The sequence below is a fragment of the Mobula birostris genome, chromosome 25, assembly GCF_030028105.1.
Source record: "Mobula birostris isolate sMobBir1 chromosome 25, sMobBir1.hap1, whole genome shotgun sequence".
NCBI lineage: Eukaryota > Metazoa > Chordata > Chondrichthyes > Myliobatiformes > Myliobatidae > Mobula > Mobula birostris.
In genome coordinates, this window is record NC_092394.1 from 61,318,588 (window position 1) to 61,390,676 (window position 72,089).

At 42.2% G+C, this 72,089-nt stretch overlaps 2 protein-coding genes across 3 annotated transcripts in view; one reads left to right on the top strand and one right to left on the bottom strand.

Annotated features, from left to right (window-relative positions):
* Window positions 1–7,348: 7,348 nt before the first annotated feature.
* Window positions 7,349–25,591, top strand: drg1 (developmentally regulated GTP binding protein 1). Its single transcript, XM_072243183.1, has 9 exons — window positions 7,349–7,533; window positions 10,431–10,554; window positions 13,346–13,521; window positions 14,777–14,846; window positions 14,993–15,162; window positions 16,416–16,546; window positions 24,757–24,924; window positions 25,014–25,136; window positions 25,244–25,591. The coding sequence occupies exons 1-9, from the start codon at window positions 7,495–7,497 to the stop codon at window positions 25,341–25,343; spliced, it is 1,101 nt and encodes a 366-aa protein (XP_072099284.1). The 5' UTR covers window positions 7,349–7,494; the 3' UTR covers window positions 25,344–25,591.
* Window positions 25,592–59,271: 33,680 nt separating this feature from the next.
* eif4enif1 (eukaryotic translation initiation factor 4E nuclear import factor 1) overlaps window positions 59,272–72,089 on the bottom strand; it is a 52,959-nt gene continuing 40,141 nt past the window's right edge. For both annotated transcript variants that reach the window (XM_072243730.1, XM_072243729.1), the window contains 8 exons: window positions 68,309–68,480; window positions 66,760–66,839; window positions 65,594–65,739; window positions 65,049–65,136; window positions 64,474–64,600; window positions 62,549–62,893; window positions 61,087–61,269; window positions 59,272–59,936 (listed from right to left, as the gene is read on the bottom strand). In XM_072243730.1, coding sequence (XP_072099831.1) covers window positions 59,731–59,936; window positions 61,087–61,269; window positions 62,549–62,893; window positions 64,474–64,600; window positions 65,049–65,136; window positions 65,594–65,739; window positions 66,760–66,839; window positions 68,309–68,480 — 1,347 coding nt within the window. In that variant the 3' untranslated portion in view covers window positions 59,272–59,730. The remainder of the gene's footprint in view (window positions 59,937–61,086; window positions 61,270–62,548; window positions 62,894–64,473; window positions 64,601–65,048; window positions 65,137–65,593; window positions 65,740–66,759; window positions 66,840–68,308; window positions 68,481–72,089) is intronic.

A 72,089-nucleotide genomic window follows, 5' to 3' on the forward strand; every position in this document is an offset into this window, starting at 1 on the left:
TCCAGCTGCAGATCTGAGTGCTAAGGCCCAGGTTCCAGAGCTTAGGAATCAGTTTATTTGGCATGATGGTATTAAAGGCAGAGCTGTAGTCAATGAAAAGGAGCCTTACGTATGCATCTTTATTCTCCAGGTGTTCTAAGGAGGAATGTAGGGCCAGAGAGATGACATCTGCCATTGACCTGTTGCTCCAGTAGGCTGTGGTTGATGTGTGCCATAACCAATCACTCGAAGCACTTCGTAGCAATTGATGTCAGAGCCACAGGTCGATAGTCATTCAAGCATGCCACCTTGCTCTTCTTCGGCACTGGGATTATTGTTGCCTTCTTAAAACACTCCAGCTAGCTCACTTGCACAGGCCCGGAGAACCCGTCCTGGGACACCATCTGGACCTGTCACCTTCCTTGGATTTACAGTATCTTCAGGAAGGCCCTTCTAATGTCCTCCTCGGTGACGATGAATCTCGATGCCACCAGGTTTGGTTCATCTGGAGGGAGCAGGACGCTCCTCTTCCGTTCGAATCTTGCATAGAATATGTTAAGTTTGTCAGGAAGAGAAGCACCACGGTTATTGATATTCCCAGCCTTTTCTTTGCACCCAGTGATCTCATTTAGACCCTGCCATAGTCTACCGGCATCCCTCTGGTTAGCCTGGACTTCCAACTTGGCTCGATATTGCCTCTTGGACGGACTGAATCCAAGAGGGACCGATATCCTAGGTTTGCTAGAGCTGTTCGGGAGGGTTTAAACTACTTTGGCAGGTCAATGGGAACCAGGATGATAGGGCTGAAGATGGGGCAGTTGGTTTACACACAGAGGCAGTATGTAGTGAGACTGCTAGAAAGGAGAGGCTGATGACAGGGAAAAATTGCAGTCAACAGAATGAGTTGCAACATAAAAGGGGGTCAAAATCAAAAAAAAAGGTGATGAATGCAGGACTGATGGGGTTATATTTGAATGTATGCAGCAAACGGAGTAAGGTAGACGAACTTGTAGCAAGGTGCAAATTGGCATGTTTGATGTTGTGTGCATCACTAAGTCATGGCTGAAAGAAGATTATGGCTGGGAACTTAACATCCAAGGATCATTGTATTGAAAGGACAGGCAGGTAAGCAGAGGGGATGAGGTTGCTGTGTTGGTAAAAATGAAATCATGTCATTGGAAAGAGGTGGCATAGGATTGGAAGGTGTAGAATCGTTGTGAGAAGAGCTAAGAAACTGTAAGGTAAAAAAGACCCTTTATGGGAGTTATATACAGACCTCCAAACAGTAGCAAAAACGTAGGGAGATAGAAAATGCATATCAAAAGGGCAATGTTACAATAGTCATAAGGGATTTCAATATGCAGGTAGATTGGAAAAAAATCAGACTGGTGATAGATCTCAAGTGGGGATATTTGTAGAATGCCAAAGAGAAAGTGTTTTAGAGCAGCTAGATTGAGAGTTGTGCAATGAACTGGAATTGATTAGAGTGCTTAAGGTAAAGGAACCCTGAGGGGTAGAGTGATCATAATATGATAAAATTCACCCTGCAATTTAAGAAGCAGCAGCTAAAATCTGATGTATCAGTATTACTGGGAGTTACAGAGGGTTGAGAGAAGAGCTGGCCAAAATTATTTGGAGGGGAACATTAGCAGGGATGACAGATAAATTGGGAGTAAATTGGAAGGCACAAGATAGATAAATCCCACAGAAGAACTATACTAAAGGCAGAATGATGTGACTGTGACTGACAAGAGAATTCAAAGCCAACATAAAAGCTAAAAAGAGGGCACATAATAGAGCAAAAATTAGTGGGAAGTTAAAGGATTGGGAAGCTTTTAAAAACCAACAGAAGGCAACTAAAAATGTCATAAAGAAGGAAAGGATGGAATGTGAAAGTAAGCTAGTCAATAATATTAAAGAGAATACCAAGAGTTTCTTCAGATACATAAAGTGTAAAAGGGAGGTGAGAGTAGATATTGGACTTCGGGAAAATAATTCTGCAGTAGTAATGAGAACAAGGAAATTGCAACAGTCCTCAATGTGGAAGACACTAGCATTATGCTGGAAGTCCAAAAGAGTCAGGGCAGAAGTGAATGAAGTTGCCACTACTAGGGAGAAGGTACTTAAGAAACTGAAAGGTCTAAAGGTAGGCAAGTCACCTCGACCAGATGGTCTTTCGCCCAGGGTTCTGAAAGAGGTGGCTGAAGAGATTGTGGAGGCATTAGTAATGATCTTTCAAGAATAAATAGATTTTGGAATGGTTCCAGAGTACTGGTAAACTGCAAATGTCACTCCACTCTTCAAGAAGGGAGAGAGGCAGAAGAAAGGAAACCAGTTAGTCTGACCTCAGTGGTTGGGAAGATGTTGGAGTCGATTGTTAAGGATGTGATTGAGGTACTTGGAGGCGCATGATAAAATATGCCGAAGTCAGCATGGTTTCCTTAAGGGAAAGTCTTGCCTGACAAATATTTTGGAATTCCTTGAAGAAAAAAGCAAGCAGGATAGACAAAGAAGAATCAGTGGATGTTATGGACTTGGATTTTCAGAAGGCCTTTGACAAGGTGCCACACATGAGACTGCTTAATAAGTTAAGAGGAAAGATGCTAGCATTGATAGAGCATTGGCTGATTAGCAGGAGGCAAAAAGTGGGAATAAAAGGAGCCTTTTCTGGTTGGCTGCTGGTGATGAGTGGTGCTCCACAGAGGTCTGTGTTGGGACCACTTCTTTTTACATTATAAATAAATGGATGAAAGAATTGATGGCTTTGTGGCCAAGTCTGTGGACAATACGAATTTAGGTGGAGGGGCATGTAGTGTTGAGGAAGCAGAGAGTCTAGGAGAATGGGTAAGCAACTAGCAGATGGAATATAGTGTCAGGAAGTGTATGGTCATGCGCTTTCTTAGACGAAAGAAGAGTGTGGACTATTTTCTAAATGGAGAGAAAATTCAAAACTCTGAGGTGCAAAGGGACTTGGAAATCCCCATGCAGAATTTCCAAAAGGTTAGTGAGTTGGTGGTGAGGGAGGCAAATGTGATGTTAGCGTTCAATTTGAGAGGACTAGAATATAAAATCAAGGATATAATGTTGAGACTTTATAAGTTACTGGTGAGCCTCACTTATCTAAGAAAGGATGTGCTGACATTGGAGAGGGTTCACAGGAGGTTTATGAAAATGATTCCGGGATTGAAAGCTCATCATACGAGAGGTGTTTGATGGCTCTGGGCCTGCACTCACTGGAATTCAGCAGAATAAGAACATAAGAAATCGCAGGAGTAGGCCATCCGGCCCATCGAGCCTGCCCCGCCATTCAATAAAATCATGGCTGATCTGTCCGCAAACTCAGCTCCATCTACGTGCCTTTTCCCCATAACCCTTAATTCCCTTACTATATAAAAACATATTTAACTGTATCTTAAATACCGTTTGTATACTTAGTGAGGAAGCCTCAACTGCTTCCCTGGGCAGAGAATTCCACAGATTCACCACTCTCTGGGAAAAGCAGTTTCTCCTCATCTCCATCCTAAATCTTCTCCCCTGAATCTTGAGGCAATGTCCCCTAGTTCTAGTCTCACCTACCAATGGACACAACTTTCCTACCTCTATCTTATCTTTCCCTTTCAAAATTTTGTATATTTCTATGAGATCTCCTCTTATTATTCTGAACTCCAAAGAGCATAGTCCCAGGTGAATCAATCTCTCCTCATAGGTTAACTCCTTTATCCCTGGAATCAACCTCCTCTGCACTGCCTCCATAGCCAGTATATCCTTCCTCAAGTATGGAGACCAGAACTGCACAGAGGTGCAGCCTCACCAGTACCCTGTATAGTTGCAGCATGACCTCCCTGCTCTTGAATTCAACCCCTCTAGCAATGAAGGCCAACATTCCGTTTGCCTTCTTAATAACCTGTTGTACGAAGGGTTGGTTGTTGACTTCAGAAGGAGTATGGACTGCACAGCCCAATTTAGATTGGTGGTACGCAAGTTGAACAGGTCAAAAGCTTTAAGTTCCTTGGGGTCAATATCATAAATGACCTGACTTGGTCCAACCAAGCAGAGTCCACTGCCAAGAAGGCCCACCAGTGCCTTTACTTCCTGAGAAAACTAAGGAAATTTGACCTGTCCCCTAAAACCCTCACTAATTTTTATAGATGCTCCGTAGAAAGCATTCTTCTAGGGTACATCACAACCTGGTATGGAAGTTGTCCTGTCCAAGACCGGAAGAAGCTGCAGAAGATCATGAACACGGCGCAGCACATCACACAAACCAATCTTCCGTCCGTGGACTCACTTTACACCGCACACTGTTAGAGCAGTGCTGCCAGGATAATCAAGGACACGACCCACCCAGCCAACACACTTTCTGTCCCTCTTCCCTCCGGGAGAAGGTTCAGGAGCTTGTAGACTCGTACGGCCAGATTTGGGAACAGCTTCTTTCCAACTGTGATAAGACTGCTGAAAGGATCCTGACCCGGATCTGGGCCGTACCCTCCAAATATACGGACCTGCATCTCATTTTTTTTGCACTACCTTACTTCCCATTTTTCTATTTTCAACTTATGATTTATAATTTAATTTTTTAATATTTACTAATTTTAACTATTTTTAATATTTTTAATATTTAATATTTGTAATCCGGGGAATGTGAAGCACAGAATCAAATATCGCTGTGATGATTGTACGTTCTAGTACCAATTGTTTGGCGACAATAAAGTATAAAGTACCTGCAAGCCAACCTTTTGCAATTCATGAACAAGCACTCCCAAGTCCCTCTGCACAACAGCATGCTGCAATCTTTCACCATTTAAATGATAATTTGCTCTTCTATTATTCCTTCCAAAGTGGATGATCTCACATTTACCAACGTTGTGTTCCATCTGCCAGACCTTGGCCCACTCACTTAACCTATCTATATCCCTCTGCAGACTCTCCACATCCTCTGTACAATCTGCTTTTCCACTTAGTTTAGTGTCATCAGCAAATTTTGCTACGCTACACTCAGTCCCCTCTTCCAAATCATCAATGTAAATGGTAAACAGCTGCGGGGCCAGCACCGACCCCTGCGGCACCCCACTCACTACTGACTGCCAACCAGAGAAACACCTATTTATACCAACTACCTGCCTTCTATTGGTTAACCAATCCACTATCCATGCCAATACACTTCCTCCGACTCCATGCATCCATATCTTATTTATAAGTCTGTTGTGCGGCACCTTATCGAATGCCTTCTGGAAATCCAAGTATACGACATCCACTGCACTCACTATGTCCTCAAAGAGCTCCAGTAAGTTTGTCAAACAGGACCTGCCCTTTCTGAATCCATGCTGCATCTGTCTAATGGTACCGCTCCTTTCTAAATATTTCACTATTTCTTCCTTAATGACAGCTTCAAGCATTTTCTCGACTACAGATGTTAAGCTCACTGGCCTATAGTTGCCCGTCTTTTGCCTACATCCTTTTTTAAAAAGTGGCGTGACATTTGCTGTCTTCCAATCTGCCGGGACCTGCCCAGAGTTGAGAGAGTTTTGATGGGAATCTCTTTTGAAATCTATCAAATGTTGAAAGGCCTCAGTAGAATGGATGTGGAGAGGATGGTGGGGTGTCTAAGACCAGAGGACACAGCCTCAGAATAGAGTGACATCCATTTAGAATGGAGATAAGGAGGTGTTTCTTTAGACAGCAGGTGGTGAATCTGTGGAATTCATTGCCACAGGTGGCTGTGGAGGTAAAGTCTTTATGTATGTTTAAGGCAGAGGTTGATAGATTCTTACCAATCAGTCAGGGCATGAAGGGATACTGGGAGAAGGCAGGAGATTGGGGCTGAGAGGGAAAATGGACCAACTATGATGAAATGGCAGAGCAGACTTTATGGCCTAATTGTGCTCCTATATCTTCTGGTCTTCAAAAATAGGAATGGCAAGCTTAGTTCAGCTGATTATAACACAACCAGCCTACTCTTAATTATGAGGATGTAGTGGAGAGTTTGGGCTTTGCCAGGTACATTCAATTCCAAACTTCACCATGGCCTTGATTTACACATGGGTCAAAAAGAATCATTTCAGATAGTCTTTGCCATCAACACAGTATTTTACTAGAAAAACTGGTCTTAAATAGGGATGTTCTGTGAGATTGCATAATGCTGGTTAATTTGTTAATTTATTTGTAGTAATATTATTTTATGTGTTATGCATGTGAGTTGTATGTACTGTGTTATGCACCTTGGTTCAGAGCAACATTGTTTCATTTAGCAGTATACATATATAAAGTTGAACAACAATAAACTGAACTTGAATTAGAATACTTAACTCCATTCAAAACTCTTCAAAGGAAGCAATACATGTCTGCAGCAAGACCTAGACAACATTCAGACATGAACAGATTGGTGGACAAGTAACATTTTTGCTACAATCTAACTGTCTCCAACAAGAGAGAATCTAAGCATCCATGTTTGGTATTCAGTGACATTGCCAATGCAAACCTCCTTACCATCAACATTATGATTGATCAGCACTGAATAGAAACTCAACAAAACCAAACATATAAATAGAGTAAATAACAGGAATTCTGCAGATGCTGGAAATTCAAGCAACACACATCAAAGTTGCTGGTGAACTCAGCAGGCCAGGCAGCATCTCTAGGAAGAGGTACAGTCGACGTTTCAGGCCGAGACCCTTTGTCAGGACTGATGAAGGGTCTCAGCCTGAAATGTCGACTGTACCTCTTCCTAGAGATGCTGTCTGGCCTGCTGCGTTCACCAGCAACTTCGATATAAATCGAGTATCTTCAGGAGCCGACCAGAGGCTAGACATTGGTGTCATTCTGTCATCTACAAGGCATAGATCAGGATCATGTTGGAATATTTTTCAGTTGCCTGGATAGGTACAGTTTCAACAACGATCAAGTAGGTCAAAATCATTTGGGTCAAGAAACCCTGCACTGAGGACAGAATGAGCCGACTCCAACACCTCACAGACTGTTCACATCATGAGACATCTCCTGCCCCATCTGAAGAGTAAGGCTTCCCCATTGGTTCACCGGTCACCTCGGTGCACAAGCCCAGAGGGGAAGCAAGGCATCTTCGATAGAACTGCCTAAACAATCATGCCAAGCGGAGAAAGTTATGTTTAAGACCCCTCTCTTCTTCCTGTCAGCCAGCCCAACAACCATCTTCGCCCATGTTATCTCTTTCATCGTGAACTCTTATTTTCTGCGTAGACCTTAAACTCGACCACTCCTGCCAAAGTGTTTCAGTCCCTTCAACTATAAATACCGCTTTCAAACTTTAACTGGGTTCCTACCCGCTCGTCACTAGTGAGAGTAACTCGGCGCCTTTCCCGCAGGTAGGGGGTGCTGCTGAGCAACCGTGATGGTAAGGCGCATGCGCCGATCGCGCCGCCGCGCCGCCGCGCCTAGTTGAGCGGTAGTCGGCGGCCGGCGGGCGGGCATCGGGCTGTTGCTGAGCTACTTCGAGGGCAGGTTGACGGCAGTCAGGACCGCGGAGGGCGCGACGCCAGGATGAGCATCCTGCAGAAGATATCGGAAATCGAGGCCGAGGTAATGGGAGGCTGGGGCTGGTCACCGAGAGGGCTGAGTCACCCCGACAACCGCCCCGTCCACCGGAGTCTTGGCCCAGTCGGCTGCGTTCACGTTGTCCCTCGCTGGTGTTTTACTTTCCTCCTCCTCCAGTTCGGGACACTCACTTTCACGTGGATGTACTGCGTTTCTTTGGCAGTTAACTGTGGCTGCTCTGATGAACACACGAGACCGATCCCGGTGTTTTGGTGCAGGCTAACTTTATTGCTGGGAGATATTGTCTATAATCCATTGATTTTTTTTTATTGATAATCTCTTCAAACTAGAATGGTGGCATATTTCCAAGTTGTAATGGTTATTTCGAGTTGATGGGAATCCCTTGCACTTGTTCCTTTTGGGCGCTATTTGGGTGGTACATTTCATGTACATTTTGCATTATGAAGTTTATTGTCCTTTATCCTATCCAGTCTAATTTGGATGACTGCAGGATTGCAGGTTGGGTTCACTGCTGACTGCTCCTTGAAATGGTCGATCAAGTCACTTTGCTCATTAGAGTAAAAATCTCAAAAATCGATGAACTCATTCATCCCCTGCCACCCAAAACAAAGCTGAATGAGTCCATCTGACTTGCGAACATCACCTAGGGCGTTATTCCAAAACTGACAACTGTCCTGTTAACTAAACAAGTAACAGCTGAAGATACTAAACAGGCCTTCCTTGAGTAATGAATGTTCAACTTCTAAACCCCACTGACTAATGGACGTCTGTAAAAACAGAACCTGTTTGTTATTGAAGAGTATTTCCTTTCACCCAGACTTTTTCATTGCAATTCCTGTGTATGACCTGTCCTATCGCTAGGAGAGACCTAGGAGGTGGTGATACACGGTTAGGAGAGGGAAGTCCTTTAGGTTTTTAATAGTTAGTGAGTAAGTATTCTCCTCTCCCTCACTTGATGTAGTGTTAAGTCATGTGCAAGAATTACTGAGAGTAGCAGCTGAGATTTACTCTGTGTTATTAGGGCAGGTGGTGTGGAGTAAAATCCCAAAAATCATTACCTGAAGCAGCTTCTGATTTTATAAAGGCATGCCTGCCTGATTGGTTCTGAGGGAGAGCAGTATGAGGGATGTACTTCATCCCCTTACTGGTCGACCTGTCACAGTGATATGTTGGTTACTGATTAGGAGTGTAGAGATAAAGTTTTGATTTCACTGAGGACAATCTCTGCTGTATGGCATTTTCACTGGACTAATTGGGAGGAATTCCGAACAAACCCAGCAGTTCAAAGCTGGCCACATATGAGACTTCGTATTCCATCAAAGAGGAGTGTATGAAGAGTGTTTGATGGCTTTGGCTTTGGGCCTGTACTCTGGAGTTTAGAAGAATGAGGGGGAAATCTCGTTGAAACTTGTCAAATATTGAAAAAAATAGAATGGATGTGGAGAGGATATTTCCTCTAGTGGGGGAAAAGGGACAGCCTCAGAATAGAGGGATGTCCTTTTATGAAGCAGGATTTCTTTAGCCAGAGGGTGGTGAATCCATGGAATTCATTGCAAGAGGTGGCTGTGGAGGCCAAGCCATTGGGTGTATTTAAAGTGAAGGTTGATAGATTTTTGATTAGTAAGGGTGTCAAAGGTTATGGAGAGAAGACAAGAGAATGGGATTGAGAAGGATAATGTATGGGCCATGATGGAACGGTGGAACAGGCTCAATGGGCCAAATGCCCTAATTCTGCTCCTGTGTCTTATGGTCTAAATGCAACAGTGTTGTATTCCACATAACAATCTGATAGGACATATTCAAAGGAATTGTAGAAAATGATACTCGGCATACCAAAACACTGATCTACATACTGGTTGAGCAGTGGAATTAGAGATAGTAAAACAATTCCATTAATTGAATGGATTAGTGATTTTGAATTGTCAGATTCAGTTGTGACTGATTTGCAACCACCTTAATTCAGAAGTACCAAGTGAACAGTACACAATTCCCTGAAGTTGTTGCTTTGGTAGAAAATGCTGTTCATGAAATTGGGGAAAGGTTGAAAGCACTGAACTTGGCTAAGACAGCAGTCTCTAACAACATTCTAGCTCCTGGGCTCCTCTGGTTAGCTGTGCTCCAAGCCAATATATTCTAGCACAGCACACACAAAATGCCGGAGGAACTCAGCATGTCAAGCAGCATCTATGGAACTGAATAGACAGTTGACATTTCAGGCCGAGACCCTTCATCAGGATTGAACTTCCAGCATCTGCAGTTTCTCATGTGTTTATATTCTAGCGCAACTGCAATGACATTTGTTCGACCAAGTGAAACATTTTCCAGTAATATTCTGTCCACAAAAAGCATGACAAAGCTAATGTCACTAATATCTTATTTAAATGAGGTGTTTCAATTTATTCTTTCAAAGTGGAAAATGTTGTCAACACTGTTGATCAAGCAACACTGAACTTGCTCATAAGTTAAGTGTTTGGTTTGGGTTTTGCTTTAAACCTCTGTACTAATTTAATGAAATAAGGACAAAAGAGTTGAATTCCAGGGGTATGGTGAGTAGATTATCACTTGTAACAGACTATAGAATCAACAAGCCCTTATTTAAGGTATTTGTTTTCAGTAAGAGGGATTGACTTGGAGAATAAAATGTCACACTTGTTTCAATTAAGCATTACAGTCTTGAAGATTGAATTTGAAGATTTTAAATCCTACAGAACAACAGAAGTTACCTCCCCCATAAATAATTAACTCCTTTAGATAAATTGGTGATTTTTTTCTAATTGGATTATCAATTATCAAAGTAGTATCTGAGTTAGTAGTGATTGTAAAACTACCATCATGTACATATTCACCATTTATTGGTAACAATAACTGAATGATATGATGTAGTAGTTCAATAAATCTCTCCCTTGTTTGTTTTGGATTAGATGGCCAGGACACAGAAAAACAAAGCAACAGCTCACCACTTGGGGCTGCTGAAAGCCCGTCTGGCCAAACTACGTCGAGAGCTCATCGCTCCCAAAGGAGGGGGTGGAGGAGGACCTGGTGAAGGTACTGGATTTGTCTTAGAATTTCTGAGAAAGTGAATTAATGCATTATTATTTGTTCAAATTTAGGATGTTCAGATGTTGATTTTTAACAAGATATTACGTTTAAAATTCTCAGAGCCATTGTGTATTGTTTAGAGTATCCCACTGTAACTTGTTTCTTGTAGCAGAACAATGCATTTTCATGAGTCATAAAATGAGTGGGGTAATGTAATTGGTGAGAATGTTGTTGGGAAGGACTTTGAAAGAGTAGGTATAGTTGATAAGGGAAAGAATTTGCAGCAGAGTTTAATGATTGAAAGAAGAGGAATAGGACCATGAAAGTATTCCAAAGCAATGTTCAAAGTAAATTTATATTCAAAGTATGTATATGTCACTATATACTATCCTGAGCAAGGCTGGGAATCTTAAGAGAGCGAGTGAAGCTCAGCAAGGGTGGTGGTAAAGGAGGTTGATCAGAAAGTAAACTGCTGGAAGAACTTAGTACTTTAAGCAGGATCTGTAGAGGCAAAGAAAAGGCTGATAGTTTGGCTGAGACCCTGCATTGGAACTTGACCTGAAGCATCAACCATCCTTTTGTCTCCACAGACACTGTGTAACCCATTGAGTTCTTCTGGCAGATTTTTCTTTGCTCCAGATTACAGCATCTGCAGGAGTCTTGTATCTCCATAATGGAGGCTGACTCTTTCTGTCTCTTTGGGGAAATTAGTAGCTTGGATCAAGCTGCAGTCCCAAACTTCCTGTCTTCTCGATTTCTCTATCTGCAGTCCCTGAAATCTGCCTGAATGCAGAGGTCTGAATGCTCTTGTCCTTCAACCCCCTGACAAGGTGTGATGAGGCTTCTGTGGAACTAGGTATATTGCTGAGGTTTTGCAGAACACCCTTTGAAGGGGAATAAAATCTGATGACCCATGCTGTCTGTCAAAAACTATGGAGGCTTTGCAACAGTTTTTAAATGTCTCATATTAAAATTGCTTTAAATAATTTGTTTGAATTGCTCTAAAAAAAATTATGTCCATTAACACTGAAATAATTTAACACACAAATCTTTGAACATTCAAAGAAAATATCTTGGAAAGTAGGGAAGAACCTATTTGGTAGGGTTGTAAATCCCCATTCAAGTGAATGAAATTGCTGCTCATAAGACGGTGTAAGAGCAGATAGCTCAACGGTGTGACATTACAAGGAGACGGAGTGTTGAAGAAGGCATTTGGCATGCTGGCTTTCAGTCAGGGTGTTGAATTAAAGAATTGGAATGTTGTATTGCAATTGTTTAAGACATTGGTGAGGCCATATCTGAAGTATCGTGTACAGTTTTAGTTCTCTGTCATAGGAGGGACATTGTTAAGCAGGAACAAGTGAATGATTATTTGAAAGGATGCAGCCAGGACTCAAGGACCTAATTTATAGGAAGAGGTGGGGCAGGTAGGACTTTATTTCTTGGAGTGAGACTGGAAGATTATCTTGCAGAAATGGATAAAATAGTGAGGGGCACAGATAGGGTGAATGCATATTTTTCCCAGGATAAAGGAATCAAAAATTTGAGGGCGTAGGTTTAAAGTGAGAGGGGAAAGATTTAAAGGGACCTGAAGGACAACTTATTCACACTGAAGCTTTTATGGAATGAGCCACCTTCGTGTGTTTGGACAGGTATGTGAATGGGAAATATGGTCGTAACGTAGGCAAATGGGATTGGCTTATGTTGGCGAGTTTGATCGCAGAGCAAATAACTATAACAAGTGTTGAGATAACAGAGGTCCTGAACGTAACCTGAGAGTAGCTGTCATGTTGGTACTTCATTGAACCACTGGCTATAGAGAGCTGGAAATGATTTGATAAGTGACAATTTCTAAAACCATGAGGTGATTATGAAATTGATGCAGGTACCTGTAATAGAAACGTAATGTCATTGGAATGAACTGGGGAGGGTACGGCAGAAAGGTGCTCCGCAAGGCTTTATGGTATACAAGATGTTGGATTTGTATACATTATGGTTTCGTTTAACTACTCATTTCTCAGGGTCTGAGCATCACTGATAAGGCCAGTATTTACTTATTGCCTAATTGTTATTAAGAAATTAGTGGTTCATCACTGCAGTCCTTTTGGTGAAGATACTCTTAGTTCAGTTAGGAGTTCTGGGATTTAGAGCCAGTGTTGATGAAGGATTGGCGATACATTTCCAAGTCAGGACACTGACTTGAAGGGCACTCCGGAGTTGTTGGTATTTCTTTGATGTCCTTGCCCTTTTTGGTGGTATAGGTTGTGGGTTTGGAGGAGTAGTTGAGTAGTTTAGTCAAGTTAACTACAGGATATAGCCATTGTATACAAGTGGTGGAGGAATTAATTTTTAGGATGGATTGGATGCCAATAAGTTAGTTGCTTTGCCCTGTGTAGTGTCGAGTTTCTTGAGGATTGATAATGCTGCATTCATCAAGTGAATGCATATTTCATCATGCTCCTGACCTGTGTCTTGTAGCTGGAGAATGACTTTGTTGTTAGTAGGTAAGTAACTTGATGCAAGATAGCTAGTCTCTGACTCTCATTTATAGCTACAAAACATGCAAAGCGGGTTAATTTTTTGGGTTTTTTTTTACCCCCGAGGTATTGATGGTAGGGAACTTGTCAATGGTAATTCCATTAAATGTTAAAGATAGTTAATCAGACTTGTTGGTGATGGCTATTGCCTGGTGCTTTTTTGTGGCACAAATTAAAAGATGTTCTTGTATAATTTTGATGAATTGTTATGCTAATATGTTTTTATTGATCTCTCTTTCTCTTTTTGTTGTTGATGCTAGGGTTTGATGTGGCAAAGACTGGGGATGCCCGGATTGGGTTTGTGGGTTTCCCTTCTGTTGGGAAATCTACATTACTAAGTAATCTGGCTGGAGTGTACTCGGAAGTGGCAGCCTATGAGTTTACTACTTTGACCACTGTACCAGGAGTGATTCGCTATAAAGGAGCTAAGATACAGGTACGATGTGGTTTGTAATTGTAGGCAGAGTTAAGTTATGCAATATTTGGTTATATTTCTGAGCTCACTAACAATATGTGAGCTTAGAATTGTAAATGTCGGTTCATTTTCCCCTCTGGTGTGTTTAAGGAGCTTCAGTTTACTACAGTCAACAGAAAGTATTTAGCCATGATAACACATTACATTTTAACTGTGTGATGGAAGCAGTAACATGAGGGAGAACACTATAAACATGCTGTATAAACTGTATTTTGTAAAACCATTTGGAAGTTGTATGGAACACAAGCATCTGCTTGAAAACCAGAGATGGTAGATGATGTTGGGACAGAACTTGAAGACACTTTATCTGATTTTGTTGTCACGTACCCCATGACGGGAATAAATAACCAGCAGAAATATAAAACACTTTGGAGTCCAGTATTGCTATTAACTAATAATATTTATTAGTAACTATGCAATACAGTATTATAAATGTAGATAAATCAAACAGGTTAGCGATAATTATATATAAGTAAGTATATCTGTAAGTGTGAAAATATATGAAAAACAAGTTTCTTCAAGTCTAGGGGTAAAAAGATACAATCTTACGATGATGAGTAAAGTTCATTTCAGTTCGTGGTATTGAGTTGAGTAGTGATGGAGAAGGATTTGAGTCTTCAGGTGAGCTGACGCCGTCGATCTTCTCATTGTCCTCCGAAATCCTTTAAAAGTCACCGACTGTGACTTGAACAAAGGGGACGGGTTTTCTGTGGTGGAGCTATCACCTAGGCAAGGGTGGACACGTGGACAACTCCCCACCAGTCAGTGCCTTTTCCTTTCACTGCAAGAGCCACTGATCGATCTGCCTGATCGATCCTCCAAAAACGCACTTTTTCTGCAGACACAACAAAGCTCATTCAGTGTCCAAAACATGTGTCTGAGGTCTATATCATCTGACCTCCTATTTATCTCACCATACTGGATACCAGCTGTCATTTAAATAACTCGTCCTTCCTCTCTCTCTGTAAGAAATGCAAGCAGGCAAATGTCCTTGAAGGAAGTATAAACAACCTGTGAGCAGTCTTCATCCATATCTATCTCTCTCTCTCGCTCTCTCTTTTCAAAAAATAAAGCTTCATTTATTTCCAGTCTTTGCCTCCTGCCAGTCAGACACTGCTTTATTCATGCTTGAATCTTTCCTGTAATACCATGGGCTTGTAGCTTGTCTAACACTTTGGACACTTACCACTTTAAATGTGCTTGTCTTTCTGCTCAGCTGCTTGACCTTCCGGGTATCATTGAAGGAGCCAAAGATGGCAAAGGCCGTGGGCGACAAGTTATTGCTGGTAAGCTTTAGAAGTTTTGACATATGATTAAAGATCAAGTCTGTCTTAAGAGCAAAAAAAATTGGTCTGAGTATTTCTTTATTATTCCAGCATACCTGGTGTGCATAAGAAGGCACAATGTAACCAGTAATATTTTTTTCTTTCAGTGGCTCGAACCTGCAACTTAATCTTGATCGTACTCGATGTGCTGAAGCCTTTGGTACACAAGAAAATAATTGAGAATGAGGTGGAAGGATTTGGAATCCGTCTTAACAAGCAGCCTCCCAACATCGGGTTCAGGAAGAAGGACAAGGGAGGCATTAATCTGACCTCCACGGTGGGTGATAATAATTGATTATGAAGTTTGAAACAGGATCAAAATTCCACAAAGTTGTGAACCAATTTGATCTGCATGGAGGGTGTGGGATGGAAAAGACCTCAGTGGAAATTGATTGAAACAGTGGTTTGGTGTTTGTTATGGTTGTGATGGGTTACACTGTTGTATTATCCGTGAATATGGTGGTCTTTAAATCTCATAGTGTAATATTAGCAAACGAAGACTTGGAAAGTTCATTTAGAATCATTGAGTTATTCAGCACAGAAATAACCCTTTTGGCCCAACTGGTCATATCAGTTGAGGTGCTTTGCTGAGCTGGTCCTGTTTTCCTGCATTTGGCCCATATCATTTCAAGTCATTCCCATACATGAACCTGTCTAAAAGTCTTTTAATTGCTGTTATTGTATCTGCCTTGATCACTCACTCTGGCATCGTTTAATAAACCCACCAACCCTGGTATGGAAAAACCTGCCTTCTGCATTTCCCCACCATCCACTCCATGCTCAAAGTGGTTTGTACACAAATACTCCTTCCCCACCCCATTACAAAAACAATAAGGTTTCTTCAGCCTGATTGAAGGCCACTGCAATGTTACTGTTGGCGGTCCACATGATAAAGAGGTAGGTGTAACATATTTTTCCTCCTCCTGGAGTATTTTAATTACTGCTTTACAACTCTTGTTGGTGCCTTTCTTGTCATCATTTTTCTGCTCTGCTGTGTTGGGAGCTAATAATTGACTTCTCTTTCTCAAGAATTAAACAAAAATGTAGCAGATCGGCTAGGAAATCTATGGATGTGTATATAATTATACACAAGATTTAACCTCTGACTAGTGCTCCTATTTGGAATCCCTAATTCTAAATCATCCGCATCTGCATCAAGTGTTTATGGTGAACTTAGCACTTACCACAGCACTTAAGCTTGCAGGTTCAACCAGTTCTATTTTTATGCCAAACCTTTATGTTCCTTATGCCAAGAAACATTATACAATAGTTACTTACAGGATGATCTCCAGGCTCTGTCTGTGATCAAATGCCCTGATAAGTCACTGAGTCACAAAAAAGGCTAAAGTGGCAATGCCATTAAGAACTCTTCCAGCAAAAGATTGAGTTAGCACAAACATGTAACTGCAGATGAGCTGAAGAATTAACTGCTGTGATGTTTCATCTTCTGACAGCCATCTTTTATTACTTGGCAAAACTGGAAATACAGCATCCTGGGATGTGTTTAGTTACATGTTTTCCTTTGTGTAGTGTGTGCAGTCCGAGCTGGACATGGAAACTGTGAAAAGTATCCTGGCCGAGTATAAAATCCACAATGCTGATGTCACATTGCGCAGCGACGCAACAGCAGATGACCTGATTGATGTGGTGGAGGGTAACCGGTAAGTGACATCTGCGTCAGGAGTTCTTGAACTGAAAGACAGACGATTATTTAAATAGAGAGGGAATTCAAATGAGGGATCTTGGTGCTGTTGTCTATGATGTATTGACCTTGAGCAGGGATTCCCAATCTTTTTTTATGCCATGAATCAATACCATTAAGCAAGGGATCCATGGTTCCCAGGTTGGGAACCTCTGACTAAAGATTAAAAATAGAAGATCTACATCTGGAGTGCAGTGTATGTGGATGGAAATCAAAGACTTGCAGATACTGGACATCTGAAATAAAGGCAAAAATTGTTGGAAACATTGTACAGGTCAAGACTGGATATATGGAAAGAGAAACAGAGTTAACACTATGCAGAGGACCCTTATCAGAAACGTGTACATTTTTGGTCCTCATTTGAAAAAGGATATGCTAGAGATGGAAGCTGCCCAGAAGAGATTCACTAGGCTAACTCCTGAAATGAGAGAGTTAGATTAAATACTCTTTGGAGTTTATAAGCATGAGGGATGATCTTGTTGAAACATAAAAGAGATCTTGAGGGGACAAGAGTGTGTAGATGTTGAGATGTTCCTCACTAGGGGGAGGAAATCGAATGAGGGACAATTTAAAAGAAAAGAGGGCAATCATATAAAGTAAGAAGATAAGAAATAGGAGCAGGAGTAGGCCATCTGGCCTGTCAAGCCTGCTCCGCCATTCAATAAGATTGTGGCTGATCTGGCCATGGACTCATCTCCACCTACTTGCTTTTTCCTCATAACCCTTAATTCCAATAAAATTGAATTGGAGAGGGTGGTGAAGCTGTGGAATTCTCTAACCAGAGGGTTGTGGAGGTGAGATCACTAGAGATGTTTAAATAGTAGGTGGATGCATTTTTTTTAGAACACTTCTGAAGTGATGGCAATGGAGAACTTGCATAGGAGTGGAGGCCTAGGGCAGATAAGTGATGAGCATTATGGAATGGGGAGTAGGTTTGAGGGGCTGGGCCTGCTCATGTTCTGTGTTTTTTATGTATTTGGGTTGCTAACCCAGCAAAGCACTGATTTCATGGTGCTTTGTAATTCAGAATGCATTGTGATCTATTTCACATACCATAACTGACAGACCTTTGTCAATGGCTCATTTGCCTAAGCTGTTAGAAGCTGTAAAGCATTCAGGAGGAAGAATAAGGGAGGTATTGATCTAAAATCCGTGTTGAGTGATAAGAATTAATTAAAAAAATGTTGAAATTGGATTAAAATTGCACAAAGGTGAACTAATTTGATCATCATGAACAGTGTGAGGTATAGTGTAAAAGATCTCACTGGAAACTGATTGAAACAGGTCCAGACCCTTTCATCATTGTATCCTAACAAATCTACCCTCGGCTGTCTCTAAAGGAAAACAGTGACAACTTCTCCAGTCTGTCTGTTCAACTGTAGTGCCTCACTCAGGATCCATTTTCATAATTCCTTTCTGGACTGTCACTAATGCCTTCACTTTACTGATTGTGGACTTCAGGGAGGGTAAGGCGAAGGAACGTATACTAATTCTCATAGAGGGATCAGAAGTGGAGAAACTCAGCATTTTCAAGTTCCTGGGTGTCAAAATCTGAGGACCTAACCTGGTCCCAACATATTGGTGCAGTTATAAAGAAGGCAAGACAGTGTCTATATTTCATTTGGAGTTTGAAGAGATTTGGTATGTCAACAAATCCACTCAAAAACTTCTATAGATGTACCGTGGAGAGCATTCTGACAGGTTGCATCACTGTCTGGTATGGAGGGGGAGGTGGTGGCTACTGCACAGGACCGAAAGAAGCTACTGAGGGTTGTAAATTTAGTCAGCTCCATCTTGAGCGCTAGCCTACAAGGTACCCAGGACATCTTCAAGGAGCAGTATTTCAGAAAGTCAGCAACCATTATTAAGGCCCTCCAGCACCCAGGGCATGCCCTTTTCTCACTATTACCATCAGGTAGGAGGTACAAAAGCCTGAAGGCACACACTTAGCAATTCAGGAACAGCTTCTTCCCCTCTGCCATCAGATTCCTAAATGGAAATTAAAAATCTGTTTTTTGCGTGATTTTTAATCTATTCGGTATAGGTATACTGTAATTGATTTACTTATTTTTTTTCTCTTCTATACTATGTATGGCATTGAACTGCTGCTAAGTTAACAAATTTCACAACACATGCCGATGAAAATAAACCTGATTCTGATTCTGTTCCTCTAATACTGTGTCCACAATTTGGGGTAGTATAATGACCTTTACTTGGGGCACCACTGCTCAGTACAAGAGGACATGGCTTTAAGGTAAGGGGTGGGAAGTTCAAGGGGGATATTAGAGGAAGGTTTTTTACTCAGAGAGTGGTTGGTGTGTGGAATGCACTGCCTGAGTCAGTGGTGGAGGCAGATACACTAGTGAAATTTAAGAGACTACTGGACAGGTATATGGAGGAATTTAAGGTGGGGTGTTATATGGGAGGCAGGGTTTAAGGGTCGGTACAACATTGTGGGCCGAAGGGCCTGTACTGTGCTGTACTGTTCTATGTTCTATTTACATTGGTCTGTTAATCTAGCAGCCAACCAGCATGCCTTTGATTCACATCGAAATCAAAGGAGCAAGAGGGCTGTAAAATGGTCAAAGTCTTTCTCCTAGAATACTAAAACTAGGTGACATAAACTTAAGGTGAGAGGTATGAGGAGAAACCTATGTGGTCAACAGGAGAACATGCAGACTTCATATAGCCAGCAAAGTCATTGCTAAGCCACCTTCATTAATCATGGCTTTCAGTACAGGAGTTGGGATGTCATGTTGCAACTGTTGCTTGGAGCATTATACAAAGTTCTGGTCACCCATCTAAAAGGAAGGATGTCATTAAGCTGGAAAGGCTGCAGAAAAAAATCACAAGGAGGGAGTGGAGAGACCAGGGCTAGAGCACGTGGAAGGCTGAGGGATGACCTTGCATATAATCATGAAGGGTATAGGTAAGGTGAATAGTCACTGTCTTAATCCCAGGGTAGGGGTGTCTAAAACTAGAGGACATAGATTTAAGGTGGGAGGGGAGAGAAATTTAAAAAGGACCTGAGGAGCAACATTTTCACACAGAGGATGATGGGTAAATGGACTGACCTGCTAGAGGAATCTGTAGACAGGTACAATTCCAATGTTTAAAGGACATTTGAACAGGTATGTGGATCAGAATGATTCCAAGGGATAAAGGCCAATTGCCAATTAACTCAAAAATTGACAAGAACGAGTTGGGCCTGTTCTAGAAAATCTTGACTTTTATTTATCCTTGTCAGAAATGTGAGATTACATACATTAGGAGTCTTATTTGTAAATCATAAGAATTATATGACACTGAAATCGGTCCTTCTGCCACCATATCCACGTTGACGATCAAGCACCCATCTATGCTAATATGATGTATTGGCCCTTGGTGTTAATAGTTTTGGTGCCTTGCATTTTAAGTGCTCACTTAGATATTTTATACATGTGAGCATCTTCTCTGCAGTGCCTCTTTTCTATAATAATGCCAAGCAGACTTGTGTGCATTTCGCTAGGTGTGGTCTAAATCATCTTCATTTCAGATTTAGAAAAGCTTCCAAAATAAAATGCTCATGCCATAGACTCATAAGCGCAGAAAGACCTTCAGTTCACCATGACAATTGCAGGCATCCGTCTACATTAATTCTATTTCCAAGCACTTAGTACTTAAAAATGTCATGAGATTCCTATCTCATGTAGTATGTCCCTGATTTCATCAAGGTGAAAAGCTTAACCTTTAAACCTCTTCCCCCTTGCCCTAATCTGGATTCTCACACCTGTTATGTGAAAAGTTTCTCACAATCCTCTTTGAGTCTCATAATTTTTGGAAACCAGTCAGATTCCCATTAACCTCTTCTGCTCCAAGGAAACCAAACTCATTTTATCCAATATTTCCTTATAAGTGAAATGCTGCATCCTTGCCAACAACCTGGTGAATTCTCCTCTAAACCCTGTCCAGTGCAATTACATCCTACCTTAGTGTGGTGACCAGGATTATACACACTGAAACAGTCACTGAAGCAATGTTTTAAAACTGTACTTAGTCTCCCTGCCTTTATATTATGTATCCCAGTTTATGTTATACCTTGTGTGCTGCCACCTTATCTATTTATCTATCCATCCCTCCCTTTGGACTGCAGTAGGAAACTGGAGCACCCAGAGAAAACCCACACATTCCACAGGGAGTAGGTACAGACTCCATAAAAATGACGTTGGAATAAGCGCTGAACTTCAGTGCCCCAAGCTATAATAGTATCATAAGACCATAAGATATAGGAGCAGAAGTAGGCCATTTGGCCCATTGAGATGCTCCACCATTCAATCATGGGCAGATCTAATTCTTCCAGTCAACCCCATTCCCCTGCCTTCTCCCCATACCCTTTGATGCCCTGGCTAATCAAGAACCTATTGATCTCTGCCTTAAATGCACCCAATGACTTGGCCTCCACAGCCACTTGTGGCAACAAATTCCACAGATTTACCACCCTCCGACTAAAGTAATTTCTCTGCATCTCTGTTCTAAATGGACATCCTTCAATCATGAAGTCGTGCCCTCTTGTCCTAGACTCCCCTACAATGGGAAATAAATAAAATCAGGAGCCCAAAACTGCATACAATACTCCAAGTGTGGTCTCACAGGTGCCTTATAGAGCCTCAACATCACATCCCTGCTCTTATATTTTATACCTCTGGAAATGAATGCCAACATTGCATTCACCTTCTTCACCACCGACTCAACCTGGAGGTTAACCTTTAGAAACATAGAAAACCTACAGCACAATACAGGCCCTTCAGCCCACGAAGCTGTGCCAGACATGTCCTTAGCTGAGAAATTACCTAGGATTACCCATAGCCCTCTATTTTCCTGAGCTCCATATACCTGTCCAGGAGTCTCTTAAAAGACCCTATCGTATCTGCCTCCACCGCTGTCGCCGGCAGCCCATACCACACACTCACCACTCTCTGTGTTTGTAAAAAAAAACACTTACACCTGATATCTCCTCTGTACCTACTTCCAAGCACCTTAAAACTGTGCCCTCTCGTGCTAGCCATTTCAGCCCTGGGAAAAAGCCTCTGACTATCCACATGATCAATGCCTCTCATCATCTTATACACCTCTATCAGGTCACCTCTCATCCTCTGTCGCTCCAAGGAAAAAAGGCCGAGTTCACTCAACCTATTCTCATAATGCATGCTCCCCAATCCAGGCAACATCCTTGTAGATCTCCTCTGCACTCTTTCTATAGTTTCCACATTCTTCCTATAGCGAGGCAACCAGAACTGAGTACAGTACTCAAAGTGGGGTCTGACCAGGGTCCTATATAGCAGCAACATTACCTCTCAGCTCCTAAACTCAATCCCACAATTGATGAAGGCCAATGAACCGTATGCTTTCATAACCACAGAGTCAACCTGCACAGCAGCCTCGAGTGTCCTATGGACTCGGACCTTGAGATCCCTCTGATCCTCCACACTGCCAAGAGTCTTACTGTTAGTACTGTATTCTGTCATCAAATTTGACCTACCAAAATGAACCACCTCACACTTATCTGGGTTGAACTCCATCTGCCACTTCTCAGCCTGTTTTTGCATCGTATCAATGTCCTGCTGTAACCTCTGACAGCCTTCCACACTATCCACAACACAGCTAACCTTTGTGTCATCACCAAATTTATTAACCCATTCCTCCAGTTCTTCATCCAGGTCACTTATAAAAAATCATGAAGAGTAGGGGTCCCAGAACAGATCCCTGAGGCACACCACTGGTGACCGACCTTCATGCAGAATATGACCCATCTACAGCCACTCTGCCTTCTGTGGGCAAGCCAGTTCTGGATCCACAAAGTAATTTCCCCTTGGATCCCATGCCTCTTTACTTTCTCAATAAGTCTTGCATGGGGTACCTTGTCAAATGCCTTGCTGAAATCCATGTACACTACATCTACTGCTCTATCATCATCAATCTGTTTAGTCACATCTTCAAAAAATTCAACCAGGCTCGTAAGGCACGACCTGCCTTTGACAAAACCATGCTGACTATTCCTAATCATATCATGCCTCTCCAAATGTTCATAAATCCTGCCTCTCAGGACCTTCTCCATCAACTTACCAACCACTGAAGTAAGATTCACTGGTCTATAATTTCCTGGGCTATCTCTATTCCCTTGAATAAAGGAACAACATCCGCAACCCTCCAATCCTCCAGAACCTCTCCCATCCCCATTGATGATGCAAAGATCATCGTCAGAGGCTCAGCAGTCTCCTCCCTTGCCTCCCACAGTAGCCTGGGGAACATCTCGTCTGGTCCTGGTGACTTATCCAACCTGACGCTTTCCCAAAGCTCCTGCACTTCCTCTTTCTTAATATCTACATGCTGAAGCTTTTCAGTCCGCTGCAAGTCATCCCTACAAACGCCAAGATCCTTTTCTGTAGTGAATACTGAAGCAAAGTACTCATTAAGTATGTCTGCTATCTCCTCTGGTTCCATACACACTTTTCCACTGTCACACTTGATTGGTCCTATTCTCTCACGTATTATCCTCTTGCTCTTTACATAGAACGCCTTGGGGTTTTCCTTAATCCTGTCCACCAAGGCCTTCTCATGGCCCCTTCTTTAAGGTATCCTGCACAAGGACTCCCAAGTCCCTTTGCATCTCTGCATTTTGAATTCTCTCTCCATCTAAATAATAGTGTGTCCATTTACTTCTTCCACCAAAGTGAATGAGCATACACTTTCCAACTCTTAACTGCTGTGTTACCATGGTGCCTTCGTGGATTTTTGTCTTGTATTCACTGAAGCATTATTATTCATTGTATATGTCCTATCCATATTATTCTTCCCCAAAGTGTTACCTCACTTATCAGGATTAAATTCCATCTGTCTTAGTTTGTCCATTTTATCCTCCTGTAACATAAGATTATCTTCTTCAGTAGAGCAACACCATCAATTCAAAATCAGCTTGAGTTGATATTTTAATTAGTGGTATACTTGCAATCTGAGAGCATTTTGTTCTTATATCCCACATGGACTCGCATCTACATATAAATAATCTGTATCCCTCTTCTTACTACCAAAATGTACAACCTCAATTGGTTAGTTTATTAATATTCTTTAATGTGCCAGTATAATTGAGTGAATTTACAAGTCACTAATTTGATGTTATCTGCAATTTAGACATGGTGTTCTCGAGTTTAGATTGTTAATATGAGCTGTGGAACACAACTACCATTGCAAATATGGATGAGAGAATCTGAAGCAACCAGGCATCTGCTGGGGGAATACAGTGGGCTGAACAGCATATGGACAGGAGGCTGGTGGTTGGGGAAGGGGTAAGAATTGTTGATTGTTCAGACTGAACCAGGATTGAGCTTTGTTTAGAATGAAGCAGGGCTTTAAGACCTTCCTGGTGAGGGACGAAGGTGCATAAAGACTGAGAGATCTATATTGCAGAAAGAGGTAAATGATGCAGAGCTTTGACTGAAGTGTTGACAGTCTCTTTCTGCCCACATGTGCTACTTGATGTGCTGAGTTCCTCTGGCAGATTGTTGTACCACTGCAAACATCAACCTTTTACTTTCACTCTGTGCATTTTGTTCTTAATCCATTCTGCTCTTTGCAATCTCTGTGATTCATTATCTAAGTCAGTGGCCCCCACCCTCCAGGCCGCAGACCGATACCAGGCCGCGAAGCGTGCAGTGGCAGCCGGGACGCATCCAGCACATCTTTAAGAAAAAAGCTGAAAAAAACAAGCTATTTAATTAGGTGCCACTTGGCACGTAAATGTTGGCCCAGATCAGAGGTGATTGCTGATTTCACTTGCTCTACGCAATCGGCAATCGCCTCTGGAGGTTGGGGACAACTGATCTAAGTGATTGAAAATCTAGAGATAATATACATTTAATGCATTATTACCATTGACTACTCCTGTTACTTCAATGTTCAATATGTTTAGTTATGTAAGATATTACAATTTGAAATCTGTGGAGTTCCTTTGGATTACTTAATGCGCTATGTAAATTATCAAACACTAAAGTTATTATCTGAACATCTAGAATATTAAGAGCCAGTACCTAATTTAAAAATGAATACCTAGACAATTTTAACTGAAGTAATTGCATGTGGCGATAGTGTTGAAACTTTATCTGTAGACTCGATGTCCTATTTTCTCCACTGCAGGGTGTACATCCCATGCATATATGTTCTAAACAAAATAGACCAGATCTCTTTGGAGGAGCTGGATATAATTTATAAAATACCACACTGTGTACCAATTTCTGCACATCACCGTTGGAACTTCGATGATCTCTTGGAAAAAATATGGGATTACTTGCACCTTGTTCGGATGTAGGTACCATTTGAATGGGAATAATAATCCAATGCTGTTTTTGTTGGGATTCTTAAATATTAAATGGACTGAAATTTTATTATTGCAGTTACACCAAACCCAAGGGACAGTTACCTGATTACACTTCCCCAGTTGTGTTACCACATCGAAGAACTACAGTTGAGGATTTCTGCATGAAAATTCATAAAAACCTAATTAAGGAATTCAAATAGTAAGTAATCCTCCCTTAATTATCATAGCCAAAGTGTTTGATAAAGAATGTGACACACAAGTTTAGGATTGCATGATGAAAGAAGTGCTATTTGTCTTCTGTTCCAGTGCTCTGGTGTGGGGTTCGTCTGTGAAATATAATCCACAGAAGGTTGGCAAGGACCATGTGCTGGAAGATGAGGATGTAATTCAGATAGTCAAGAAGTAAATTGGGACATTATTTCTATTCTTCAAAGTTCATTTCTTAAATCAACTCCCTGGTGGTAACAGTGTTTTGTCATATGGTGCATGAAACACTTCTGGTTGTGATCGGGTCTGGTACTTCCCTTTATTCAATCTGCAGCCAAAGTGTTTCATTCAAAATAGTTGCATATGTAGAAACAAAAGGTTCTTGACTTTAAACATGTGTATAATTCAGCCAATAAAAGACTATTCGGATGACGGGATTGCATCTAATGATTTGACATTATTAAAATAAGTACTTATGTTTTTATAGCTTCTTTTGGCATGTGGGTTAAAGACATTCAATTGAATTGAAAATTCTTGTTGCTTTCCTTCTCTAGAGGTTCGTTGACGAGAAAAGTGGCTACTTGGTCACTAATTTTCTTTGTAGGATAAGGGGGATCAAAGCTCAATATCTAGTCTTTTCTGTGCAATTAATGGTTTAGTTAGACTGTCATATCCAAATCCGTACATTGATTTAAATGAAGTACAGCTATCTCTGGTATGAAAACAACGTTTTTTTAAAAAGGGCCTTGTATAATAGTAACAATGCTTGTTAATCCGCCATTTCTTCATGAGGGGTGGTGTGGGAAAGGTAGCAGGCAATATTTAATGTTGCCTTTAAAAGGGTGCTCAAATGTTCTGGAGTTTACTTTCCACAAGTATTCTTGTTATTATTAGCTTAGACCTTGCAGCATAGGCTACTGTTAGTCCTTGTAAAACATATTTCTTTCAAGCATTCCCGGGGGGAAAAATCTCTTAAGAAATACAATCAGATTTACTAACTAGCAGTAATTAGATAGTATATTTGGGTTCAGAATTACAGTTGTTTGAGAACTATTTAAAGGCCTGTAACTCCAGGAATTACAGGGAGTATCGAAAAGCATGCATAGGATACCGAATGTAGAAGAGAGCAGATTAATCCCTGACATTGTAAGAAGACAGTTTCTTCAAGCTGTGTAAACAGGAAGCCAGCTAACAGAAAAGGAGGGAATAGAGAGATTAAGTAAAGTTCTAGATGGCTGAAGTATAATGGTTTGAGGATAGGATTCAGGAAAAGGTGTGAGATATTCAATCCTGTCATTCACTACCTTGTACTTTGTGTATGAGGACAGCACCTAAGTGTAGTCAAAGTGGTTGAATAATTTCAGGAATGTTGGCATCAATAAACTAGTTTATGTAGAAACAATCTACGGGGATTATGGCCAAAGTGTTTCACCCACTCATGAGTGAATTCATCTTCCTGAGTCGCAGGCTCAGTACCAGACCCTTCCTTCCTCCCCAAATGGCCATACAAGAAAAGTTGCCAAGGAGGTTCACTGTTATTAAGGTAAAGATTATTTAAAAAAAAACAAGTTCAGTGGCACAGAATTCAAAGGCCCATCAATAATGGTAAATCTTAAAGAGGGATTAGACTCGAGTTGGTGTTGCAATTTCAAAAACATTTGAGATAAATTTGGGAGCAAGTGTGAAGGGGCTTTACTGAAATGTTAAAAATAGGAAATACTGTGACTGAAAATTGGACGCCTGAAGCAGTGTACTTAGTTTTAACTGAAATTTTCCTTTAATGACTTTCTTTAAAGTTAATTTTTGGATTCTTTCGAGATAGAATTCATATCCACAATAAATAGTGGATAAATTTATATGGTAACTTGCAAAAGTAAAATCAATATCATGGAAAAGGATAGAATCAGAGAGGACAGGGAAATTTTTAATTGGGGAAGGACAAATTATGAGGCTGTAAGGCTAGAACTTGCGGGTGTGAATTGGGATGATGTTTTTGCAGGGAAATGTACTATGGACATGCGGACGATGTTTAGGGATCTCTTGCAGGATGTTAGAGATAAAGTTGTCCCTGTGAGGAAGATAAAGAATGGTAGGGTGAAGGAACCATGGGTGACAAGTGAGGTGGAAAATCTAGTCAGGTGGAAGAAGGCAGCATACATGAGGTTTAGGAAGCAAGGATCAGATGGGTCTATTGAGGAATATAGGGAAGCAAGAAAGGAGTTTAAGAAGGGGTGGAGAAGAGCAAGAAGGGAGCATGAGAAGGCCTTGGCGAGTAGGGTAAAGGAAAACCCCAAGGCATTCTTCAATTAAGTGAAGAAAAAAAGGATGACAGGAGTGAAGGTAGGACCGATTAGAGATAAAGGTGGGAAGATGTGCCTGGAGACTGTGGAAGTGAGCGAGGTCCTTAATGAATACTTCTCTTCGGTATTCACCAATGAGAGGGAACTTGATGATGGTGAGGGCAATATGAGTGAGGTTGATGTTCTGGAGCATGTTGATATTAAGGGAGAGGAGGTGTTGCAGTTGTTAAAATACATTAGGACGGATAAGTCCCCGGGGCCTGACGTAATATTCCCCAGGCTGCTTCATGAGGCGAGGGAAGAGATTGCTGAGCCTCCAGTTAGGATCTTTATGTCCTCGTTGTCCACGGGAATGGTACCGGAGGATTGGAGGAAGACAAATGTTGTCCCCTTGTTCAAAAAAGATAGTAGGGATAGTCTGGGTAATTATAGACCAGTGAGCCTTACGTCTGTGGTGTGTTACGTACCCCGTAACTGGGTTGCCAAACCAGCAGAAATGGATCACTCAGTTGGAGTCTGGATTACTAGAACTAAGGAAGTTTTATTAAAGAAACAAGCAACACAGTACTCTAATCGAAAGGAGAATGAATGCAACAGTTCAGCAATGATAAACATACATGTACACAGAATTAAGATAACAGGATCAATCAAGCTCTATCGTTGTCTAGGGGTAAATGACCAGTTTCAAAGTGACGCAAAGTTCAGTTCAATTTAGTTCAGTTCAGTTCGCAGTAATCGCTGCCGTGGCGATAGACAGTGGGGGGAAGGAGAGAGAGAGCAAAACGAATGAATATTCAAGGCTTCCACACAGACCTTCGCAGTCAGCTTTCGGGCGAGTCCTTTGTAATGTCATCTGAGGTCACCGACCGTGACCCCTCCGTTTCCAGATGCGATCGTTTCCCTGCGGTGAACCTGGCACCCAGGCAAGGGTGGACACACACCAGGTTCCTGCCGATCGTGCCTTTTCACCCTGTGCGTCAATGGGCCGGTACTTCCCACCGACTTGTGAGAGACGCACCGCTTCCAGGGTCTTGTTACCTCGGGTGTCGTGTGTGTGCTTGCCTTAGCGAACCTGTCCCTTTTTATCCCCCTGCTGGGGTATTGCCTGTCCATCACTTCAATCAGTTCAGGGTTTAAAGGGGGAGCCGATCTTGACAGCTCTCCTTCCCTCATTAACATCTCCAAATGCTGCTCCATTGTTTTCCTTATCTCTCTCTCTCCTGAAGACAGGTGGCAGACCAACTGCTGATTCCACTGGTGCCAGCCCAGGCCAGCTACATCTTAATCTATGTGTATTCTTGTCACAGGTGGGAAAGCTGTTGGAAAAGATTCTTAGAGATAGGATCTCTGGGCATTTAGAGAATCATGTGGTCTGATCAGGGACAGTCAGCATGGCGTTGTGAAGGGCAGATCGTGTCTAACAAGCCTGATAGAGTTCTTTGAGGAGGTGACCAAGCATATGGATGAGGGTAGTGCAGTGGATGTGATCTATGTGGATTTTAGTAAGGTATTTGACAAGGTTCCACACAGTAGGCTTCTTCAGAAAGTCAAAAGGCATGGGATCCAGGGAAGTTTGGCCAGGTGAATTCAGAATTGGCTTGCCTGCAGAAGGTAGAGGGTCGTGGTGGAGGGAGTACATTCAGATTGGAGGGTTGTGACTAGTGGTGTCCCACAAGGATCTGTTCAGGGACCTCTACTTTTTGTGATTTTTATTAACGACCTGGATGTGGGGGTAGAAGGGTGGGTTGACAAGTTTGCAGATGACTTGCAAGGTTGGCGGTGTTGTATATAGTGTAGAGGATTGTTGAAGATTGCAGAGAGACATTGATAGGATGCAGAAGTGGGCTGAGAAGTGGCAGATGGAGTTCAACCTGGAGAAGTGTGAGGTGGTACACTTTGGAAGGACAAACTCCAAGGCAGAGTACAAAGTAAATGGCAGGATACTTGGTAGTGTGGAGGAGCAGAGGGGTTGGGGGTACAGGTCCACAGATCCCTGAAAGTTGCCTCACAGGTGGACAGGGTAGTTAAGAAAGCTTATGGGGTGTTAGCTTTCATAAGTCGAGGGATAGAGTTTAAGAGTCGCGATGTAATGATGCAGCTCTATAAAACTCTGGTTAGGCCACACTTAGATTACTGTGTCCAGTTCTGGTCGCCTCACTATAGGAAGGATGTGGAAGCATTGGAAAGGGTACAGTGGAGATTTACCAGGATGCTGCCTGGTTTAGAGAGTATGCATCATGATCAGAGATTAAAGGAGCTAGGGCTTTACTCTTTGGAGAGAAGGAGGATGAGAGGAGACATGATAGAGGTGTACAAGTTAATAAGAGGAATAGATAGAGTGGATAGCCAGCGCCTCTTCCCCAGGGCACCACTGCTCAATACAAGAGGACATGGCTCTAAGGTAAGGGGTGGGAAGTTCAAGGGGGATATTAGAGTAAGGTTTTTTTACTCAGAGAGTGGTTGGTGCGTGGAATGCACTGCCTGAGTCAGTGGTGGAGGCAGATACACTAGTGAAGTTTAAGAGACTACTAGACAGGTATATGGAGGAAAACAACATTGTGGGCCGAAGGGCCTGTAATGTGCTGTACTATTCTATGTTCATGTTCTAATATGTCTTACAGTTATATAGCAGCAATAAGACAAAACTCAGGAAAAGGCAAGCTCTTTCTTCTGCTATATATTTCAGATCACATCTCTGCAGTTAGAGAATCAAAGCCAGTTCATCATCCTAAAGTTTCAACACGTATGAAGGTATTGTTCCAGAGCCCAGCAAAGAAAATGTATTGATTTGGAATGCTCAAAGAAAGCATGCTGCAAAAGTAATTTTGGAAAAAGCAGGTTATGTGTTAAATCCAATAAGAAATAGATGTAGAAATACATTAAATGGACCATTTGCTATGTTAGTTGGAACAGGAATAACTGAAAATATGAAGCAAGGAGAGCTTGGGACAAATCAGGCTCAAAAGGGGTTGCAATTTCACAATCTGGGGAAAATACACTCAGGCCACTTTATTAGGTATAGGAGTGGAACAGTGTAGTCACCTGCTGCTGTAGTCCATCCACTTTGAGGTGCAACATTTTCTGCGTTCAGAGACGCTCTTCTGCACACTACTGTTGTAGTGGGTGGTTATTTGTGTTACTATCGCTTTCCTGTCAGCTCAAACCAGCCTGGCCATTCTCCTCTGACTTCTCATTAACAAGGTATTTTCGTCCACAAAACTGGCACTCCTGGATTTTTTTTTTTTTGTTTCTTGCACCATTCTCTAAATTCTAGAGCAGGAGTTTCCACCCTTGTTTATGCCGTGGACCAATACCATGAAGCAAGGGATCCGTGGACTCCAAGTTCTAAATCCCTACTCTAGAGCCTGTTGTGCATGAAAATCCCAACTCAGCAGTTTCTGAGATACTCAAACCACCTCACAATTATTCCATGGTCAAATCAATTACATCATATTTCTTCACAATTCTGATACTTGGTTTGAACAACTGAACCTCTTGACCATGTCTATATGCTTTTATTATATCTAGCTATCTATTCATTGAGTTGCTGCCACATAATGAAAATATCAAATCAAACAATAAACATACAGGTGTTTCTAATAAAATGGCCACTGAGTGTAGTTTTTGTGAGAACATTCAAATTCAGCATAGAGTCAGAGGGTCATATTTAATATCCGACATGATCCTGGAAGTTATGTTTAAGGGACAGTTAACATGGCTAAGTTGGGAATAAAATTCATTAAAACCTCCATGAATGAGCTTCTTACCACTTCCTAAGAGACTTGTGGCATAGCTCCATTGTTGATCAGCCTTCAGACTGATCACTATCATGACAATACACAGACTGGCAAAAGCAAGTTTCAAAAGATTAGTAATGTGTTCTATTTACAGTTATAAATTATAGGAAAGATGTCAATAAAATTGAGAGAGTACAGAGGAGATTTACTAAAATGTTGCCTGGGTTTCATTTCCTAAGTTACAGAGAAAGGTTGAACAAGTTAGGTCTTTATTCTTTGGAGCGTAGAAGGTTGAGGGGGGACTTGATTGAGGTATTTAAAATTATGAGGGGGATTGATAGAGTTGACGTGGATAGGCTTTTTCCATTGAGAGTGGGGGAGATTCAAACAAGAGGACATGAGTTGAGAGTTAAAGGGCAAAAGTTTAGGGGTAACATGAGGGGGAACTTCTTTACTCAGAGAGTGGTAGCTGTGTGGAACGAGCTTCCAGAAGAAATGGTTGAGGCAGGTTTGATGTTGTCGTTTAAAGTTAAATTGGATAGATATATGGACAGGAAAGGAATGGAGGGTTATGGTCGGTGGGACTAGGTGAGAGTAAGATTTTGGCACTGACTAGAAGGGCCGAGATGGCCTGTTTCCGTGCTGTAATAGTGATATGGTTATTGTTGTTACGTAACTGGTAACAACGAATATCAATCGAGACAGGGTATATAAAAACAACCAAACTTTTACTAAACATGGATAAACGATAAAAAAAACAAATGAAAACATGCAGCCGTTCAGCAAATCGTCACTCAGCACTGGTTCTTAAAGCATTAAAGTCAGATATAGTTCTTAAATTGGTAAATTCGAAAGTCCAACAGATGTATACGTTCAATTGGGAGAGACTTCTCTGGAGAAGGATTTCTTCATAGAAGCGACTTTCCTGCTGGTTCTGTCCAAAGGATTCATGATGCAGAAAATAAACAGTTTAAAACAAATGACCTTAAATTCTTCTAGAGAGCAAATCCCGCATGAACTCCTTGCTCTTTCAGCAAGGCTTATCTTCGATGCAGGTCACTACTCCTTCAATGAAGACTCAATAAGGTCGATCCTTTGTTAAACTGCCGAACGATGCCAACTCCTGTCAATCCTTCGGGTCCTGTACTTTGATAAAGTCTTCACTCTCCAGTACTACTGCTGGAATAAGGTACATCAACACATCTAGCAAAAATTTCCAGTCCCGCACTATTGTACCTTGCAACAGAAACATAGAAACATACAAAATAGGTGCAGGAGTAGGCCATTCGGCCCTTCGAGCCTGCACCGCCATTTATTATGATCATGGCTGATCATCCAACTCAGAACCCCGCCCCAGCCTTCCCTCCATACCCCCTGACCCCCGTAGCCACAAGGGCCATATCTAACTCCCTCTTAAATATAGCCAATGAACTGGCCTCAACTGTTTCCTGTGGCAGAGAATTCCACAGATTCACCACCCTCTGTGTGAAGAAGTTTTTCCTAATCTCGGTCCTAAAAGGCTTCCCCTCTATCCTCAAACTGTGGCCCCTCGTTCTGGACTTCCCCAACATCGGGAACAATCTTCCTGCATCTAGCCTGTCCAATCCCTTTAGGATCTTAAACGTTTCAATCAGATCCCCCCTCAATCTTCTAAATTCCAATGCAGTCTTTCATCATATGAAAGTCCTGCCATCCCAGGAATCAATCTGGTGAACCTTCTTTGTACTCTCTCTATGGCAAGGATGTCTTTCCTCAGATTAGGGGACCAAAACTGCACACAATACTCCAGGTGTGGTCTCACCAAGGCCTTGTACAACTGCAGTAATACCTCCCTGCTCCTGTACTCGAATCCTCTCGTTATAAATGCCAGCATACCATTCGCCTTTTTCACCGCCTGCTGTACCTGCATGCCCACTTTCAATGACTGGTGTATAATGACACCCAGGTCTCGTTGCACCTCCCCTTTTCCTAATCGGCCACCATTCAGATAATAATCTGTTTTCCTATTTTTGCCACCAAAGTGGATAACTTCACATTTATCCACATTAAATTGCATCTGCCATGAATTTGCCCACTCACCCAACCTATCCAAGTCACCCTGCATACTCTTAGCATCCTCCTCACAGCTAACACTGCCACCCAGCTTTGTGTCATCCGCAAACTTGGAGATGCTGCATTTAATTCCCTCATCCAAGTCATTAATATATATTGTAAACAACTGGGGTCCCAGCACTGAGCCTTGCGGTACCCCACTAGTCACTGCCTGCCATTCTGAAAAGGTCCCGTTTATTCCCACTCTTTGCTTCCTGTCTGCTAACCAATTCTCCACCCACACCAATACCTTACCCCCAATACCGTGTGCTTTAAGTTTGCACACTAATCTCCTGTGTGGGACCTTGTCAAAAGCCTTTTGAAAATCCAAATATACCACATCCACTGGTTCTCCCCTATCCACTCTACTAGTTACATCCTCAAAAAATCCTATGAGATTCGTCAGACATGATTTTCCTTTCACAAATCCATGCTGACTTTGTCCGATCATTTCACCGCTTTCCAAATGTGCTGTTATCACATCCTTGATAACTGACTCCAGCAGTTTCCCCACCACCGACGTTAGGCTAACCGGTCTATAATTCCCCGGTTTCTCTCTCCCTCCTTTTTTAAAAAGTGGAGTTACATTAGCCACCCTCCAATCCTCAGGAACTAGTCCAGAATCTAACGAGTTTTGAAAAATTATCACTAATGCATCCACTATTTCTTGGGCTACTTCCTTAAGCACTCTAGGATGCAGACCATCTGGCCCTGAGGATTTATCTGCCTTCAATCCCTTCAATTTACCTAACACCACTTCCCTACTAACATGTATTTCGCTCAGTTCCTCCATCTCACTGGACCCTCTGTCCCCTACTATTTCTGGAAGATTATTTATGTCCTCCTTAGTGAAGACAGAACCAAAGTAATTATTCAATTGGTCTGCCATGTCCTTGCTCCCCATAATCAATTCACCTGTTTCTGTCTGCAGGGGACCTACATTTGTCTTTACCAGTCTTTTCCTTTTTACATATCTATAAAAGCTTTTACAGTCCATTTTTATGTTCCCTGCCAGTTTTCTCTCATAATCTTTTTCCCCCTTCCTAATTAAGCCCTTTCTCCTCCTCTGCTGAACTCTGAATTTCTCCCAGTCCTCAGGTGAGCCACTTTCTCTGGCTAATTTTTATGCTGCTTCTTTGGAATTGATACTATCCCTAATTTCTCTTGTCAGCCACTGGTGCACTACCTTCCTTGATTTATTCTTTTGCCAAACTGGGATGAACAATTGTTGTAGTTCATCCATGCAACCTTTAAATGCTTGCCATTGCATATCCACCGTCAATCCTTTAAGTGTCATTTGCCAGTCTATCTTAGCTAATTCACGTCTCATACCTTCAAAGTTACCCCTCTTTAAGTTCAGAACCTTTGTTTCTGAATTAACTATGTCACTCTCCATCTTAATGAAGAATTCCACTATATTATGGTCACTCTTACCCAAGGGGCCTCTCATGACAAGATTGCTAATTAACCCTTCCTCATTGCTCAATACCCAGTCTAGAATAGCCTGCTCTCTAGTTGGTTCCTCGACATGTTGGTTCAAAAAACCATCCCGCATACATTCCAAGAAATCCTCTTCCTCAGCACCTTTACCAATTTGATTCACCCAATCTACATGCAGATTGAAGTCACCCATTATAACTGCTGTTCCTTTATTGCACACATTTCTAATTTCCTGTTTAATACCATCTCCGCCTCACTACTACTGTTAGGTGGCCTGTACACAACTCCCACCAGCGTCTTCTGCCCCTTAGTGTTACGCAGCTCTACCCATATCAATTCCACATCTTCCCGGCTTATGTCCTTCTTTTCTATTGCGTTAATCTCTTCTTTAACCAGCAACGCCACCCCACCTCCCTTTCCTTCATGTCTATCCCTCCTGAATATTGAATATCCCTGAACGTTGAGCTCCCATCCCTGGTCACCCTGGAGCCATGTCTCTGTGATCCCAACTATATCATAATCATTAATAACAATCTGCACTTTCAATTCATCCACCTTATTACGAATGCTCCTTGCATTGACACACAAAGCCTTCAGGCGCTCTTTTACAACTCTCTTAGCCCTTATACAATTATGTTGAAAAGTGGCCCTTTTTGATGCTTGCCCTGGATTTGTCAGCCTGCCACTTTTACTTTTCTCCTTAGTACTTTTTGCTTCTACCCTCACTTTACACCCCTCTGTCTCTCTGCACTGGTTCCCATCCCCCTGTTGTGAACTAACCTCCTCACGCCTAGCCTCTTTAATTTGATTCCCACCCACCCAACCATTCTAGTTGAAAGTCACCTCAGTAGCCCCCGCTAATCTCCCTGCCAGGATATTGGTCCCCCTAGGATTCAAGTGTAACCCGTCCTTTTTGTACAGGTCACGCCTGCGCCAAAAGAGGTCCCAATGATCCAAAAACTTGAATCCCTGCCCCCTGCTCCAATCCCTCAGCTACGCATTTATCCTCCACCTCATCGCATTCCTACTCACACTGTCGCGTGGCACAGGCAGTAATCCCGAGATTACTACCTTTGCGGTCCTTTTTCTCAACCTTCCTAGCTTCCTCTATTCTCCTTTCAGGACCTCATCCCTTTTCCTACCTATGTCATTGGTACCTATATGTACCACGACCTGTGGCTCCTCACCCTCTCACTTCAGGATATCTTGGACATGATCAGAAATATCCCGGACCCTGGCACCAGGGAGGCAAACTACCATCCGGGTCTCTGGACTGCGTCCACAGAATCGCCTATCTGACCCCCTTACTATCGAGTCCGCTATCACAACTGCCCTCCTCTTCCTTGCCCTACCCTTCCGAGCTACAGGGCCAGACTCTGTGCCGGAGGCACGGCCACTGTCGCTTCCCCTGGGTAAGCTGTCCCCCCCAACAGTACTCAAACAGGAGTACCTGTTGTTAAGGGGCACAGCCACCGGGGTACTCCCTATTACCTGACTTTTCCCCTTCCCCCTCCTAACCGTGACCCACTTGTCTGCCTCCCGTGGCCCCGCCGTGACCACCTGCCTGCAACTCCTCTCTATCACCTCCTCACTCTCCCTGACCAGACGAAGGTCATCGAGCTGCAGCTCCAGTTCCGTAACACGGTCCCTTAGGAGCTGCATCTCGATGCACTTGGCGCAGATGTAGACGTCCAGGAGGCTTGGAGACTCCAGGGCCTCCCACATCCGACACCGAGAACAGCAAACTGCCCCTCTCCTCAAATAACAACAGAAAATGAATGCCAAACCTTCCTCGCCTGTTTCCGTCTAAGCCCGTTGAGCTGAAGCCCTTAAGTCTTCACTCTGCTCCCGGCTCACTCCACAGCCCGCAAACTCCGCTGCCCGCTCTATGAGGCTCTGTTCCTTTTAAATCTGCCGCGCTGCACAGCCCGACGTCACACGCCTGCGCAGTCCCGCCTCTCAGAACGCCGTTGGAGAAAAAAAAATAACGAAAATTTCAAAAATGTCTTTCTCGGCACTCCCACTCAGACTCTCAGACTCCTTCTTCGAATGTAACAACTGTTTTAAAAATTAAACTGCATCATAAAAACAAATACGCAACAGAAACGGAGACACAGTACGTTCTAGCTGGAAATCTAAAAACTAAAAGCTAACTGCGTCATCTGGAGTCTTCCCTTATATACCAGTGGTGCACATGTGACCTCACATCGGCGGGAAAATTACATCAGGTGACCTCCAAAAGACCATTACATCATTCTCACAAAAAAAAATCTCAGATCTCCTTGAGGCATGTAACATTGTAGACAGAATATGTATCTGAATTGTAACATACCTAATTTTCTTCTAAATCAAATATCAAAGATTAACAATGTGGTTTACAAACTGATACATGTTCATGCCACAGTTTAGATGTCAAGTCTATAAACATTAATACACAGACCCCATAAACAGTAGTGATAATGTTAGAAAATGGAGAAACTTATAGAAAATACAATTAAGGATAACAATTGTAATCACACACAGATTGGATTAACCAAATTAGTAAGAAGTCTGGGTGGATACAGGATGACTTTCTGGACCAATACATCAATGAACTAACTGGAGACTGAGCCAACCTGGAACAGTGTTTAGCAAAAAGATAATCAAACTGTTGTCTAAGGACCCTTCAGGGGAGCAACATATATGATAATCTATTATGTGCATGAAACTAAAAAAAATAGAATTTGTACGGTATGAAAAAATCATCTGGTGGTGTAGTGGCATTGGTGCCGGACTTCGAGACGAAAGGTCCCGAGTTCGAATCCAGCCGGCTCCCCTGCACGCTTTCCATCCGTGCTGGGTTACGAGCTGGTGATCTCTTTGGAAACTCACCCAGCAGAAGGCAATGGCAAACCACTGCTGTCACTTGTCTCATACGTGGTTCCCCACTACGTCAGAGAGGCGTGGAGGGAAATCGTCCGCTAACTGAAGAAACTCCGGATGCAACGTGTACAGTATGAAAGAGTTGGCAGTAGCAACAATTTAAGGTACACAAACTGCAATGGCTTATTACTGTTTGGCACAAAAATAAAACAGAAAATAAGCAGGCTTGTCCACAGCTAACAAGGCATGAGAATAATTAAAAACCAAAGGTATACACAATTCCTTTTCCAATTGGCTTACAGTGACTGGAGTCGGTACTTGGAATGCAGCTATTCGGTTCCGCTTCTGGGTCACCAAGGGAATGACAGCGTAGGGAAAGGTCTCTCAACATAAAAGAAAGTAAACTGCCCAAAGCCGAAATTAGACAAATATTTAGTATTGTATAACTATACCAACAAAAGGGGCGAGGATGACGTCTAAGTATAAGAATAAAAAGTCTGCTCAGAATACTGATAAATAGGAGTTGCAGCATCACGATGGGGCTAGCTTCCCCACGGCTAGCCAGGATGCAGATAATGAGGAAGAGTTGGTAAACCTGACTTTGAATCTCAAAGAGATTCGTGATTTCTGACAAGATAACAACAGACAGCTGGAAGATATTAAAGGAGCAGTAGTAAAAACTAATTTAAGGTTAGATGAAGCTGAAGTGAAGATTGTAGGGACTGAGGAGAGGCTGCAAAACGCAGGGGAAGTGATAGCAGAAATGCTGAAGCTACAAGAGCAGCTCCAGGGGAAACTAATAGACCGAGAAGGGAAAATGTGAGGATCTATGGAGTTCCCGAAGGAGCTGAAGGTAAACTTGGATTGGTGATTCCCTTTGTGGAGAAGCTGCTTAGAGAGAACCATGACATACCAGACGCAAAAGACCAACAGATGGAAAGGGCCCACCAGGCGTTGGCACCACAACCCCCAGCAGATGCCCAGCCCAGATGGATTCTGGTCAGATTTCTCAGTTACAGAACTAAGGAAGAAGTGCTTAAACTGGCATGGCAAAAGAAAGGCTTTATGTGGAGCACCTGTAAAATCAGTTTTGACCACAATTATGCACTGGGGATCCTTACCAGACAGAAGGAATACATGGAAGCACGGAGGGTCCTGAAGGAAAACATGAGATTCCAGACCCTGTATCCAGCTCAGCTAACAGTGTTTTATGACGAAGGGACAAAAGCCTACGCTACAGTGGAGGAGGCAACGTTGGATCTGGCGGTTCGGGGACTACCCATAAAAGTTAGCACCCAACCGGAGTCGTTACTGGAGAAGATTTGGCAGAAGTTGTGGCAGCCAGTGCGGCAAGGACGCACCACTCGAACCAGAGTGTCAAGCTACAAGGAAAAGCTGTGAGTATTCAGACGTGAATGTACAGAGAAATGTCTGAAAAGAGTAAATCAGACTTAAAGGTAAAATTAAAGCTGGTAACTGAAAATAAACTAGACAGAATAACTTGAATGATAGCAATATGGTCGAGACATAAAAAAGACAGAATTCTCCATGATTGTTCACACTGTGGAGGGCCCTCTAACACAGGGTGAAGATAGAGGTTATCCCTCTGAGCTGAGGCAGGTCAGTGCTCAGGCCTCACTGTTGGAAGTCGGGGGAATTTTTCAAATGTTCTACATTCAAAGATGCTTAGGGTTTGGTTTTGTGTTCTGGTTTACTGTTGAGAAGGGATTGCTTACTGTTTGTTTACAAAAGGAGTGTGTTTTCTTTTCTACTAGAAAAAAATGCAAATTGAACCTGTAAAAATAATTTCATATAGTGTTTTCTACTAGAAAAAAATGCAAATTGAACCTGTAATATAATGTTAATGGGGTTTTGAATCCAGTTAAGAGAAATAAGATTATGCCTAAATTGAAAAAAGAGAGGGCACAAATAGCTTTCCTTCAGGAAATGCACAAGCCAATCCGAACATGCAAAATTAAAAAGATGGACTTGAAGCATGCATTTTATTCATCATATAAACTGAGCCACAAAAGGGGAATGGCTACTTTAATATCAAGTTAATAACTCATCTTCTTCTACCTTAGGCTACGAACTTATCAATCACTTATTAACTTCAAACTCTGCATAATCACACAGAGTTGAACTGCATGTGCATGTAACAAGAGCTGTATAACTCATCTCCTTCTTCCTTAGGCCACGAACTTATCAATCACCCCTGCTGTGGACATTTTCTAGAGGTCCAAGTTCCATATGCTCCACGACCGTTGGACTAAGTGTGTAAATTTAGGAGGCGACTATGTTGAAAAATAAATGTGCTAGGTTTTCTAAAATTGACTCCTTCTACTGTAGGCCACGAATTTATCAATCACCCCTCATATAGACACATTTTTGACCTAATGGGTAGTAATCTGCGGAGGGGATTTTAATATTAGGTTAAACCCTGCATTAGATTCTTCAGGAACAGTTATTCAGAACAAACCTCTGACTAGGAAAGTGAAATCATTAATGGAGGAATTGGGAATAATGTGTGGAGGGAATTACACCCCACTCGTAAAGACTGTGTGGTGCGTGGCCAAGTGGTTAAAGTGTCGGTCTAGTGATCTGAAGGTTGCTAATTTGAACGTCAGCTGAGGCAGCATGTTGTGTCCTTGAGCATTGCACTTAACCGCACACTGCTCTGTGACGATACGGGTGCCAAGCTATGGGTCCTAGTGCCCTTCCCTTGGACAACATCGGTAGCGTGGGGAGGGGAGACATGCAGCATGGGCAACTGCCGGTCTTCCATACAACCTTGCCCAGGCTTCCATCATCATCAAAAATCAATGGACAGCCGAAGAAGAGTAAAGACTATATATATTACTCTTCCCCTCATTCAGCTTATTCAAGGATAGATTTTTTTTATATTTAACATAGATAGATTCAGGATAAAAGAGTGTAACATTGCAACAATTGACTTGTCGGACCATAGCCCAGTCTCTGCCTCTAATTCTGGAAAGGAAAACAAGGAAAACACAATAGAGGTTAAATTCAGGTATACTTAATAACTCCAAAGTAATGGATAGATTAAGGGGAGAAATCAAAGAATACCGAGACCTTAATGACACGGGAGAAACATCACCAGTGATCTTATGGGATACATTGAAAGCTGTACTGAGAGGAAAAATTATTTCCATTACTACTCACATGAAAAAATTTAAAGCACAAAAATTAGCAGACCTTCAAGGAAAATTAAAACAACTTCAAGTTGAAGATAGCAACAAAATTAATTCTAATTTAAAACAGGAAATTAAGAAATTGCAATGTGAAATTAATGATCTTTACACATTGGAAACAAAGAACATAGAATAGTACAGCACAGTATAGGCCCTTCATCCCACATTGTTGTGCCGACCCTTAAACCCTGCCTCCCATATAACCCCTCACCTTAAATTCCTCCATATACCTGTCTAGTAGTCTCTTAAATTTCACTAGTGTATCTGCCTCCACCACTGACTCAGGCAGTGCATTCCATGCACCAACCACTCTCTGAGTAAAAAACCTTCCTCTAATATCCCCCTTGAACTTCCCACCCCTTACCTTAAAGCCATGTCCTCTTGTATTGAGCAGTGGTGCCCTGGGGAAGAGGCGCTGGCTGTCCACTCTATCTATTCCTCTTATTATCTTGTACACCTCTATCATGTCTCCTCTAATCCTCCTTCTCTCCAAAGAGTAAAGACCTAGCTCCCTTAATCTCTGATCATAATCCATACTCTCTAAACCAGGCAGCATCCTGATAAATCTCCTCTGTACCCTTTCCAATGCTTCCACATCCTTCCTACAGTGACGCAACCAGAACTGGACACAGTACTGCAAGTGTGGTCTAACCAGAGTTTTATAGAGCTGCATCATTACCTTGCGACTCTTAAACTCTATCCCTTGACTTATGAAAGCTAACACCCCATAAGCTTTCTTAACTACCCTGTCCACCTGTGAGGCAACTTTCAGGGATCTGTGGACCTGTACCCCCAGATCCCTCTGCTCCTCCACACTTCCAAGTATCCTGCCGCTTACTTTGTACTCTGTCTTGGAGTTTGTCCTTCCAAAGTGTACCACCTCACACTTCTCCGGGTTGAACTCCATCTACCACTTCTCAGCCCACTTCTGCATCCTATCAATGTCTCTCTGCAATCTTTGACAATCCTCTACACTATCTACAACACCACCAATCTTTGTGTCATCTGCAAACTTGCCAACCCACCCTTCTACCCCTACATCCAAGTCGTTAATAAAAATCACGAAAAGTAGAGGTCCCAGAACCGATCCTTGTGGGACACCACTAGTCATAACCCTCCAATCCGAATGTACTCCCACCATGACCCTCTGCCTTCTGCAGGCAAGTCAATTCTGAATCCACCTGGCCAAACTTCCCTGGAACCCATGCCTTCTGACTTTCTGAATAAGCCTGTGTGGAACCTTGTCAAATGCCTTACTAAAATCTATATAGATCACATCCACTGCACTACCCTCATCTATGTGCCTGGTCACCTCCTCAAAGAACTCTATCAGGCTTGTTAGACACGATCTGCCCTTCACAAAGCTATGCTGACTGTCCCTGATCAGACCACATGATTCTCTAAATGCCTATAGATCCTATCTCTAAGAATCTTTTCCAACAGCTTTCCCACCACAGACATAAGGCTCACTGGTCTATAATTACCCAGACTATCCCTACTACCTTTTTTGAACAAGGGGATAACATTCGCCTCCCTCCAACCCTCTGGTACCATTCCTGTGGACAACAAGGACATAAAGATCCTAGCTAGAGGTTCAGCAATCTCTTCCCTCGCCTCGTGGAGCAGCCTGGGGAATATTCCATCAGGCCCCGGGGACTTATCCGTCCTAATGCATTTTAAAACCTCCAACACCTCCTCTCCATTAATATCAACGTGCTCCAGAACATCAACCTCACTCATATTGTCCTCACTGTCAACAAGTTCCCTCTCATTGGTGAATACTGAAGAGAAGTATCCATTGAGGACCTCGCTCACTTCCACAGCCTCCAGGCACTTCTTCCCACCTTTATCTCTAATCGGTCCTATCTTCACTCCTATCATCCTTTTGTTCTTCACATAATTGATGAATGCCTTGGGGTTTTCCTTTACCCTATTCACCAAGGCCTTCTCATGCCCCCTTAAGCTCCTTTCTTGCTACCCTATATTCAATAGACCCATCTGATCCTTACTTCCTAAACCTCATGTATGCTGCCTTCTTCCACCTGACTAGATTTTCCACCTCACTTGTCACCCATGGTTCCTTCACCCTACCACTCTTTATCTTTCTCACTGGGACAAATTTATCCCTTACATCCTGCAAGAGATCCCTAAACATCATCCACATGTCCATAGTACATTTCCCTGCAAAAACATCATCCCAATTCACACCCGCAAGTTCCAGCCTTATAGCCTCATAATTGCCCCTTTCCTAGTAAAAAATTTTCCTGTCCTCTCTGATTCTATCCTTTTCCATGATAATGTTAAAGGCCGGGGAGCGGTAGTCACTTTTCCCCAGATGCTCACCCACTGAGAGGTCTGTGACCTGACCTGACCTGGTTCGTTACCTAATATGGCATTCCCCCTAGTCGGCCTGTTGACATACTGTGACAGGAATCCATCCTGGACACACTTAACAAACTCTGCCCCATCTAACCATTGGAACTAATCAGGTGCCAATCAATATTAAGGAAGTTAAAGTCACCCATGATAACAACCCTGTTATTTTTGCACCTTTCCAAAATCTGCCTCCCAATCTCCTCCTCTGTATCTCTGCTGCTACCAGGGGGCCTATAGAATACCCCCAATAGAGTAACTTCTCCCTTCCTGTTCCTGACTTGCACTTATACTGACTCAGAAGAGGATCCTGCTACATTACCCACCCTTTCTGTAGCTGTAATAGTATCCCTGACCAGTAATGCCACCCCTCCTCCCCCTTCCCCCCCCAATCCCTTTTAAAGCACTGAAATCCAGGGATATTGAGAATCCATTCCTGCCCTGGTGCCAGCCAAATCTCTGTAATGGCCACTGCATCATAATTCCATGTATGTATCCAAGCTCTCAGTTCATCACCTTTGTTCCTGATGCTTCTTGCATTGAAGTACATGCACTTTAGCCCTTCTACCTTACTGCCTTTACACCCTTTATTCTGCTTCTCTTTCTTCAAAGCCTCTTTATATGTTAGATCTGGCTTTACTCCATGCACTGTACTTGCAGCCGGCTAAACCAGGTGAGGGTAGCCGATGGGTCTCAAACCCTCGGTGAGATAGGGAGTTGTCTATCCCAGCATGTAAAGACAGACTCCGGTGGATTGAGCGGACGAGACCAATGGAAGGTCCAACGGTCAAGGCGGCGGTCTCTGCAAGTGTCGTGGAACGTGTAGAGCAGGACAAGACACAGAAGACGTCCTGGTCATCCACTGCGCCTAGTCCCATCTCCAGCCATCTAGACTCTGTCTTGCCACTGGATCCAGATGGGAATTGGGAAGAGAGAGAGAGGCTGACGCTGTGCAACTCTCCCTCACTTAAATCCAAATCACGCTCTAGTCTCGACACCATCATAATGAGGTCCTCATCGACATCAACGATGGACGAACAATATACTTGCAGTTATCGCATGACCTTTATCCTCCTCCACCTCACTATCTGCTCTAACACTCTGGTTCACCTCCCCCTAATCTAGTTTAAACCCCTTGGAGCAGCACTGGCAAACCTTCCCGCAAGGATGTTGGTCCCCTTCCAGTTCCGGTGCAACCCGTCCCGTCGGAACAGGTCCCACCTTCCCTGGAACAAGGCCCCATTGTCCAAACTCAAAGAAATTTTCTTTACCTGAGACAAAAGAATTATGAAGTAGGCGGTAAATCAGCTAGATTATTAGCATATGAATTACGTAAACAATAAGCACACAATACAATTCATAAAATAAAGAATCCAAAAACAAAGCTTGTTGGGAATACAATAGGGAAAATTCAAGGGAGATTTGAAACATATTATGGAGAGCTGTACTCCCAACCCCGGACCTCCAATGAGCCCTATATAGACACTTTTCTGAATTCTTTAGGACTACCCAAGTTCACAGATTTACAAAATGAATGCCTATTAGAACCAGTAACTGCCAAAGAACTGAACATGGCCATCTCTAGATTAAAGGCCGGAAAGTCTCCAGGCTCTGATGGGTTTACCTCAGAGTGGAACAAATCACTGAAGTCACAGTTAGTTCCATTATTGCTTAATACCTTTAATTGGATCTTACAGAGAGGAGAAATTCCACCTTCCTGGAGAGAGGAGATTATCTCAGTTAATCCTAAAGAGGGTAAAGATAAACTAGAATGTGGTAATTACCGGCCAATCAGTGTTCTTAATTTGGATTATAAATTACTTACATCTATATCAGCTCGTAGACTGGAAAAGATTCTACCTGGCCTCATCCACTTAGACCAGACTGGATTCATCCAGCAAAGACAAACTCAGGACAACATAAGGAGAACTTTACACATACTAGAACAGGTTACTAAGAACGGGACGGAGACAATGGTGGTGGGATTAGATGCCGAGCAAGCTTTTGATTCAGTTAGATGGGTATTCCTATATAAAGTGTTAGGAAGATTCAGCTTTCAAGAAAAGTTTATTAAAGTAATCCAGACTTTATATGACAACCCTACAGCTTGAATTAAGATAAACGGGGACCTCTCTGATTCTTTTATTTTAGAGAGAGGAACTAGACAGGGTTACATAATTTCCCCTCTCCTATTTGCACTATACTTTGAACCTCTTGCCCAACCAATAAGACAGTGAATTTGTAAAAGGTATCAAGGTGGCAGGGATTGAACAGAAGGTGGCGCTATTCGCAGATGACATCTTAGTCTGTTTAAGTGAACCAGAAAGATCATTCATCGGATTGTTTACACTGTTGGATGAGTTTGTGAAAATATCAGGTTATAAAATTAATGTAAAGAAAACACAGGTTATGTCCCTAAATTATACAGCATCAAAAAAACTGCAGTATACAAATGATCTTAAGTGGGATGCTAAATCATTAAAATATTTAGGAATAAAGAGCTTTCGATGTTGTCACAGGTAAATTATGGGCCAGATGAGGCTGAGTGCAGGGCTACGGTAGGAAACTTTGTCACATGGTGTGAGCAGAATTATCTGCAGCTTAATGTGGAAAAGACTAAGGAGCTGGTGGTAGACCTGAGGAGAGCTAAGGTACCGGTGACCCCTGTTTCCATCCAGGGAGTCAGTGTGGACATGGTGGAGGATTACAAATACCTGGGGATATGAATTGACAATAAATTGGACTGGTCAAAGAACACTGAGGCTGTCTACAAGAAGGGTCAGAACTGTCTCTATTTCCTGAGGAGACTGAGGGCCTTTAACATCTGCCGCACGATGCTGAAGATATTCTACGAGTCTGTGGTGGCCAGTGCTGTTTGCTGTTGTGTGCTGGGGCAGCAGGCTGAGGGTAGCAGACACCAACAGAATCAACAAACTCATCCGTAAGGCCAGTGATGTTGTGGGGATGGAACTGGACTCTCTGATGGTTGTGTCTGAAAAGAGGATGCTGTCTAAGTTGCATGCCATCTTGGACAACGTCTCCCATCCACAACATAATGTACTGGGTGGGCACAGGAGTACATTCAGCCAGAGACTCATTCCACCGAGATGCAGCACAGAGCGTCATAGGAAGTCATTCCTGCCTGTGGCCATCAAACTTTACAACTCCTCCCTTGGAGGGTCAGACACCCTGAGCCAATAGGCTGGTCCTGGAATTACTTCATAATTTACATACTACTATTTATGGTTCTAGTACTATTTATTATTTATGGCAACTGTAATGAAAACCAATTTCCCCTGGGATCAGTAAAGTATGACTATGACTATTAATTTCAGAGATAAAAGCACATATACATAGATGGAATTCTATCCCCTTTTAAAGTCTAATTTCAAGGATAAATAACCATAAAAATGAATATTCTCCCTCGGTTACTTTACCTTTTCCAGACTGTGGAGATAGCTGATAATCAATTCAGGGAATGGGACAAATGGATTCCCCGCTTTATCTGACAAGGAAAGAAACCGAGAATCCAATTTAACACTTTAGAGTTAGGAAAGGAAGGAGGAGCTATGGCACTTCTTTGCTTGGGAAACTATTTTTATGTTTCACAGATAACCCTTCTGTTATATTGGTGTAATGGGGAATACAAGGCTAGATGGAAGGAAATAGAATTTGGATTGATTGACAGTTTTCCTCTACAGGCCTCAATTGCAGACCAAAGGTGGTGTGCTTATGATACTGAATTCCTTCCCAGCAGAGGGGATAAAAGATTTGAACTGTGGATAAAGAAAGGTCTTACAACCTGCCTTTCATTTACACGTAAAAGTGCATTACAAAGTTTTCAATCCCTGTAGGATAAATACGGCCTAGAACACAAAGATTTATTTATTTATTTATTTGGGTATCTTCAGGTACGACACTACTTTAACCATGTTGCAGATATACAGACTTATCAGCAGCAGAATTAGAATTTTTCAAGATTCTGAAATCCACTTAATACCAAGTAAATCAATTTCGATTATATAATGCCCTCTCTCAGCCAAAAATGAAAACACATTATATATTAAAGAGAAGTGGGAGAAAGAAGCAGAGTTGGTACTTTCAGAGGAGGCTTGGGGGAAAATATGCAGCTTCCAGTGGTCTTTGACTAATTTTGATATGGAGAGAACATTGTTGGAAAAATATTATAAGATACTTCAAGACCCCATACCAGGAAAAATAAAAAGACACAAAAGTGGCGTGTTGGAGAAGGTGTGGCTCCAAAGAGGCAAATCATTTCCATATTTTTTGGGATTGCCCTAAATTAAGTTTATATTGGGAAGGTATTCACAGAATATTAATTAAGGTATTTAAGACTCAGATAGCTCTGAACTCTGAGACTCTCTACTTGGGGCATGTATTGTTTTTAGAACAGAAGAAAGATATAAAGCTGCTGCAGGCCCTTTTAGCGGCAAGTAAGAAATCAATCACCAGAAAGTGGTTAAATCCAACATCACCAAATATTTGGAAATATTTAAAATGGAAAAGATAACTTACTCTAAGAATTCAAAAAGAATTTTTTAAAATCAAATTTGGAATAAATAGATTGAATTTATAACCCCAATGCGAGCAAACTTTAGGTGACTCTCCTAAAGGTTCATACTGCTTTCCTCATCAACATAGTAATAGTGTTAACGTTAGCTCCCTTGGTTCAAATGTTCACTGTTTTATTTCTGGATAACGTGGAATACGAGTAAAGAAAAAGATTTGGGAAAAAATGATAAAATGAAGCAAATAAGTACACAGGGATTGGATAAGTATGTCCGTGGGTAGGAGCAAACATGAACGTGTACTTGTGAATGTATAATAGTCATAGTCATACTTTATTGATCCCAGGGGAAATTGGTTTTCGTTACAGTTGCCATAAATAATAAATAGCACTAGAACCATAAATAGTAATATATAAATTATGAAGTAAGTCCAGGACCAGCCTATTGGCTCAGGGTCCTCTTTTCAGACACCACCGTCAGAGAGTCCAGTTCCATCCCCACAACATCACTGGCCTTACGAATGAGTTTGTTGATTCTGTTGGTGTCTGCTACCCTCAGCCTGCTGCCACAGCACACAACAGCAAACATGATCGCACTGGCCACCACAGACTCGTAGAACATCCTCAGCATCGTCCAGCAGATGTTAAAGGACCTCAATCTCTTCAGGAAATAGAGATGGCTCTGACCCTTCTTGTAGGTGGTCTCAGTGTTCTTTGACCAGTCCAGTTCATTGTCAATTCTATATCCCCAGGTATTTGTAATCCTCCACCATGTCCACACTGACCCCCTGGATGGAAACAGGGGTCACCGGTGCCTTAGCTCTCCTCAGGTCTACCTCCAGCTCCTTAGTCTTTTTCACATTAAGCTGCAGATAATTCTGCTCACACCATGTGACAAAGTTTCCTACCGTAGCCCTGTACTCAGCCTCATCTCCCCTGCTGATGCATCCAACTATGGCAGAGTCATCAGAAAACTTCTGAAGATGACAAGACTCTGTGCAGTAGATGAAGTCTGAGGTGTAAATGGTTAAGAGAAGGGGAGACAAGACAGTCCCCTGTGGAACCCCAGTGCTGCTGATCAATCTGTCGGACACACAGTGTTGCAAGCACCCGTACTGTGGTCTGCCAGTCAGGTAATCAAGAATCCATGACACCAGGAAAGCATCCACCTGCATCGCTGTCAGCTTCTCCCCCAGCAGAGCAGGGCGGATGGTGTTGAACGCACTGGAGAAATCAAAAAACATGACCCTCACAGTGCTCACTGGCTTGTCCAGGTGGTGTAGACACGGTTCAGCAGGTAGACGATGGCATCCTCAACTCCTAGTCGGGGCTGGTAGGCGAACTAGAGGGGATCTAAGTGTGGCCTGACCATAGGCCGGAGCAGCTCCAGAACAAGTCTCTCCAGGGTCTTCATCATGCGGGAGGTCAATGCCACCAGTCTGTAGTCATTGAGGCCACTGGGGTGCGGCGTCTTCGGACACAGGCTTTGAGAACCCTGGTACTGACACCATCCAGTCCTGCAGCCTTGCTTGGTTTGAGACGTTTCAGCTGTCTTCTCACCTGTTCAGCTGTGAAGCCCACCATGGTGGTTTCGTGTGGGGAAGGGGTATAGTCATGAGAGCAGGGTGGGGGACTGTGAGGAGGGGTAGGAGGGGAGAGTGGAATAAGTGTTGGTTGGGGGCCGACAACAGATGACTCGTGGGGGGGGGGAGATGGGCAGGGGACACAATGTCACATCTGTTAAAGTAGTTTGTTGGCCCTGTCCACACTCCCTTCAGCTTCTCTGTTGCTGGTTTGCTAGAACCCAGTGATGGTCCTCATTCCCCCCAGACCTCTCTGCTGTTGTTCTGCTGGAGTTTCCACGCAAGCTTCCTCCTGTAGCTGTCTTTAGCCTCCCTGATTCTGGCTTTCAGGTCCCTCTGTAGTGCCCTCAGCTCCTCCCTATTTCCATGTCTAAACGCCCTCTTTTTAGCATTCAGGATGTCCTTAATATCCTTTGCTAACCATGGCTTGTTTTTTGAATAACAAAGGACAGTTCTTGTCCACACAGAAGTTGATGTAACCAGTGATGCACTCTGTGAGCCCATCAATATCCTCTCCACGTGGCTCACAAGGTGCCTGCCAGGCTGTCACCTCAAAACAACCCTGGAGCGCCTCATAAGCCTCCTCCAACCATTTCCTCACTGTCCTTGAGGTTGCAGGTTTACTCTTCACCAGAGGCACGTAGCAGGGTTTCAGACGCACCAGGTTGTGATCTGACCTTCCCAATGGGTGGAGGGGAGTGGAGCTGTATATAGATTTATAAATGTATATAAGTTTATACAGATAAAAAATACTATATAAACATATAGATTTATACATATAAAAAAATGAAAAAAGTTTTATATGTAAAACAGTTTTCTGTAATTCTTGCGACTACCTTATCCAAATAAAAATAAAATTTTAAAAAAAGGAATGCAGCTATTCAGAAATTCTATTATTGATTCTAATGAAGGAATTAAGCACAATAAACCCCAAGATTGTAAATGAAACAATGCTGCTAAGGAGCCATGAGATGCAGAGAGGCACAACTGCAATTTGGACAGGTGGGCAAATGCATGGTAGATATAGTACAATGTAGATAAGTGGAGGCAGACTGTTGGTGAGCAGGAGCATGTAGGTGGTTAATAACCTGTGTAGCCCACTGAGATTGCCACTCACGTTGGGGGAATCAGTTTTCAGCCCCACCAAACAGGGCATCCAGGTTTGGGTGGATGCTGTGTAATGTACCCCAGTACAAACTCACAATGCCAAATATCAGATAGTACACAATAGGAAATTAAATAGTTACAGTTTATAACTCTTACTTTGCTATGTGGTTAGTAGAGAAACAAAATATAATAGAAAAAGGTGCCACTTTATTAAATAGTTTGTGCACAACAATCGTTGGAGCTCACGCCTCTGGTATTCCTCCATAAATGACCTCTGCCGAAATGTTGCAGACCTCCGGACCCTCAAATTCCTGTATTTGCCATCCGGTGATCACCAAGTGTCTTCTGCACTCGTGCTTCCTCTTCACTCACCTCCACCGAAAGCCTGTGAAAAACCCCAGCTCCCAGACGTATAAGAAAAAATAACATTTCTCCCATTGGTTAGCTATCCATTATCTGTAGTTATAACCCAAGCATCGCTACTACAGGGAAACCATTACATCAGCAGTTAACACTACAGAGAAGCCATTACATTAGCCTTAGGAGTTAACATTACTGAGAACCCTACACCTGCACAGGAACACCAGTGAATTATTCATTCTTCAGGAGATAGCAGTGAGTATGCTGTACAGTTTTGGGCTCACAAGGAAAGATTTGTTTTACAACAGTGGTGTGCTGCAATGGATTACCGAGAATTACTTCTTGGCTGATAGGAGTGATAGATAGAAAGACTGGAACAATTAGGCTCATTATCATTTTGGAAAGAGTACTGGAGTCAGTCCAAAAGAAATTGGGGGTGTTGTGGATAGTGTGGAGGGCTATCGGGGTTACAGTGGGACACTGATAGGATGCAAAACTGGGCTGAGAAGTGACAGATGTAGTTCAACCCAGTTAAGTATGAGGTGGTTCATTTTGGTAGGTCAAATATGATGGCACACCACTGTTGCAGAGTATAGTATCACTGGTAAGACTCTTGGTACTATGTAGGATCAGAGGGATCTTGGGGTCTGAGTCCATAAGACAGTCAAAGCTGCTGCGCAGGTTGACTCTGTGATTAAAGCGGCATATGGTGCATTGGCTCTCATCAACTGTGGGATTGAGTTTAAGAGCTGAGAAGCAAGAGGTAATGTTACAGCTTTATATGACCGTGGTCAGACCCCACTTGGAGTACTGCGCTCAATTCTGATCACCTCACTACAGGAAGAATGTGGAAACCATAGAAAGGGTGCAGAAGAGATTTACAAAGATGTTGACTGGATTGTGGAGCATGCCTTATGAGAATGGGTTGAGTGAACTCTGCCTTTTCTCCTTGGAGTGATGGAGGATGAGAGGTGACCTGCTAGAGGTGTAAAAGATGATGAGAGGCATTGATCGGGTGGATACTCAGGCCTTTTCACAGGGCCAAAATGGCTAACACGAGAGGGCAGAGTTTTAAGGTGCTTGGAAGTAGGTACAGAGAAGATGGCAGGGTTAAGTTTTTTTCCCCCCCGCAGTGTGGTGAGTGCATGGAACGAGCTGCTAGCAACGATAGTGGAGGGAGATACGATAAGGTCTTTTAAGAGACTGCTGGATAGGTACATGGAGCTTAGAAAAATAGAGAGCTATGGGTAACCAGAGGTAATTTCTAAAGGACATGTTGGGCACAGCATTGTGGGCTGAAGGGCCTGTATTGTGCTGGAGGTTTTCTATCTTTTATGAAATGTACTATCGTGGGCAGAGAGGGCTAACCCATCACAGGCAGCTACAAAAATCAGATCTATATTTGGAATTAATAACAAAAGTGATCATACTGAAACAAACAATGTCCGAAGGTGTACGACAGGGTAGGTTTCTCCATTAGTGGGATAATTTCAAATGAGGGTAATCATTTAGAATTGGCATGTACAACAACATATTACAGAGGGTTCTGGAAGTTAGATCATTGAGAAATGTAAAGAGGGGATGGATGTATTATTAAATTGCTTTGGAGAAGTGGCACAGAACAGCCATGATCAAATTGAATAGTATGGCAGACAGAGGGCCAAGTAGCCAACTCCTACCTCCATTTTCTTACATTCATTGAAGAATGAGCACATTATTACAAAAGCTCTAGATGGAAGATATTCCCACTGCCAGGGGTCACAGAGGCAAGGCATTTTGTATTCTGAAGCATGAGAGAAGGTGCCAGATAAGAGACTGGTGCATAAATTGAGATCCTAAAAAAGTACAAGTGTAAGCAACACTTCATATATAAAAACAAATTAGACACATTGTTTCTAAGTTTTTGGTGTCTTTCAAGCTGGAGGAATGAAGGAGTGGAATGCTCCAGGGAATCAGTACTTGGTCCTCCATTCTTTACCACTGCAATCAAGCTTGGGGGTGGGAAGGATGCTACAAGGTGGCCAAGTTTGCTGTTGCTATGAAAATAGGTAGAATGGCATGCTGTGAAGAAGAATATTTTACTAAGAATAGCGAGGGTGTGGAATGAAGTGCCAGATATAGATTCAATTGTAACATTTAGGTTTGGAAGACAGGGGCTTGGAGAGCTTGTGGTCTGGGTGCAAGTAGATGGGACTTAGTAGAAAATCAGCCTGGGCCAGACTGGGTGGTGTCAAGGGCCTGTTTCTGTACTGTAATGCTCTATGACTATATTGAGATTATACAACAGGATACAGATCAACAGATGGAAAACTCTGGCAAATGGAGTTTAATGTGGGGGAAATAAGATCATGTACTTATATGACCAAAAGACAAAGGCAAGAAATAGGCCATCTGCTCTGCCATCCCAGCATGGCCGATTATTCTTCTCAACCCTATTTTCCAGCCTTCTTCCAATAACCTTTGACACCCTATTCAAGAGCCTATCAACCTTAGCTTTAAATATGCCCAATGACTTGGTCTCCACAACTGTCTAAATTCCAGATTCATCATCCCCTGGCCAAGGAAATTCTTCCTCATCTCTGCTGTAAAGGGATGTCCTTCTATACGGAAGCTGTGCCCTCTGCTCCTAGACTCACCCACTACAGCAAACATCTTCTCCACGTCCACTCAATCTAGGCTTTAATAGGTTTCAACACCATCTCCCCTCATTCTTCTAAACTTCCGCACGTAGTCCCAGAAGCAACAAATGCTCCTCATACATTAACCTTTTCATTCCCAGGATCATTCTCATGAACCTCCATTGAATCCTCTCCAATGTCAGCATATCCTTTCTTAGTTGAGGGGGACCCAAAATTGCTCACAATTCTCCAAGTGTGGTCCAACTAATGTCTCATACAGCCTCAACATTACATCCTTGCTTTTATATTCTAGCCCCTTCAAAATGAATGGCAACATTGCATTTGCCTTCCTTACCACCAAACATGAAAGTTAACCTTTTAGAGAATCCGACACGATGTTTCCAATCCCTTTGCACCTTGAATATGTTCCCCATTTAGGAAATAGTCTAAACTATTCCTTCCACAGAAGTGCATGATCATAACTTCCCTACACTGTATTCCATCTGCCACTTGTCTGTCCATTCTCCTAACCTGTCCAAGTCCTTTTGTGGACTCCCTGCTTCCGGAACACTATCTTCCCCTTCTCTGAAATACAAATTTAGCCACAAAGCCATCAGTTCTGTCACCCAAATGACTGGCTAACATGAAGTCCCAACAGTTCAGGTTGTACCTTGTGTACAATCTGATATTAAAATAGAACTATTGAATACCAACCAGGGGAAGACCACTAGTCACCAGCAGCCAACCAGAAGAGGCCCTCTTTATTCCCACACTTTAGAACACAGAACAGTACAGGCCCTTCAGCCCACAATGTTGTGCCGACCCTTAAACCCTGCCTCCCATATAACCCCCCACCTTAAATTCCTCCATATACCTGTCTAGTAGTCTCTTAAATTTCACTAGTGTATCTGCCTCCACCACTGACTCAGGCAGTGTATTCCATGCACCAACCACTCAGTGGAAAAACCTTCCTCTAATATCCCCCTTGAACTTCCCACCCCTTACCTTAAAGCCATGTCCTCTTGTATCGAGCAGTGGTTGCCCTGGGGAAGAGGCACTGGCTATCCACCATCTATTCCTCTTATTATCTTGTACACCTCTATCATGTTTCCTCTCATCCTCCTTCTCTCCAAAGAGTAAAGCCCTAGCTCCCTTAATCTCTGATCATAATGCATACTCTCTAAACCAGGCAGCATCCTGGTAAATCTCCTCTGTACCCTTTCCAATGCTTCCACATCCTTCTTATAGTGAGGCGACCAGAACTGGACACAGTACTCCAAGTGTGGCCTAACCAGAGTTTTATAGAGCTGCATCATTACATTGCACCTCTTAAACTCTATCCCTCGACTTATGAAAGCTAACACCCCATAGCTTTCTTAACTACCCTGTGAGGCAACTTTCAGGAATCTGTGGACATGTACCCCCGGATCCCTCTGCTCCTCCACACTACCAAGTATCCTGCCATTTACTTTGTACTCTGCCTTGGAGTTTGTCCTTCCAAAGTGTACTACCTCACACTTCTCTGGGTTGAACTCCATCTGCCACTTCTCAGCCCACTTCTGCATCCTATCAATGTCTCTCTGCAATCTTCGACAATCCTCTACACTATCCTCTAAACTTGCCAACCCACCCTTCTACGCCCACATCCAGGTCACTGATTAAAAAAAAAAAAAAATCACAAAAAGTAGGGCTCCCAGAACCGATAGGACACCACTAGTCACAACCCTCCAATCCAAATGTACTCCCTCCTCCACGACCCTCTGCTTTCTGCAGGCAAGCCAATTATGAATCCACCTGGCCAAACTTTCCTGGAACCCACGCCTTCTGACTTTCTGAATAAGCCTCCTGTGTGGAACCTTGTCAAGTGTCTTACTAAAATCCATGTAGATCACATCCCCTGCACTACCCTCATCTATATGCCTGGTCACCTCCTCAAAGAACTCTAGCAGGCTTGTTAGACACGATCTGCCCTTCACAAAGCCCTGATCAGCTCTTGACTGTCCCTGATCAAACCATGATTCGCTAAATGTCCATAGGTCCTATCTCTAAGAATCTTTTCCAACAGCTTTCCCACCACAGACGCAAGGCTCACTGGTCTATAATTACCCGGACTATCCCTACTACCTTTTTTGAACAAGGGGACAACATTCACCTCCCTCCAATCCTCTGGTACCATTCCTGTGGACGACGACATAAAGATCCTAGCCAGAGGCTCAGCAATCTCTTCCCTCGCCTCATGGAGCAGCCTGGGGAATATTCCGTCAGGCCCCAGGGACTTATCCATCCTAATGTATTTTAACAACTCCAACACCTCCTCTCCATTAATATCAACATGCTCCAGAACATCAACCTCACTCATTGTCCTCACCGTCATCAAGTTCCCTCTCATTGGTGAATACCGAAGAGAAGTATTCATTGAGGACCTTGCTCACTTCCACAGCCTCCAGGCACATCTTCCCACCTTTATCTCTAATCAGTCCTACCTTCACTCCTGTCATCCTTCTGTTCACATAACTGAAGAATGCCTTGGGGTTTTCCTTTACCCTATTCACCAAGGCCTTCTCATGCCCCCTTAAGCTCCTTTCTTGCTACCCTATATTCAATAGACCCATCTGATCCTTGCTTCCTAAACCTCATGTATGCTGCCTTCTTCCACCTGACTAGATTTTCCACCTCACTTGTCACCCATGGTTCCTTCACCCTACCACTCTTTATCTTCCTCACCCAAATTTATCCCTAACATCCTGCAAGAGATCCCTAACCATCGACATGTCCATAGTACATTTCCCTGCAAAAACAATTTTTTTTTGCCTTCTTCCAGTCAGTTAACTTTCAACCCATGCTAGTGTCTTTCCTATAATACTAGAGTGTAAAGAATCAAAAAGGCAGAAACTCAAAATGGATAAAGTCCCCCAAATGAGTAATGTTCAGAAGAACTGAAGAGCTGTCATGCACAGATTAGCAAGCAGGTTCAAAGAATAGTTAAGGTAACAGTATGTTGGTCATGATTACAAAGGAGTTGAATAAGAATAGGAAGTTCAGTTACCGTTGTATAGGGTGTGGACAACACCTCATCTGAAATACCACGCAGCTTTGTTCCCTTTGTTTTAAAAAAAAAGGTAATTAAAAGGAGTATTACCAGGCTAACCCCCAGGATGGGAGAGTTGTCCTATTAAGAGTATCAATAGAATGAAATGATCTTCAAACATACAAGCAGCTCAGGGGGTTTTGACAGGATCAAACCAAATGTTTCTCATACAAGGTCGCATGGCTATAATAACAAGACAGCAATTTAAAAAAAAAAAAAGAGTAAAATTTCTTCTGAGAGCAGTCAACCATTGAAAATCTGTTTTGAGGCTAGTGGAGTTGGACACAAATAGCTGAAAGATTAAAGAAATGAGGCATAGAGAATTACTACGAGGATGAACTGAGGCCAGTATTGATCATGCAACACACAAAAATGCTGGTGAACACAGCAGGCCAGGTAGCATCTGTACGAAGAGGTACAGTCGACGTTTCCAGCTGAGACCCTTCGTCAGGACTAACTGAAAGAAGAGACTATAAGAGATTTGAAAGTGGAGAGGGAGGGATGGAGCCAAGAGCTGGAAAGTTGATTGGCAAAAGTTATACGAGGCTGGAGAAGGGAGAGGGTCATGGGACAGGAGGCCTAGGGAGAAAGAAGGGGGGGGGGGAGGGGAGCCCAGAGGATGGGCAAGGAGTGATAGTGAGAGGCACAGAGGGAGAAAAGAAATAATAAAAAATAAATATGGGATGGGGTACGAAGGGGAGGTGGGGTATTAACGGAATGCCCCACCTCCCCTTCGTACCCCATCCCTTATTTATTATACTATATTTTTCCTCTTTTTTTCTCCCTGTCCCTCTCACTCCTTGCCCATCCTCTGGGCTCCCCTCCCCCTTTCTTTCTCCCTAGGCCTCCCATCCCATGACCCTCTCCCTTCTCCAGCCTTGTATCCCTTTTGCCAATCAACTTTCCAGCTCTTGGCTCCATCCCTCCCTCTCCTGTCTTCTATCATTTCAGATCTCCCCTTCCCCCTCTCAAATCTCTTACTGTCTTCTTTCAGTTAGTCCTGACGAAGGGTCTTGGCCCGAAGCGTCGACTGTACCTCTTCCTAGAGATGCTGCCTGGCCTGCTGTGTTTACCAGCCCTTTTTAAAAAAAAAAACAACAAACTGTGTTACTTGAATTTCCAGCATCTGCAGATTTCCTTGTGTTCCAGTATTGATCATATTGAACAACTGACTCAGGGGGCAAAATGGCCTCCTACTGTAAGAGGCAAAATGATGCAGCACTCATTTCAAGGCAGTGCCCTTAACAGGATAAAAAGTTACCATGAACTGTAATTATCCACCATACCTTTGATTCCACTGGCTTGAGCTGTTTAGCACTTTAGATGTAAACATGAAATCTTGAAATCACCACAACTATAGAAAGGCAAATGATGTTAAATACAATTCAATGTTGGAACAAGTTAGTTTTTAGTCATGGATAAATGTGTTAGACCTTGGCAGCTCATATCAAATGAACTGATCACTGAATTTAGCAACTCCTAGTTCAGATTTATTACCCAGTAATCTGCAATGAGAGAATTGGGCAAGGAAAGTACAGAAAATGACACCTGTAGTTGACCAATCTGTAAAGAATCTTGTGTAGTACTATTGGTAACATGTCTAATGAGTTTACTGCATTGTGCAAACACCACTGGGATTGGTTAGACAAAGCTGAGTTAGAGAAACAAGTCCATTCTGCAGATCTTTAGCCTGTATGTGGAGCTTACAATATCAGGCTATTGTACTACAAGTCTATGCTTGCATCCACCTAGGGTGGTTGGTGGCTCTGTTGAAGAGAATCAGTATCCTTTCCACAGTTGTAAGCAATTTTTGAATCATGAGCATCTTGTCACTACTGCAAGACTGCTGTGTACTTGGTTGCTATTTGATATTAATAAATACTAATTTTAAAATATTAGAATAGAGGCAAGGTACATAATCAAAATGAAAATTTGTCATTTATCACAATTCATGTCCTATATCATATTCTTGTGCAGGGGATGTTCAAACAACTGTGTAAACACAGAAGTATTCATAGATCTGTAGTTCAGATGGATAGACAAACTTAAATGCTGATTTGTAATAGAACCAATATTTAGCACTGCCTGCAATTCTACATACAAGATTGACATTTTGGGAGAAATTTTTTCATTAATTGGAAGCTTAACATTGAATTCATATTTTATTATCCTTTTGAAAATCTTTGTGCTTTCCCTTCCCTAAAACAATGAATTCCAGCAGTTATGGGTCACATTACTGAACAATGCAAAGCAGAGCTTTACTGTGTAGAGAAGGGTCAGTACATTAAATTGGTTTGGGAGAGGGAGGAGAAAATAGCCTTTTTAGCCACAGAGCAAAAAAAAAGGCACAAGAAACCACACTACTTCCTGAACGCTAGAGGCAACATTGTATGGGTGCTGAGGGGCTTGTGCCCAACTGGTAAGCAAATTTACAACTCACTCAGCCATCTTTTTGCAAAATGAAAGTTAACAAATTCAAGCCTACATCCCCCCCCTGCCCCAATTCAACCCAAACAGTCTTTGTGGACATCAGAATCAACTAGATGACCAAGGATGACTTGATGCTGAAGACTTGGGTCCTAGCCCCATAACAATAAACTGGATCCAATCTCACCTAGATTTTTCAACAAAAAAAGTTTACAGTGTTTTCTGCCACTTGCTACTCCCAGCATTAAATCAAATCTAGTATATACACAATATTCCCAGTACAGGGTTGTCTGCTCAGTTACTACCTACTGGTCAATGTTCACAGGCCTGCTCAGGAACCATGTAGTGCATTGGAAATTAAAAATATTCATGCTGCAAAACTGCACAAAAAAGATACAAAATTTCAGCAAAACTGGTTTACAAGTCATTGCATTCATCCTTCCAGCAGTTTTATGTACAGTCTCCCACTGCATATGTACAGATGTTATTTTACACAAGTTTCTGTACATAAGGTCTATACAATTCTCATGGTGGCCTACATTTGTAAAGCCCCTTCCAAAAAAAAAAAAAAAAAAAAAAAATAAATCACTTTTTTCTTCTATAAGAGTTTACTGGATTCTTAAAAGTATCCAGTGTTCCAGACAGGCATTTGCCACAGAGATCAACTGATCAAGCTTTCCTCCACTTATCTTACTGTTGGGTTTAGTTACACCCAAGTAGCATTTTTTCCAGTCAAGAGGCTCAGGAAACACTGGGTATCAAACAAATCCACTTTCCGGACCACTCCCCTCGTACTTTGATGCCTGCAGCTCCCTTCTAAAAAACTCCCATCTTTTCATATATTTTACTTTGCCACATTTCTACTGATGGAGTTCAAGTTCATCCACACTGATCACTTTACTAGGCATAGATGGCAATGGTTGTTGAAGGACATCACTGCCAAACCACTTGGAGAGATTGACAGGGGATCCACTTCTCTGATGGAGAGGTTGCAGTGTAGAATTCGGTTGGTTCAAGTGTAGATGCGCTCCAGGTCCTTGGCCACTTGTACTTGGTGACTGCAACACTGTTAGAAGAAAAATAATTAGGTGTCAAATGTCTCAAACTTGTGTTAGAACGACACATCCAGGCCAATGGGGAGCATTTACTCCATGAATTTGTATCTTCCAGCTGGGGTAAAGTCCGTGGCATAGAAGACCCAACCTCTGGCCGACTATTGCAGCCATATGTTAACCAATTCATTCTTTGCTACAAGGAACTAGAGAGTCTCCCCTAGAAACCCACCCAGATTAGTAGTAGGGATCCAAAGGTAATTGATTGAATGTCAATGACAACAGGTGATGAGAATCTTGGAGACACTGTGGGAATTTGTCTGGGCCCTTCTGCATGCATCCACCAATAGCATTTAACAAGTTGCAAATGGAATTGAGTCACGCAAGCAAACACTCATTTAAGACCATGATGTGGAGCAGCACTGAAGATTCCATTGGCCTGTGAGGAACTCTTGCATTGATGGCCTGGGTCTGCATAAACTACCTATAACAATCTAACCACCATTAGTGCATTTCCACTAGATGTCTATTGATCTCAGTGTTACCAATGCTCTAATCCAAACTCAAATACTGCCTTGATGCCAAGAACAGCACTCTCATCTAATTCAGTTTGAGCCCAGTTCAGACCAAGGCTGAAGAGACTGGGAACAGCAGCCCTGATAGAAAGCCTCTAACTGAATAGCACTCAGGTGCAAGTGCTTCATAATAATAGCAGTTATGTTCCATTAATTGGCCAATAGAGTACAGACTGTCTTCAATGCAATTCAGTTCTATCAAGTGTCTCACTTCAAAGGCAATTTGGTGAAGCCAGTTAGGTTTGGATTCAAACGCTAAACATGTTGAGCATGTACACCAGATGGGCTATAACAAGATGCTTCATTGTTACCATATCTTCAGTTCAAAAATCTGAATAGTCATAACACTTAAGTGCCCAGCTTCTCCAGATCAAGGATCCAAGAGCTAGGATCAGTGGCCAAGAGCAACCACCACATTCCCTGCCTTCCTGCTGAGGGTCAAAGGTCAAATGGATGACTTCATAATCAAATTCAAACAATCTAGCAGCCTTCCTCACCATTTCCAACCAGATAAAATTTACTACCGATGTGACTGATCTTTCAACAATGACAAAGATTTGAAGCTTCAAATACAAATTGAATTTATTACCTTGTCTTATCATGGCCAGATGCTGCAGGGATGTCCCAGATGCCTGAATCTGTGCTGCAGATATTGCAGCTCGAGGATTCAGGAGAGGGAGGCCACTTGCTGGAAGAGGGTAGAAAGTCTGTCCAAGGAGAGTTGGAGGAAGGCTTTGCAAATGTGATAGATCCACACCCGACTGAAACATACCTGACAAAAGATTTGGGAGACAAGTTGTAGGTTTCTGAGCTGCTTGCAATTCTTGTATATGCCATTATTTACTGGAGAATTCAGGCTCTTTTCAATGCTTAACAATAGCAGAATATTAAGCAGCATTCTGACATGGAGATTAGCTATCATTTGCTAATACTATTAAAACAGTTTAAAATGCAATTTCAGTTTAATGCTCTAGCTACCTCAACCAAGGAAGCTGACAATCCAATCCCCAACTGGCACAAACTTTCAATACCTAGGGTTACCATTGGAGCGACTCCCCTCCACCTGAGATGAACATTTCATGTGCTATAGCCTTCTGCTCACAAAGCTTCATTTCTCAATTCGGGTATGGTTAGAGCAGTTTTCATATAGATGTATAGTTCAAAGTGGTTTACAACTTTTCCTCAGTTGTAATGCGAAATTAGTGTGAAGTCAATTCCAATTGTATTCTATAGCAAATCATTTATGTACTACTGAAGAATCAGATAGAAAGAGATGCAAGCAAACCACTGACCAGTTTACAATTTTAAGGAACACCTAATCTATAGGCCATTTGACCCACTGAGTCTGCTCAGCTATGAGATATAAAGCTACAGTCTGACTGCAGCATTTTCCTGTGAGTTTCTTCCACCATCTCCAAAAGTGCTGGCAGCTTAACTGGCCACTGTAAACTGCCTTGTGCAGAAAGTTAGGGTGCAGTTGGGAAAATGAAAATGAGAATGGTTAGTTATACACTCAATGGGCTGAATAATCTGGAGTTATGAAAAATTTGAAGTTATGAATTCACCCAAATTACACTTGGGTCAATTTGATGGCTTACTTTCATAGGAAACATTCACACCATTTTAAACAGGTATAGTGTTTCCAGTAGACAATCAATATTTGTTATTTATTGAGATACAACACGTAGGCCCTTCGAGCGATCCCCAATTTAATCCTAGCCTAATCACAGGATAATTTACAATGACCAACCAGCCTGCTAAACAGTAGGTCTTTGGATTTGGGAGGAAATCTGAGCACAAAGAGGAAGCCTACGTGGTGACAGGGAGAACGTACAAACTCCTTACAGGCAGCAGTGGGAATTGAATGCAGGCCGCCTGCACTGTAAATGGTTGTACCAACCACTAGACTACTGTGCTGCCCTTCTCTCAAATTTCTCCAACTTAGACCAGGATAAACAGAAAAGCACCTCCATGTTCTCCTACCAAAAAATTACTTAATGAAATTCTATAGCCATGATTTAAGATTAAATAATGAATTGCTCTGCACTCACCTGCATGAAGTAATGCTGGTTGCAGCTGTTGTGGTGAACTGCTTTGTGCCAGCATCCTCTGAACTACCCCTGGAGGCAAGTGAGGAGACTGACGCACAAGTGGTACATGTGACATGAGGGACAGAGGACAAATGAGTCGAGGAAATGAAGACCCAGGAACTGGAGAAGCCCCAGTTGGAGTTTTCCTTCCTGTAGATCTAGCTCTATAGTCTTGGTCTTTTGTGAAACGCATTTGGTTTAACTGAGGAGTTGTACATGCAGATCTGTGGTATGTTGTCCTTGCCCCTCCTATAGGAGATGCTCCTCGATTTGTGTTTTCCTGTTGAGAACCAGGTGACAAGTGGCCTGCAAAACGTGAAGCAACAAAAAGTTGAATTCAAACTTGAGCTTTAGGTTTTTTTTTTTATACCATATATTACTTAATCAGAGCAGTTATAGTATAGAAGGTCCATCACGCATTATATAATCCTTTCTAGATGGCAGTCAATTGTACCTTCCACTATACATGCAAATAATTAAGATTGGCAATGCAAGTATACAGAAGTTCAATATCCCTTCTTGTTCTTTTGTCTTCAATGTCCTCTCATTCAATGGAAATAATTTGTAACTATGCTTTCATGATTATTACCAACTTCAACCCCTTTCCACAAGCCACCCTACAAGTGTGAAATGCTGCAATGATTTAGGAGGGAATTTGCTGCTTTCAGGGAGCTATGGACTGATTTACACACCAATGTGTACCTATGACACATTTACCTTTGATCAAGCTGCATTGAGTACTGTGTGCAGCTCTGCTCACCATAACTATAGAAAGTCTGTGCAGGCTTTGGAGGGGATGCAGAAGAGGTTGACCAGTATGTTACCTGGATTGGATTGTATTAGAAGTGAGGTTGGACAACCTTTGATTGTCCCTGGATCCAGAGACAAGGGACAACTCAAGTACATAAAAATGAGGCATACTGTAGATAGTCTTTTTCCTCCAGGATAAAAATGTAAATACTGTAGGTTATGGAGTGTTAAGAGCCTCGATTACACCACCAGGGAAGGTGGCAGAAGCAGATACAGTAACATCTAAGAGGCATTTGGTCAGAAAAATGGGGAATAGATGGATATGGATTACATGCAGGCAGATGGGATTAGACTAGCATCATGAATGAGGCAGATATGGTGGGCCAAAAGGGTTGTTCTCCAGTACAAGCAAATAACCATGTCCCTTATGTTTAGAATAAAAATGCTCAGGTCAAACTACTGAAAGATGGATTCAAATTGTTAATGCTTCCCCTCCCCGCATCTACAGTCTATCTACCCTCCATTTTGGACATTTACCTCTGCAATCTAAAGCACTTTACACCATAGTATGATGATCGCAGTTATAGCCAAACCAAGCATTAATAGATTTGTGACTTCCTTGCTGGTGAACCCTGCCCTTGGGCATCTGATTTTGTTGTTGTGTTTTTTTTTTATATTTATATATATATATATATATAAATAAAATAAAAAGTTTTAACCTCCAGTGACTTATTATGTGCCTCTCCCTCTCCACCCATTAACTCCATAAATCCTGCCCACCATCACACAAATTCTTGCACCTTTTGGAATTGTAACTCTGGGTCTACACTACTTAGAATATAGCAATTCTCAGCATTAAATTTCATCTGTTTCTTCCCCCCACCCCCAATTCAACCAGCATGTTTTTCTAAATGTGGTATTACTGCTTCACTTCTGTTGGATTATTAGTTGGTATTTTTTTGCCCTGTTAAGGTCAACTGCTTTCTTTAAACCTGAGCTTACAAACTAATTGATGAGCTACAAGTACAGTAACTGAAGCTCCCACCACTCAATTTGCTTTCCATGTGCATTGTGGGTACAAGGATAAACATACAGTAAATGGCAATGACAAATAATGCACTTCGAGCTTCCATTACCTTCCATTAGGCAGTGTCTATCCTCCACAAGGTCCTTCACTGGATGGGTTTCCTTCCCATCCTTGAATTTGTCTTTACTTTCAAACATCTTTCGGATTACTGAGGTAGGAGTGAATGATGGAGAAAGCTCCATGTGGGGGAAAAAGATAAAACAAGGGAGAATTACAACCTGGAAACATTTGGCTTGATCTACCTTCAATGTGTGGTTCCAATATCAAACCTTCCTTTCACCTCTATTCTCAACCCAAAACATTCATGCAGTCTCTGCTTGAAACAAGTTGAACTTTTGATCCAAGCTTCTCTAACTTGGAGCAAACTTTGTCCTAACATCGCATCTACAGCTTTTCATTTGACAATACATGCTGTACGGAAAAAAAATGTCAAGTGTGATTTGGTTTATAAAAAGTCAGAAATAAACATTCTATATGCTAAGGTTTAGAATCTGTCAAGAGCAGCTGTGACAGTGCCACATGTCATACAAGATATCTGTTTCCTCAAACAAAAGTTCTAATTTTTCTGAGCTGTTTTATCTATCAATACAATCACATCCCCTCAAGTCCACTGATGATTCTTACCATGTTTGTGAATGAGGAGGCCTGTGATGGTGATGCTGCATTTAATCTATGCTGACTAGGTGGCCCAGGTGAACGAATTCGCTGCTGCCTAAAATCAGGAGAGGTTGTTAGAATAGAGAACACATTGTTGCTTGGTGCAGCAGTCTGCAGACTCAAGTCAGCAATACCTCGGACCGCATGGATCACTCAGTTATACAACTTGAATATTAAAGGAAACACTCATGTTCAAATCCCAATTACCCAGTTAGTCCCTCTAATTACTCCTTTCAAAGCTCTGCAAGTTTGCACCTTCAATTTAGAGTCGGTGAAAATTTGCTATGCACTACTTCCTGATGTACAGTTTCTATAAAGAAAACAACCTCTTTAGCAAATTGAAAGTTAGAAAAGAATCCTAGCTTAAAGATATACTCAAAGTCTTTATATGAAACTAATTGACATATTCCAGTTCAATTACAAATTCTAACTTAGATTAGCAGATCACAGTTATAAATTAGATCAGTAAATACATTTTATCTACAGCAAAGCTTCAATTTAAAGATCCATACCTGACACTGTAGCTATCCCTGTGTTCGTGGTGGATTTTCCCATATCCAGGTTGGTAAACTTCCCCACCAGGCACATGCAGATCTTGTGCAAAAGGAAGACGTTCCATGGCTCCCGGTCTCATATCCAGCTGGGATGGACTATCAGCCTATTAGATCAAGGACTGAATCAGGAGCTAGCTACTGGCTCACAATTTGGATGGCAGCAGTTCCAATACATTGCATTCTACTGTGTCTTTATCCATTCACTTGAACTGTTTCCCCTCAAATTCTCCTTGCATCTTTCTCAACCCATATTTCCTCCTAGCTTTCCATCAGCAAATTTAAATATTACTTTGTATCTAAATCGAACTAAACAGATGTGACCCTGGAAGCAATTCCTGTGCCAACCCTGCAGTAGCCAGTGATACAGCCCCAGAGCAGACAGAATCTAAACACAAACTCTGTTTAATCTTGTACCATTTCCACTTTATTCACCCCACATGCCTGGCAACTTCCTCCAGGCTCCATCACTCAATTTTGAACAGATAATTAACCTACCAATTTCAAGTGGATCCAGGAAAAAAAACTTACAAGTACAGGATTGAACCCAGATCACTGGAGCTGTGAGGAAGCATCTCCAGGTTTGCACCAACATGCCTCTCCAGTAGCAATTCCAGAAGTTAGGACTGAAATTCAAGTGCATTACTTTTGAAAATTGGTATGGAGAGAGTCTGATGCCTTTGACACAAAGGAGCACTACACAGGGAAACAAGTCCTTTAGCCCATGTAATGCACGCTAACTGTCAGAGGTAGATTTTGTCTTCTAAAAGAGTGATAGGTGCATAGAACATATTGCCAGGAGTGGTGCTAGAGGCAGATGCATTAAGGGCATTGAAGAAACACATATAGGCACACTGATGAAAGAGGAAAGAAACTTGAAGGGCTATGTGGGAGGGAAGGATTATATTGATCTTAAAGTAGACTAAAGGGCCAACCCAACTTCATGGGACAAAAGGCCTTACTGTGCTGCACTGTCCTATGTTCTAAATCCCCCCAAATTTTGTTCCAGGATTAACACAATGAAAAACTCAGATTTTACCATATCATAAAAATATTTTAAGCCATTGAAAATAAGCAGACTGAATGCCACATTTGGTCAAAAATATAAAGTGACTGACACCACCTACCTGTGGAATAGGAGATACATTTTTTGACAATGGCAGTCCTTGGTAGTGATCTTGAATGTGGGTTGAATTTTGGGGATAACCTACAAAATAAAAATAAAAACCTGGCCATTTTGATGGTAGTTGTAGTGGAAACAGTTTGACCATAACTGAACTGAATCCCAAAAGTTTTCTTTCCCCCTAACACCTCAAAGTGTCTTCAGACAACCAAACCAAATTGCTGTAACCCTCCAATTTAAATCTGACTGGCAACCCAACTCTGATTTCAGGAATGGCTCCAGTCACTCCACATTTATAGTTAGAGTATATGCTACTTAAATCGTGCAAGGGCAATTCCTACTTCTACAGTTACCTAGCCAATAATACTAGGCGTGGTTATTACAGCAGCTGGAAAACAATTGTGGCAGCCCTAAGTTAATGATCTTTTTATGCAGCAAATGGGAACTGAGGCTACGTCCACACTACATCGGATAATTTTGAAAATGCCGGTTTCGAGTAAAAACGATAGGCGTCCACACTAAGCATTTTTAAAAATATTTCTGTCCACATTAGACGGATATTTGGGCAAATCTCCCCCTACTGGGCATGCACAGGACACACAGAAGACAAGTGAAGAGGAAACGATATACTTGGTGCGCGTTTGTCCAGTTACAGAGTAGAAAAACTTCAAAGGAATTGCTCTTGGCTCTCGTGCAGGAGGACGTAAAACTAAAAAAAAAAAAACACACAAATACTGGAGTGTATGGAGGCAACCAACAGGGAGTTCATGGACAGTAGTACCCGGCTGATGACAAACATTGAAAAACTGACCAACTCTGTTGCATTAATAAAGCACCTTGTTAAATGTATAAAACATGTCTGCAGTGTTATCTTGTATTTCCATACAATGTTACATTAGGCTGTTACACATCTATTGCCAGAGAAGTACTTGCATAAATAGGTAAAGCACCTTCATACAAGCAAGGACAGAAAACAGGGCAAAGTGAGTATACTTATTCATTCAGAAAGCTATGGGTCAAAGTATCTGGTGGGCACATTTCTAACTCTTCTGGCTTCAGTCTCGTTGCTGTCTGTTCTGAAATTGTTAGGTTCTGTGAAGCGCAGAATCAAATGGGGGGGGGAGGAGGAGGGGGGGAGGAGGGGGGAGGAAGAAAAAGAATGAAATGCTGCGCTGTCGCCATCTGTTCCGGCACGTCATGCCAGCGGTTTTAAAAAGCTCTGGTTACTCCGTACACACTGCAACAGATATTAGGTGTTTTCAGATTTATTCACCCTGGAGACAGTTTCTGAAAATCTCCGTTTTTGGGGGCTGAAAACGACGTTTCAGTGTGGACGGAAGGTCAAAATGAAAAGACTTTGTTTTCAAAATTATCCGGCATAGTGTGGACTGTCTCTGAGTGATAACTAATTTGAAGAATTTGCACCCCTCAAGTAGATAACTGAAATTTAGAATAGTTTAAGCACAAATTGTCTATCAGATAGTCATTATGAAGCACAAATGTGTACTGAGATTCATTAATATTATGTTACTAGATGCAGATATTATGCTCACCAATTGGAGACTTGACTCTGAAGAACTCCGAAGGGGATGGCTGCTGGAATGCTGGTATGGGGGACGAATGGCCTTGCTGATTAAGGACTGGTGTGTGATGATTCTGACTGCCAAGCAAGTCACCTAGAATATCTGGGGATGGAGGCCCCATTACAGAGGGGGGTAGAATTTCCTGTACAAAAATTCACAATTTGATCCAAACAGTTATATCACACAAAATATTTAAAATTAAAGCTTCCATCAGTGAAGATCTAACTCCACAAGTAAATTTTGAAATTAAACTTGGGTTTCTTTGTAGCCACCTTGCCACTTCAGAATTGTAATAACATTAGCAAAACATACATGCACAGGCTTACTAGATGTACAGCAAAGAGGAAAAAAAAAAGCACATTCTGGACAAAGCTAAAAACTTTCCAAAACTTGGTTTACAAGCTATGCAACAAATGTCAAAATGAAATGTCAGTTGCTTCATTTTAGAAGTTCCCACATCAGGAAAAACTTTGCAAGTTAATCAATGATGCCATGCATTACACTGGAGGTTGTGTGTAATACTGAGGTCTGCAAAAACAAGCAAGCAAATAATCAACGTGTCACTCACATATCTTAGAAACAGAAAACCTACAGCACAATACAGGACCTTCGGTCCACAAAGTTGTGCTGTACATGCCCCTACCTTAGAAATTACTAGACTTCCCCATAGCCCTCTATTTTTCTAAGCTCCACGTACCTATCCAGGAGTCTCTTAAAAGACCCTATCATATCCGCCTCCACCACCATCGTGGGCAACCCATTCCACGCACTCACCACTAAGTTTAAAAAAAAACTTACCCCTGACATCTCCTCTGTACCTACTCCCCAGCACCTTAAACCTGTGTCCTCTTGTGGCAAACATTTCAGCCCTGGGAAAAAGCCTCTGACTATCCACACGATCAATGCCTCTCATCATCTTATATACCTCTATCAGGTCACCTCTCATCCTCCGCCACTCCAAGGAGAAAAAGTCGAGTTCACTCAACCTATTCTCATAAGGCATGCTCCCCAATCCAGGCAACATCCTTCTAAATCTCCTCTGCACCCTTTCTATGGCTTCCAGATCCTTCCTGTAATGAGGCGACCAGAACTGAGCACAGTACTCCAAGTGGGGTCTGACCAGGGTTCTATATAGCTGCAACAGTACCTCTCGGTTCCCAAATGCAATTCCATGATTCTAATATTCTTGTTATTCCAATTTTGTTTTCAGTTGCCATAAACAAGGAAGAAATGCAAGGACAGTCAGATCTCAATATACCACCCTTCCACTTTTACAAAACTACATTTAAGTTAAAGCAAGAAAGCTGGCCAACTACAAAGGATCACGTGGGGGGAATCCAGGATGAAGCTTCCTGGATTTTCAGCCACTGCTTCTGAGGAGTTTGTACTTTCTCCCCATGGCTGTGTGGATTTCCTCCAGATGCTCTGGTTTCTCTCCGCCCACCTCCCCCCCCCACCCCCCATTGGTCAACTGGTTGTGGTAAATTGTCCCATGATTAGGATAGGATTAAATTGGGGATGGCTAGGTGCATGGCTCAAAGAGCCAGAATGTCCTTTTCTGTGTTAGATGTCGATAAGTTATTTATTTTTTAAAAATGGTTTTGTAAAAGACACGATGGAGCAAGGTGAAAAGATGGATAGGTTGCTGACGAGAATTAAGAGAAAGAGCCAAGGCTTGAGATGATCTTCAGAGAAGGTGGTTGTATTAGCATTTGTTCATGAATAGGTGGACCAGTTAAGTGCTTGACAAAAAAGGGGGGAAAAAAAAACACCAGGAAAACACAACTGAGCTAATTTGGGGGGCTTCAGTCACCAAAAGTTCGTGTTAACAAATTATACTGTGAAGACAAAAATATTCTAAAGCAATGGAACACTGAATTCATCCTGAATAGGACAGTACCAAAAAAGGAAAGAGCTCAGTAATGACAGTGATCATAATATGATAATGGTTCCTTTAGGTTGTCCAATCATAAACAAGAGAAAATCTGCAGATGTTGTCACACAGAACTGCAGAAATTAGATTGTGGAGCCATGAACTTCAGTTGCAGCCACTAAGGCCTTGCACAATAAATGCATTTATAGAAGAGTGGCAAGGAAGAAGCCCTAGCTTAAAAGAAAGATTTTGCAAAGCATCACTTAGATAATGTAAAGATGTGGAAAAGGTCTTTTGGCTGGATGAGAATTTTCTGGCCTAAGTAGTGTGTCATACATCTTAAAATTGTGCATCAGCAGGTAATGCCATCCGTACTGCAGGGATGCTTTTCAGCACTAGGTGCTAGAAGTCCAGACAGTATTGAAAGACGAGTACTGCTAAATACTAGAGATCCTAGATAAGAACCTGCCAGACTCTGCTGGAAACTTGAGGAAGTTAGTCTTTCAGCAGGACAACATCCTGAAGCACACAGCCAGAGTAACCATGGAGTACCTTCAAATGAACAAAATTCAAGTCCTTTAGCAGCCCAGTCAGAGTTCTAACCCTAACTGATCGAATGTCTCTGGGAAGACCTCAAGACTGCTATCCACCACCGCTCTTCAAATAACCTGGCACAGCTTGAGCAATTTAGCAAGGGGAATGGGCAAATCTTGCTCTATTATGTTGTGCAAAGCTAATAGAAACTTATAGCTCAAGTACTGAGCAAAGGGGGATGAATACTTTTCAACTGCTGACATTTCAGTTTTAGTTCTACAACTTTATTTTTTGGGCTATACTGTTTTTTTTTTTATATAAAGGGGTGGGGCTAAAAGGGCAAGATGACAGAACACAAACCAGTCCTCATAGGGATCAGAAGAGGAGAGTGAGCAATTTGAAGTTCCTGTGCGTCAATATCAGAGGATCTAACCTGGTTCCAATAGATCAGTGCAGTTTTAAAGGCAGCAAGGCAGTGGCCGCATTTCATCATGAGTTTGAGGAGGTTTTGTCAGTCACCAAAAACACTCAAAACTTCTACAGGTGTATCGCAGAGAGCATCCCAACTGGCTACATCACCGTCCAGTATGGGGTGGCTACTGTACAGAACTGAAGCTGCAGAGCAGTATAAAATTAGTTAGCTCCAACATGGGTACTAGCCTCCATAGTATCCAAGGCATCTTCAAGGAGTAGTGCATCAGAAAAGCAGCTTCCATCATCAAGTACCCCTACCATCCAGGACGTACGTCCTGGATGCATTTATAGAATGCATTTATGCATTTATCTCATTATTACTGTCAGGAAGGAGGTACAGAGCCTGAAGGCACACGCTCAGCAATTCAAGAACAGCTTCTTCCCCTCTGCCAGATTTCTAAATGGACATCAAGTCCATGAATACTACCTCACTACTTTCTTTTAAAACTGTTTTTGTATGACTTAACTATTGAGTATGCATATACCTTACTCACTGTAATTGTTTTCTATATCATGTATTGCATTGTGCTGCTGCTGCAAAGTTAACAAATTTCACAACATATGCTGGTGATATTATTCTGATTCTGATGTGATTCATGAATAAAAATTCTCAGCTAAATTTATCGATATCCCTGATTGTAATACTCACTTCAGTGAACAAAGGTTTAGGGGCTGAATACTTTTACAAAGTCACTACATATTAAGCCATACGTGAAAGACTAGAATCTGGAGAGTAAATTGCACAGTGGCAAACAGCAAATAATGTAATAAGGGTCTTTAAGTCAGACAAAAGATATAGGCTAGAATCCAGAGAGTAACCCAACCCACAAATTTGGGAATAAGTGTTATAGCCCAGTAGGTAACAGGGGA

Bases quoted from the DNA above. Each gene is read 5' to 3' on its own strand.
- drg1 (XM_072243183.1), top strand. From the start codon at position 7,495: ATGAGCATCCTGCAGAAGATATCGGAAATCGAGGCCGAG. The intron at 7,534-10,430 runs GTAATGGGAGGC...GTTTTGGATTAG, and splicing joins TATCGGAAATCGAGGCCGAG to ATGGCCAGGACACAGAAAAA. The intron at 15,163-16,415 runs GTGGGTGATAAT...TCCTTTGTGTAG, and splicing joins GCATTAATCTGACCTCCACG to TGTGTGCAGTCCGAGCTGGA.